Source organism: Puntigrus tetrazona, chromosome 9 (genome assembly GCF_018831695.1).
Source record: "Puntigrus tetrazona isolate hp1 chromosome 9, ASM1883169v1, whole genome shotgun sequence".
Lineage (NCBI taxonomy): Eukaryota > Metazoa > Chordata > Actinopteri > Cypriniformes > Cyprinidae > Puntigrus > Puntigrus tetrazona.
Window position 1 is genome coordinate 8,789,215 of NC_056707.1, and position 51,526 is coordinate 8,840,740.

Genomic DNA, 51,526 nt, shown 5'->3' on the forward strand with positions numbered 1-51,526 from the left:
TTGGAAAACTATTTTAGTTTATTTTTTTTTTTACATTTTTCTTTTTTTGAAAAGAGCATGAAAAATCATAGTATAGGCAGTGTGTATTAGGACTGAATTATTGAATCGTGTGTGTAGCCCCAAAAACACAAAAGACTTTTTTTCACATCACATTCATGTTTCTCAAAAGTTTGTTAATTGTATTAAAAAGAGAATTTAAGCTGAAGTGTGCACTTTTTTGATGCTAAAATACTTAAGTTGCTACAATACCGTCAAAAAAAAAAAAAACACACTCGACAAAACAACCTTTTAGTGAGATACACGATTACAGGAGCCGTATTAAAGGATGTCATTAGAGTCTGAATATCGTTGATAAGACAGCATCAGTGCTGCATATCGCTGTGTTCTACAACGAATTCAACAGGTGACTCAAAACTATTTGAACATTAAGCTGAAATAATTCATATTATGGCTTAGTGAATAGCTTAAATTAGTTTCTTGATGTATTGTAATACTTAGTCCCTGGGTAATTTTAGTCTCCTGCTCGAACACACATTTGAATTAGCGACATTCAATGGGCATTTAACCGAAATCACACAATGAATGACATTGTTCTTTTGTGTTCTGCTATTCTGCACTTTACTTGGCCACATCGGCAGTGTGTGTGCTGATAAATATTGCAGAGGGTTTTGTGGGTTATTGCGCACTGCGCTGAGCCAGGAGGACATTGCAGAAGGCTTTGGATAATTTACTGTGCCATAAAGGCAGCATGAGTGATTTTCTCTAGTATTTATTACCCCCACCCAATGAATTGCCAAACCATTTCATTCAGTTTATAGCTTTATGCTAATACGCGAAAATCAAATTAAGTTGAGTCTGTTTATTTATTTGATTTTAAGTTGGTTCACTTTGTGATTTATTTGACATTTGAACAAATGGCGTGTGATGGACAGCTAATGGCATCTGACACTTGGGCATTTAAGAGGAATTCCTCAAAAACAAAAAGGCTAGTAGTCCTACGATGTCTTTATGTGGTGCACGTTAACGAAAAAGTGATCAATAATCAATACAGACTGATTCACGTTTTTGCTGCATGTTTCTGTTTTTATTAGGGACATTGTTCACTTTATTTCTTTTCGCTTTAGTCACTTTATATTTTCATCAAACTATCTTTGGTTGATTTTAATGTTTGATGCTTTACATTGCTGAAGTAAAACAATCATTTCGTGGACATTTCATGGGTAAAAATATTATTTCATTGTAAAATTGTAAATAAAACAAAGACAATTAGTTCATATTTTTACTAAATTATAGTTTACTTAACAAAGTGCGGTTGAAGTTTATTTAATGTAATAGTGCGTTGGTGTAGTCACCTACATTTAATTTAAGGCATTGTTGGACATCAACGCAGGAAATATAATAAAGTTAATATTATTAAAAAATATTATAAAAAAGGTAATAAAATAACTGGGGTGTGCAGAAGCGAATCTATTCGTTTGAAAAATGAAATCAGTATTTCATTATTTTATGCCAAAAAAGTTAACAGATTCGGTTTAAAAAGAGTTACTTATTTATAAAAGGGGTTTACCGCCCCCTAGTGGACAATAATAATATTTTATATCTACTATTCAAAACCTATTCAAGTAAATACAGGGTTGTAATGTTTTTTTTTATTTTAAATATTATATTTTTTATATTTATTTTTGGGACTTTATAAATATGGACTGTTTATAGTTAACTAAAGCCACACACAAATATAGCCCATTACTATATTTATTAATGTTTGTGTTTTTATTTACCAATCATAAATTGATACTTTCTAGAAGATAATGTAAAAAAAACTGTCTTACAGTGATAATAGAGATTATAAAAGAGTAACAGGAAAGAAAGTGATTTAGAAAGGAACATTTTGATACATTATTCTGAATATCTGTAAAATATAAATGAACTGAAATCTGTTTATCTGAAATATAAATAATGAACAAATTAGCCCTTCAAAATATTTCATACAGTATATTACAAAATATATGACGGGGTGGAAATGTAACACAAATAAATGGGAGATGTGTTAAATTCGGTTCTGAAATAGTAAAGTAAAAAGTACTAGGAAAACGAATGATAATATGTTTTTAAAACTACAAAACAGACCTAACAACATTCCGGACCACATCTACAAAATCCATTCATACATTTAACCAGCACTCAATATAACGGAGGAGCAGATTTATTTCCGTAGCTGTGATTTCCATTGTTACTCAAGTGTGTGTTTATCTCACCTCTCCCCGTAGGATTTCTCACAGAGACGAGTGTTGCAACAGAATACCATCCGTCTGCTGAATCGGCAGAATAATAATGCAATGCAAAAGGTGCGACAGTCTATACAGTACGAGCTGCTTAGCACAAGACCTCGGCTTTGATTCGACTGTGTCAGACTGAAACACAAAAAAAAGCCAGTGTAAACGGAATCAAATCTAAAAAAAAGTGTTCAGACCAGACATATAAAAGGAACAATTCAATAGAAAATGGTTTTAAAATTCATATAAGGCTTCTTTTCTTTCAAAGCACCTCCAGTGTTTCCTCAGAGCGCAAGCGTTACAGTTTGTGTGACCATCAGCATATCCTTCTAAAGCAACCCGAGGCTATACCGACCGGAGGAAGGCTCATCAAGTGGCTTCTCTGTTTGCTTTAGACGGGGAGGATCTGATGTGCAGCAGGAGGAGAAAGAGCAGTTGCTTGTAAAAGCTGCCAGAGTTAATGATGGCTACTTACAGCAGGGTGTCCATTTGTGATTAGACACTATTCATCACTCCGACAAGGGGAACACGTTTGGTGTGATGTTGATGTATCAAATCAGCTCCTAATGATAACGCTCGAGGGGCCTTCCTCTTCGTTTATAGGTGTGCTTATCATCCAGTTAATCTCACAGAAATCTCTCTCCGTCCCTTAAATGGCATTGCTTTTAATCATACGTGTCGCGTACAAGCATGCCTCTCAGCTCAGCGATTAACACGGAAATATTGAAATACCAAGTTTCTGAGCATTTTCAAATTAGATCTCTGTTCTTACAATCTCTTGTAAAACACACACACACACACACACAAAAATCATTCTAGCTTTAAGGGACTGGTCATTTTTGTAGCTGTAAATAATACAAATATTATTGGAGAAAATACCATTTCAGTTTTTCTACTTAAAAAATGTCATATTTAATTGAATGTGCTTAATTTCCTTCTAACTGTGAAAATTGTTTCTACATTCTACATTTTCTTCTGTGTAGTAGATTTTTTGCTACAGTTAATGTACGTATACATTTTACAAGATCATAAATAAAACTTAATTTACAAGATAATATTAAGTTTTCCTACTTCAAAAATTGACCTTTTAATCAATGCATTACTTGATCATTCTTGTAATAAATATTGAAATTTACTCATTTCTGAGTAAAAAATTTTTTGACACCAACTTTATTTAGTTTACCGTGTCTCTGTTTATAATTAATTTAGATTTTTTTATAATTTAATATTTTATCATTATATTTTGTATTATTATATTACATTGTATTATATTTTTATGTGTTGAAATCATCATAAATTATATTTATAATAGCAAACGCATGAAAAGTGTTTAACAAAACAATATTTCTGTCATTATTTTGCAATCATGTAATTTATGCTGTTTTATGTCAATCATTAAAATAAAAATAAGTAATGTAATAGAAATTTTAAAGTGAAAAAATAAATTTTCCCAGAACTGTAAAAAAATAAATAAATAAAAAAAAAATAATAATAATAATACATTTTTTTAAAAGCTAATTAATTTATTAATTTTTCTTTTTTAGAATGTTGGTTAATTATATTGAAATGTTAAATCTTAACCAATGCTTAAATATAGCTATGATTAACATCACACATTGTTACCCTCACGTACCAAAAAAAAAACCCTTCTTGAATCTACTTTTTCGGTACGTATTAGATTAAGCGCCGTTCGTCTTTGTTTTGAAGTAGTCAACTAATAGTTCATAAATGATAGAAAACAGCCTTTCATCCTGAAGAGCACAGTCACCGGCTGTGCGCTAGATGGCGCTGTTTTACCACGTGCGCTCACATCATGCGCGCCCGAACTTCCCAGAATGCATCGCGGCTGCTAGTGCGGTTAGCCTACGCTTACCTGTGGACATACGGCATTATACACACGGCGTCAGGGTTACCATAGTTTTATAGTTTGTCTTAAGCGATATGCCTCCGAAAAAGCCAGCTCAAGCTACAGGCAGTAAGAAAACCCAAGAGAAGAAGAAGGAGAAGATCATTGAGGTGAGATTGGCGGCGTTTTAGCACTCATGCGGCATGCTCAATCCCGGGCCTTGTGCTCTGGTGCACTCACCAGCGCGTTTCTGAAGATTATAATCACATTAAAATACCGAAATGAATGGAATGGCGTGCATAAGCAACTATGTATCTGTTTAATTGCGTTGGAATAAACTGTCAGTCTGATATTGTCAACGTAGCGGTGAATAAAGAGGAAATGACGATGTGAAATGAGCCAAAGTCTACTGCTAGTGTGTCACATTTAGGCTGTGTCCGAAAACCTAGTGAGCTGTCCATGTAGGCAGCATTTAGCCATTATTAGAGACGTTTGGGCGTTTAATTTGAAAGTGGCAAAAATAACAGAGTCAGGGTGCTCGTTAGGTTTTTAGCCACATCCCCAGTGATGTGGCAGTTCTTTTAATCTACCTACTTTATTACTCGTTCGTGACATGTGGGTATATTCATTATCATTTTGTAGAAGAGTTGGCTTGAAACAATACGGCTGTAAATTTTGGACTTATTTTGTAAGCGTCACGTGCTGTTAGGTTTAATCATCTGATTATGTAACCTGTGTGTTTTGAATTTTTTTTTTATAACGATGACTTTAAATTGTTTCTGGCAGGATAAAACCTTTGGACTGAAAAACAAAAAGGGAGCTAAACAACAGAAGTTTATCAAAGCTGTGACACAGCAGGTCAAGTATGGACAGCAGAATTCACGACAGGTAAGGATTGCGATCCTGGTTTGAGCTTTTTTTGTCTGAAGTTAGGAATCTCAAGCCGGTGTGTCTCAAAGGTCTGCGCCGCGTATTGTTTTATCTGTAGATCGCTGCTGCTGAAGCTGAAAAGAACAAAAAGAAAGACGACAAGAAGAAGGAGTTGTCTGAGTTGAATGAGCTTTTCAAGCCAGTGGTGGCAGCTCAGAAAGTCAGCAAAGGTAACTGGTCTATCGAATAAAACTTTATTTTAAACTGTTCTCTGAGGGGTGCATTTCCCTAAACGCTGTTGATTCCAACCAGCTGGTTAACAAAGTTTAACGATTCGAAAACCAAAGTTTGCACGTACGAGATGTTTACACCATCACCTCCAGATCTATACTGTTTAAGCACCGCTAGTTAAGAGAAGAGTTACGGGATTGTGTGGGAAACACACCTGTAGATTTCATGGCCAACTGTATACTTTAAGCAGCTCTTTAGTCCTGCTTTGTAATGATTACTGCTCTTCTGTTTTATTCTTGTTGTCATCTGTGATGATCCTCTTCGTGATTTTGTTCATTTTTCATTTCAGGTGTGGATCCCAAGTCTGTGCTGTGTGCTTTCTTTAAACAAGGCCAATGTACCAAAGGTGATAAGTGTAAATTCTCTCATGACCTGTCTTTGGAAAGGAAATGTGAGAAAAGGAGCGTGTATGTGGATGGCAGAGATGATGAGCTGGAGAAAGGCGAGTCCAGTATTCTACATATTTAGCACAATATTATGTATATTAAGTGGAAATATTGCTTCTGTTTTTGATGAAATTCTCTTTTGTTTGATGAAATTAATCTCAGAAATAATGTGTTGCTTTTATGTAGTTATTCTAATTGTTTTGAATTTTGCAATTGCAGACACTATGGAAAACTGGGATGAAAAGAAACTTGAGGAGGTGGTGAACAAGAAGCATGGAGAGGCTGAAAAGAAGAAAGCTAAGACCCAAATTGTAGGTTTGGACAGGAAATGCAATTTTACGCCTAAATCATAGATTAGCATTGGTGTGATTTTTGACCAGTGAATCAAGGAAACTAATAAATAATCTTTACTTTAAGGTGTGCAAGTATTTCCTTGATGCTATTGAAAACAACAAATACGGCTGGTTTTGGGTTTGTCCCGGCGGAGGTGACAACTGTATGTACCGCCACGCTCTTCCTGTGGGCTTTGTCCTGAAAAAAGACAAGAAGAAAGAAGAGACAAACGAGGAGGAGATCTCGCTGGAGGATTTGATAGAGACTGAGGTGAGAAGGAAGAGTGTTTCAGAGCAAGGCAGTGTCACCGAATCTGTTAGATATCTATCAGAATTATGACCTCTGTTCTTTATTGTAGCGAGCTGCTCTGGGAGCAAATGTCACCCGAATTACTCTGGAAACATTTTTGGCCTGGAAGAAAAGGAAAAGGCAAGAGAAACTGGCTAAAGCAGAGCAGGACATGGAGAGAAAGAAAGCCGACTTCAAAGCTGGCAGGGCGTTTGGGGTGAGTAAAAATCATGACCCTGAAATTCCTGTTTGCCCGATCGATTAAAATACCCACCTCAAAAAAAATGTTGGTTTTGAAAAAGGACTTTTTCTGATTATCGAGCTTCAGAAGTCATGGTTTTTGTTTTTGACTTTCTTCTTCTGCAGGTCAGTGGAAGGGAAGTGTTTGAGTTCAGACCTGAGCTTGTTAATGATGACGACGAGGAAGCCGATGATACAAAATACTCTGATGAAGATGAAGATGATGATGCTGAGATTTATAATGAGGTGAGTAAAACAATTATTTAACAGAATGCAACATTACCTGCTATAAGCTATAAACATTTGAGATAAAATAGTAAGACTTAATTCTGTCACTGATGTTTAATATGTGTTGCATATACTTTGTGACTTCACAATAAGTCAAGTCATTTAGCATTGTTGACATGATTGTCTCTTCAGGTGGAGGAAATAGACGAGGTTCAGGACATTGACATTGCTAGATTTATCCCTAAAGAGGTGGATAATGCGGGTATAACAGTGGCGTCTGCAGACAGGTTTAGTGCCAGAGCTCCTCCAACAAATGACACGGATGGTAAGATGCTTCTGAATATCCTCTCAGTGTGTTATTTTGTATGCTAATTAGTGAGGTTAGTGTCATTACAGTCTTGTTTAAATAGGCAGGCAGTGACGTTTAGAACGACAATATAAGCAAAAAAGAAATTGATTATATATTTCATGTTTCACCATTTATCCAGCTGTTTTTAAGCGGTGAGCCACGTAAAATATAAAAGTAGATGTAATATTAGTATTTACTATAAAACTATAACTATTCAGTTTGTTTTTGTTTTTTTATTATGGCATGTTTTACTCACCCCCAAGCCATCTCAGGTGTATATGACTTTCTTCTTTCAGATGAACACAGTTGGAGTTTTTAAAAGTTTATCTTTGGTAATGCTTGTAAATAGCGGCCATTATTTTGAAGCTCTGTAAATCTGATTTATCCGTCGTGCCTATACGCCTTCCGGAAGTTATCACATGTCTGCTGAAGCAGATTGATGGGTTTTTGTAACAAAAACATTTCTTGGTTTCAAATTATAAAGTAAATAAATTAGATTTTTCGCAACTGTGTTCGTCTGAGATTTCATATTCTGAAAATTACTTAGGGCTGGTTTTGTGGTCGAGGGTCGCAAATGTCATTGGGACTTCACTGACCTGTATTTTGTCTCCGCAGATAATAAATTGAGCGAGGCATCAGGCGGAGCTATGGAGAACGGAGAGCACAGTGAGGACCAGACGCTGGAGGACGGAGAAACTAATGAGGAGTCGGAGGCGGTGCCTGTAGATGAGAACCTCTTCACCGGGGAGGACCTAGACGAACTAGAAGAGGAACTCAACACACTGGACCTGGACGAGTGAAGGCTGGGACTGTTGCATCATTCATGAACTACACATGGCTTGATGTGAATGACAATATTTTCACAAATAGCTACCACCAGAATTGCCATGTCAGAAGCCGCTCTGCCTGCAATATGCACCCTCATCACTCGATGTCCCGGGACGCTAGAGGAGAGACTGGAGAAGACGTGGCTCTTGTTCTTTCTCTTGATTTAATTTTTTTTTTTTTTTAATTGCAGTCTACCCCAAAAGCACAGTCAGGTGAGGGCTTGGTTCTTCAGCAGGAGCGTTCTTCAAATATTTATGAGGCTGTTGATTATTTGATGTTTCTGCATTCTGTTTTGAAAGATTTGATTAAATCGGTCTTTGTAAGGTGATCCAGCATAAATCCTCTTCAAGACGTTCAAGCACTATTGGAATCCGGTTTCCTCTTCCTTCTGCTGTTGAAATGTTGCTTTAATGAAAACAAAGGTTCAGTCAATCGGTCTCATTTCAGTTTTTAACTTGTAACCAACTGCATGCCTGTATCAGGATCAGAATGTAAAGGCGACTAAGTGTGATGCTGACATTCAAGTGTTCAATAATCAGTTGATCAGATTGAGATGTTGAATGTGAAGTCTCTCGGATGCAGATTGGGCATCTGGCCTTACTGAAGGAGATGTGGATGATGACATTGTTACTAGTAATGTTTTGGAGTGGTTTCAAGAAGTGTGAGAGAAAGAGGTGAGCTTGTGCGATGAACTAGTAACGTGTCTGTCCTTTTTGTATTCAGTTGTTTTAAATTGCCCTCCCACCAACACCCCACAAGAAATTGTAAATAAAAGGATATCAGATACTGGCTTAGAGTTGAAATGTCTAATTGTTAGTTTTGACTGAGAGTGGGTTTAAGCTTAACTAAACAGCTAAAGTATGTTGGGAAAAACTTGAACATGGAGTCTGGTGTAGCTATTGACTGCTTTGTCTTTTTTTTTTTTTTTTTTTTTTTTTTTTTATATAAATGCGCACATCACAGTTGGCAAAAATATAAAACAAATATGAAGCAACAATGTTTTCTACGTGGATTAAAAAAAAATCTGCATATTAGAATGATTTCTGAAGGGTAAAGTGACACTGATGCCATAATAGTTGATGAAAATTCAGCTTTGCACCACAAAAAGCTAGAATATTATAATAGAAAACCAGTAGGGCCTACTTTAAATTGTAGTAATCTTTCATTACTCCTTTTTTCTGCATTTTTGATAAAGCATTGATAAACAGTAGAAATTTTAAGAAATAATAATAAAGCATGTAAGATAGGTAAAAAAAAATCGTATTGATCCCAATCTTTTGGATGACGTTGTACATCGATCGTCATCAATAATGCAGTTAGGCTATTTTCCTTCATTTTAAATGAAATCTAAATCAGCAAATAAATATTTCCTTGATGCTGCATTCCACAAACAGACTGCTGGATTTTACTTTTGGACTTGAAGAAAAGGAAAAGGCAGGAGAAACCGACTAATGCAAAAGCAGGACATGGAGAAAAAGGCTGGGAGACGATTTGGGGTGAGTGAAACTCAGGACACTGATAATCATCCTCTGTCTGAGAATGAGTTTGGTATTTCGGCGGCGAGGCTGTGGTTTCACCAGAAGGTGGCAGTAAAGCTTGTGCTCAGATCCTGTGGTTTTTGCTGCTGTTTTGTTGTGTCCTGGTTTTTCAAGATTTTAATGCTGTTGTCTGTTAAATGAGGCTCTTGCTTCCATGTCCTGAAGATCAGTGGAAGGGAAGTGTTTGAGTTCATACCTGGATTTGTTAACGATGACAAGAAAAGGCTGATGATACGTGGGAGAGTGGAAATGCTCTCCACAAATCACAGAGATTATGAGGCGTCTCTGAAAATCTTTATTAAATTGATCTGCTTCATTTAGACAATCTAGTCTCCTTTTACAAAACTGTGAATGAGTGTGAATAAACAGTGAAAAATAATCAATCAAAATTGTAAAGCTAACACCTCCCATTAACACATGATAAGAAATTGTAGATAACGAGATTTCAGAAATCGATTTTGAGTGAAGATATATAATCAAAGCTCTCAATTGATACTGGGTTCATATAAGAATAAGTGATATTGAAATAAAAGTCTCCAGAATTTAATCTCATTATTGCATGTGTTCTTTGGAGGTTCTTGCAGATGTGAACATTTCCCTTTCTTAAGCTTATGTCACCTCAAAGCAATCGTAGGTTTAATCTGAAATCATATGTTTATATAATTTATCATGCATCAGACAAATCTGACCAGATGTTTAGCGACAGATTATAAACATTCTTAGCATAGCACCGCTCCACTAATTGCTTGGCTTGGGCTGTTGAGACATGGCTGACACGGTCAGAGCACTGGAATCTCCTACGATCTGCATGAGAAAACATGATCAACCCTTGCTCGTTCTCACAAATATATATATACCACTTACAGAGCTATTAGACTTTCTGAAAAGAATGCTAAATAAACGAATGACTAATGTTTTTTCAGCAGATGCAGTGAATTTCTCAGGGTTTTTGTAAAAGGTTGTTATCCCGAGGATGGTCTACCTTTCCCATCACCAAAGGCTTTGTAGCATTTACATGTATTTATTTATCTATTTATTAGGTGAGTGTGAATCGTGCAAGGCTATCTGGTCATTATTGAAAAACCAACTCTTAATAGGGTCTGTTTGTGAAGCGTATAATGAACATTGGTACAAAGCCCATGTCAACACGTTTTAAACCCAGCATCCTTCTGTTGCAAGTGGCCAAAAAGATGAAAAAACATTTAAAGGATGCAAACTCAAAAGCGTAAAAACAAATAATAACAACCAGATGTCTTCCCGAGAATGCTTTTTAGTAACTGAAATATACAAAAATCATGTTTTATATTAATCCAGTGGACATTATTATTATTATGTAAAGTTGTGACAGTCATTCAGTGGAAAAAAAACAAAACACAAACGAAGATACACTTTAGTTCAGTAAGTGGTTATGGTAAAATAATTAATACATTTATTCCACATGTGCTCATTAATTTCTGGTGCATCGTGTGACAGTGAAGACTCAATGATTTTATATAATTTATTAAATATGTTAAAATTATTAAACTATTACAGTCATTTAAACTATAATAATAGTTTCTTACTGCACCTGTTGAGACTTCTTAAAATAAATTAATGATAGTGTGCTTCTGAAAATGCAGACAATGATTTCTGTTAAGCTTTCTGTTAAACTAGATCATGACTTTTCTGTTGACAATAATTTGAAGGCTTTAAAAACATTTGCCCTACGTGGCATTTTGTTAACCTTTAAAACATTTAGTCATTTAGTCATTGCTATTAGTAAGCCCCAAGAAGTCACAACAGCTTACTGGGAAATGACAAAATCATTCAAAGTGAAGAACGCTTACTAAGTAGAAAACTAAGTCTAATATTGATGCCCACCATGCAGGCAAATATAATTATTCTGCCACTCTGCCATGTATCACATGGTCCCAAAAGCCCTTTGACCGCACACATGACTGGTCAGCTCTAAAACAAAAGTGACTTTGTTCTCTAGAGAGTGACAATGTTGCTTACGTTCTAATTTGTAACTGGTGCCTTTTATTTCCTCAGGAAACAAACTTTTTTTCAAGCCTTTTAATCTGTGACACTGTTTAAAACAACAGTTGTTTCATATATATTCAAACCAATGGTATTGCGAGGGTCAAAAGCAAGCCTCTTTACTAATCATTGTCTTTACTTGTAATTGGACGTAAAAATCACCCAATGTCTTTATGGAGAATCTGTGAGGGATCCAGGGGGATTTACAGGCTGCATTCTTCACTGGTGTGTTTAACATCATGAATCACTGACAAGCCCATATATGAATAACATTTCCTCAAGCTCTGAACGGCCATTGGTAGCCTAATGGCCACAGCTTTTGCTGGGCACTGTGTTATTATTATGATTTAAGATTTTCATTACATGTATGAAATTGCTTGAAATTTTAGTTTTGTTGCCTGAGCTATCCCACATCCAGTGTGGCGCGGTTTCACCAGTACATCGCAACATATATCAAAAATTCCTCTCGTCTGGAAACAAAGTGATCGTTCAAAGAGCGCACTAGTTCACTCATGCCCATGTATGTCACTCCGCCGGGGAAGGCGGAAGTTTCCCGTGACGTCAGCGTGACGTCTCAGCGGGCTGGTCCATTTTCACTTCCTGTACGGTGGGACGTCCCGCGGCTCCGTACGAGCAGGACGCTGCATCAGTGCCGTGTCCTACTTTTAGACTTTCACGGGTCGGGCTGGAAACGGATGCGTTTTTATGCAGCGGCCCGCCTGGAATAATGTAACGGTCATCTCCGCGGAATAGTTAGCGCGAGCGCCGCCGTGTTTGTGTTGTTATGGAGTGCGGAGTCAGTGGAGATCATATGTGCTGCTGATCCAGACGTCCACCCACAAACAGATCTCTATCCACTCTCACAGCACACCGAGATACGAAACATGGCCAAGCATCTCGTCTGTTGTTGGATTTGGGTTCTAGCGACTCTTTTCTACTTCGAACATGCACTTTCTTTTAACCTGGACGTTAGCAAACCCACGGTTTTCGCTGGACCTCCAGGAAGTTACTTTGGATTTTCTGTGGATTTCTTCAATCCTGATAGCAAACAGTGAGTAAATTTAGTTTTTGTAAACCAGCGAGGCGCTGGTTTGGATATCATACAGGCCTGCAGCATTTTTTTTGAGAAAGATTGATTCTCTTTAAATATGCACGCGATTTCTAAAAGATACGTTTATTAAATTTAACGATGTTGAATAAGTACGCTATTTTCTGTAGAAATGTTATATGAACGCCATGTATACATTTGATATATTTGGTGTTGTGTTTAATACATGTTAAACTATTATCTTAAATAGCTTTTATTGTAAATTTTGTAGAAATTATACATACACAGATGTTATATATATATTGTGTATGTATATATGTATATATGTGTGTATGTATATATATTTTTCTGTTATTTTATTGTTAGCTAGTTTTTTTGTTATTTAAAAATGTAGTTATTAAAAATATATAGACTTCTCTGTTTATATGAATATTGTTAAAGGTAATCAAAATATAATACTAACAACAATTTTCATTGCAGTAAATATCTTTTTTTTTTTTTTTTTTTTCTTTATTCAATACTATTCAATTACAATGACAGATTTCCTTGTTTCAGCTCCTGCTGGTATATATAATATTATTGTGTCTAAGTGTTTAACAGAAACAAATGACACATTTTACCCTGTGCTTTCAGGTTAAATATACTGGTTGGCGCACCCAGGGCAAACACCTCTGATCAAACCCCGTCGACAGTCACTGAGAGGGGCGCCGTCTTCAGCTGTCCCTGGCATAAAAGTGGCTCATGCACCCAGATTCAGTTTGACAGCTCTGGTAAGATGCAGCACTGTGTTTTCAGCCACCGTAGTGCAGTCTTTGCTCCACCATGCTGTTATTTAAAGCTTTTTCTGTCAGTCTGTTGATTCGCATTGCATGCTAGGATCGGTTTGTTAGAACCTTCTGAATAGCCTGTGGCTTTTTAATGATTTATTGGGTCATATATCAGCGTTGCTCTAAATATTTTCAATAGGTGGGGGAAATATAACAGGCGAGGGAGTCTGGGATCATTTCAAAGCTCATCTAGGGTTGTATGATTGTTGTTGCAGAATGTTTTGAATTCACATGCTTGGCAATGAACTGCAAGAAAGAAGGGTTTTTTTTGCCACAAAATTCATATGCTGGCCTACTAACTAGTTTGCAGATGTACACAGTCTTTACACTAAAAGCACTTTGTTCATTGTTTTTTTTTGTGCCAGAACTCATTGGCATTCAGTGATGGTTATATACTAGTCTGCCCTGATTTACCCTGCCAGCCAAGCTGGATTGCTAGAAGAGGAACTACCAGACAAACAAAAAGGTCTTCAGTTGGATTATCTCAGTATGCTTAGAGTTCTCACCAACAACTGAATTACTCCTCTTTGTGTCCTTTTCACCCTTAAAGAAGTTCTTGGAAAAATAACGGAGTATAGTCAGCGTAGAAGCTTTGCACCCGTGGTGGAGGAAGACAAGTTTTAATTATATAAAAATATAATTAAACATTAATTAGTGGAATAAAACATATTTATGCTAAATATCCAACCCAATGGAATCTAGACGTTCAGTTGTTAATAAAATAGCTTTTGTAAAGAAATATTATTGCTATTTATTGATTTGAATTAAATACCGAAACGGTTGTTAATGACAAATTACGTTAGCTTTAATGTTTATTCATTTTGAATAGCACACATTTTTAGACGTTTCATCTGAGCTTATATGCTATTTTTAATGATATGATAACTAGTGGATTGTCAATCTTTTTTGTGTGAACACTTTAAGTATCTGGAAACTTATCGGGGCCGCAGTATTTTTCGAAGTCCTACAAGATATTTTAGATTTTAAACACTAAAACTAGACCAGACGCCGCGCCAGCTTAAAGGCCAAAGTATAGTTCTCGTGGACTTTAGTGTTTCTTTGTATTTGTTTATTACCAATTACATTGTCAAGAAAGAAGCTTAAACATTCTTCTGTTGAGCAACTGCCAAAGCATAACTGTCCTGACATTTTTTTTTTTTTTTTTTGACGTGGCTTTACTAAAGTGTTCTCTGAGCTGCCTGAAACGATTACTGTTTGAGGAGCTGGAAAAGTCTAGATTAGAGAAAAATGTCAGAAGTATGAGACGGAAAACACTGTATGGGACGACACTCGTGCTGAGCTGTTACAGCATGGTTATACAACTGTGTTTCCATTGAGCTGCTGTACCGTTAACAACCCCTTTGTGTTGTTTGGCAATAATTATGCGCTTAATTCTAGTAAAGCCTGGGTGTTGTTGACCGGCTGTATGACTCGGTTGACCATGAGAAACACTGGGAAATTCCCAGCTCAGAAGCACAGACGGAGGAACAGCTGAGGCGTCTTGAGGCTAAGATGAACCAAGGCCGCAGGGAGGGAATATCTTTTTGGTTTTATGTCTGTGTGGGTGTAAGGATCGTGGAGGTACTAGGAAAACCTTTAACTGCAAAGTAGTGTTGGAAGAGCATTAATGCTGTATCCTAGAGTAAATATTACAGAACTAAAGAGTGATGTAAAGGTTAGAATAATGTTGTAATGAACAAATTACTGACTTTTCTGAAGAATCACTGAAAAATGACTTTAAATCTTTATTGACTCGGTACATTTAGTAATAAATGGCAAATTGAGAGGAATGAATGTATACATAAGAAACTGTATGAGGTAAAGCCGCTATTGAAACTCAATATGATCGAGTTGTGTATACGAGGTGTCGAGTTGGTCATACAAGACTCATTCTTATCTGTTGAAAGGGGAAGATAAATTCTTTTTAGTATAAAACATTTTTTAATTGAATGTCCACGTTTAAATAATACTAGGCTACTTTTTTTATTCAGAGAATGAAATGGCATGATTACATTTTTTTTGTCATGCATTAAGTAGAAAGACTCTATGCAGTTGTTCTTATCATTTTTGTTTTTATATATGTATACTTAAAAAATAATTATGTAGTTGTTTTGAAATGAGATATATACTGAATTATGAAATTTAGATGTTTCATCTTACCATGAATATAGCCATTGCGTTAAATCATTAATAAATAATAAAGAATCACTATAAAAACTTTAATTCGATATTTTCTACAATTAAACTTTTAGTAGTCTCAGCTTCTTCTTTTTTTACAATTTTTTTTTAAAATCCAGAATTCCACGTTTTCCTAAAAAATTACTATGGTAAATTTAAAAAAAATGATCCCTCTGAGCCTTTTATTACTGTCACTAGCAGTTTATTGTGTATGTTAATAGCATGAAATGTATAGGGTTTAATTCTAACGTGCCACGAATAGATTCAGCTGTCACTCTTCTTGACCTTGGACTGAACTTCAGATGGTTTAGTAACGAACAAGATGAGTGTTTCATATCAGCATACCAACTCAACTTTTATTAAATTCTGCCATATCAGACCTTTTGAAATCAGTTGTAGTTTGAGGAGATTGTAGTGATGAGAAGAGCAGTGTAGTCCACTGCAAAGGAGATTATGACAGTCTGATGATTCTAATTAACTGAGATAACTTATATTTCCGTTCCTCCCTCAATATCCTCCTTTCCTGTTCTCCCCTCCCCTGTTGTGTTTTATCCTAGATGACAGGAAGAATACCAAAGGACAGCAAATGGAGTTTAAGTCAAATCAATGGTTTGGAGCTACTGTGCGATCCTCTGGGGACCATATTCTGGTGAGTCTTTCTGCAGAGGGTGTGAAAGTCGCTCTGAAAAAAAGACTGTACAGAGCTCCAAAAGGAAAAAAAACTGATGATCACATTTTTGTTTTATGCACTGTAAACAAAAGATTTAATTTGCAAAACAGTTTTATATGCATCAAAAATCCCAGATTATTAGGCAGTATGTCAGTTAGGAAATATGTAGTCTTTATTGCAATGTTGTATTTTGATCTCGTCTTTCCGTGTTGACTTGTCACTAAAAATATATAAGATTTAAAGTTGGTATTTTCCCAAATGCTGTTTCTAAGCTGATTTACTGAAAGAAAATGATCGATTTTTTTTTTTTTTTTTTTTCCCAGGCGTGTGCTCCTCTCTACCAGTGGAGCACGTATGGATTAACAGAGAGAGAGCCTGTTGGAACATGTTACCTGAAGAAAGGCAATAACATTGTGGAATATTCCCCCTGCCGCTCTAGTATGTACATGACCACAGCTCTTTACCTCAAGCTGCTCATGCCCTTATTGGGTCATGTCTAGTGGCCTCCCTAAGAAGTGCCTTAACTAAGATTAATGGAATTTTGTAATTGTGCATCATCTCCTTATCACTCATGGTTTTTAAGACATGTCTGAGTTAGTAGGTTCTCCTCAGACATTGTGCCAGTCGGCATGTGGTTATGACAGTTCCTCTGTCTGAAGTTTGCCTTCCTTTTTTTTTTATCTTTTATTCATTTTGAGACTTCCTTAAAATGATTTCTGTTTCTAGTGAATATATGAATGACTGAACATTTATTTATTTTTCATCAGGCTCAAACACACCTGAGGGACAAGGATTTTGTCAAGCGGGTTTCAGTGCTGACTTTGTGAAGGTATTAAATGAACAGAAATTTCCTTTATATATTTATTACAATTTTATATCATTTAACCCCCAAAAATGTAGGATACTTGATTTTAAATAATTGTTTTAGTTATTTAGATACTTACTTATTAGATATTAGCACAATGTCATTCAGTGCAACTGTAGTTTATATACAGAAAAATAAATTGTCAGGCATATTTACAAGAAGAATCATTAGGTTACATTAAAAGACAGTTCATGGATCACAATAAAGCCCACAATAACTAATAAATAATAATAATAACTTGTAATTTTAAATCCTTTAGACCACTAGGTCATCTAAAATATAATAGTTGTAATAATCTAAACTATAATATATTTTAAATTTATCTAAAAACTAAATAAATAACTAAATAGTATATTTTAGATGTATTTATTTAAAACTGAAAATATAATTATAGTTTAGATTTTAAAATATAACATTTAATATCATCACTTTTTATTTATGCCGAATGTGAGTAGAGCATTTTACCCATATTTCGACCTTTATTTTTTACTAAAGGTATGTAAATATTTGCATTTAATATTTTTATTTGCATTTAATATTAAATCACTTTCATTTATAGAATTGTCTGGACATTTAAATTTTGTCTTAGACTCATATGTGTATATGACTAGCAGCTTTTGCTGTGTAAGCTACTGCCTATTCGTGCTCAGACTTGTACAGAATGTGTGAAAACATTTTTATTTCTCTTTCAGAAGAACCGGATTGTTGTTGGAGGACCAGGAAGCTTTTATTGGCAAGGTAAACTGAATTATTTTTATTATCCCTCTGCAAATTTGAAATGAAAAAAAAGCATAGTGGAAAAAGGAAACAACAAAGTGCTCTGTTAGGATTTTTTTGTAACTCAGAGAACGTCTGCTGTGTCTTCAGATAATAGCATTCACTCAGAACAGGCCAGTGAATGTTTGCACAACAATGGCAGTGCATGTTTAAATTTACAAATGTCTTTGGTCCCCCGCCCGTCACAGAAATGCTACTCGGAGGAGAACGAGCTATGTTTTTGAGTCAATAAATAATGCAGAATGATACGCTGTCTCCTGTGAAAATGCGCCTCCTGTTTCATTGAAAGTTGTTGTGTTGTTACCATCTCAGCTCTGTTATGAGCTCATAGGGTGGGGACACGCTAGGCACTCTTCCCAGGAAAGGCATTTAATCTCTAACACATCTTTCGTGAATTTCATGACCAGCAGTGATCATTTTTAAAGGTTCCGTTTAAAAGCCTTTTGTGAAAACTTTTTCTGCTGAGTCTCTCTTTTTTTTTTCTGCTGGTATGCTGATTATACACCCTGCTGAGAGAATGCGATTGCTTTATTTGATAGTAACCTCGGTTAGACCTTATTTGCACTTGTTTGCGTTATGTGAATGAATTCCTGCGCTATCATCTTTGTCTCATTAGCTAAATTATTATTTTGCTACAAAAAGGCAATAAATGTGGGGCACGTGTTGGGAATTGTACCGATTACGCAGTTATCTTAAATTATTTACAAGAAACTAATGATTAGTTGTATTTAATATACGTTATTATTATATTTTATTATTATTATATTTAAATGAACAGGCTGAACATTTTTCTGTTTTGGTTTTACTGCTGAGCGCCTCTCTTCTGCTGATGGCACGATCATTTATAAAACATGCTTAAAATGCTTTCAGAAATGTATGAAACTAAGCTAACCTTGGATATACTTGGGGAAAAAAGTCTTTATTTTGTTGTTTACGTTTGTATTTATCTACAAAAAGGTGACAAATGTCTGGGAACTTAATTGATTTCACAAAATTCAAGAATTTTAAGAAAGCTGAGCTCCTGTTACACTACCGAAAATTAACATCACAACTTTACATTATTTACTTTATGATGAGAGAGTCTAGATTAGTCCTCAAAATGCACGTACAAGCATATTTACAGTAACATCACATGACTGAGGAGGATGTGACTCTTTAGAGTATTTTTATTAAACTTGTTTTACGTGTACATGATATATCGACACGTACATCTTTCTGGTCTGCTGAACATTTATGAAATTTCTTATCAGATCGCTTAATTTCATGTGAGTGTTTTATATTGGTGATTTCCTAACTTTTTTCGTCTTTCTAGGTCAGCTGATCTCGGATGACATCACGGAGGTCATCAGCAGATACAATAAGGAGTTTGTAATTCCTTTGAGTAACCAGTTATCAACCAAGTCAGCCGGAATTCAGTATGATGACAGTTATTTGGGTAAGCTTGTGTGCGTCTTTTGTTTTGATGTCTCTTAAAGATGCTATTTTTTTTTTCGCAGTGGGCCGCTAGATATATTAGAATATATCAACAATATAACAATCGCCAAAGCAGGGCAGATGTTAATATGATTATTTGTTCACTGTTAGGTTACTCTGTGGCCGTTGGTGATTTTAATGATGATGGTGATGATGGTAAGATATTTAATCATTTTGATATGGTTGATATTTTGGAAATGATGAATAGGTGGGATCCGTTAGATACTGTTTTAAAAATATATGCTTTTATTTGGTAAGGGCACATTAAGTCAATAACAATGTTATGTGTTTTTTTTTTTTAACATCACAAATTCAAAGCTGTCACAAACTGTCATTACTGACCTGCTCTAAATACCAGCCCTGCAATATTGCAAACTAAAGTGGTGCATTACAGGAATTGCTTGAATCTGATTTGTTTCTACTTCGAAATCAAGAAACCTCTGTGCTAAATGAAAGCGTTGTTGTGTCCAACTCATTTTAATTTATCCTGAATCTCTAGATTATGTCACTGGAGTTCCTAGAGGGGAGAAGGCTCTCGGTTATGTGAGTTTTATACTATTTTTGGTCAGGAATCTGACGAGAAGCCATAAAAGTGATGCAACTCTGCTTGAAACGGCATGCTGGTTTTGTGTTGTTAGGTCAACATTTTTAACGGGAAGAACATGGAGTCTGTGTACAATTTCACAGGCACACAGGTGAGCGTTACAAAAGTGTTTGTTAGACATTGTGATGTGTGTTAAGTGACTAGGTAGAAGCATATATGATCAGTCTTGCTTGGGAACAGCCTGCAGGTCACCTGACATGCCCGTGCTTTGTGGTCATGCCGCAGTTATGTTTAACATTTGTTTTACGAGCGGCAAGTTCATGTCCTGAATCCACTCCCACATCTGGAAGCTATTGACAGCATTGTCACCAACACACGAGAGCAGGAAGGGAAAAGAGATGTTTTTGGCTGATTGTGATTGCTGCAGTGATGATTCATCAACATTTAATCAAGCTTAAGTCAACATGAGTTTAACAGAGATTTCTTAAGCTCAAGTGAATCTATGTGGACATGGGTGCTGCATCAATACCAGTAATGATAATGATATATTATTAGTAGTAGTAGTAGTATCGTTCACATTATGTTGGTTGATTTTAATGTTATATCCAATACATTTTATGTAGACCGGTATTTTTGTACTGTTTGTATAAACAGTGTTTAGTCTAAAGCTCCAGTCTAGTCATGTCTAATGTTTTTTTGTTTTTTTTTCTCTGTCCAGATGGCTGCTTACTTCGGTCATTCTGTAGCAGTTGTTGACATCAATAATGACAGGTAAGTAATGCTTTACACTCACACACTGTTGTTTTTTTTTTTCTCAATGTTTTATTGTACATTTTATTGACACTTTTCTTGTAAGAATGTGCATTCATGCACTATTGGATACTTTAAATAAGTGGTTCACAGCTGGTTGGGCATGGCCTGGTGTTGTGATGCTAAATCTCAAAAGAAAAAAGAAAAAAAAATAATTAAATTGACGGTAAAGAGGGCAACTACTGGCCATTGTTGCAATGTCGTATGAACCAAAAAAAAAAAAAAACTAGAATATTAGAATTGTGTCTTCTATTTACAACTGCTCTACCCCGATGGGTTGTTGTTCAATTTTATGTTCAATGCGTTTTTAATTCAGCTTTTGTTGGATGTAAAGCAGATCATTCCTTAAACTGGCTTTCAGAAAATCAAGCTTCGACTTAAAGTGATACTTTAGTCAAAAATTTAAATAGTTTATTATTTGCCTAACCTAATAGTGTTTAAACTTGCATAACTTTCTTTTTGCGAAAATGTTTCAACCATTTACCACCCAGTCATAAAAAAAGTAAAAAAAAAATTCACAAAACCCATTTTTACATATATAAAAATAAATAAAATTCAAATAATTTTTTCAGGACATGAAGCACATAAAAATGCTCTGGAAACTAACAAAAGAGGCTTATTAGTTTGTTGTTATTTTAAATAGATCATTTAAATTTTGAGCTACTAACTTTTGATTTCAATGTACTGTATGAGGCTTTGCTCACACAGAAGTCAGTTTCAAACCAAGAAGCTTTCTATTGGTCACTGCAGTGAATTTGTGTGACCAACTTAAACATGAGTGGAATCTGCATGCCCTCACACAAACCTCCCAATCGCATGGATTTTTTTTTTTTTTTTTTGGAATGAATGGAATTTGCCCCCAAAATTTCCTTTACTTACATTTTGATTATTGATGCACAAATAAGCACATTACACAGCATTATACAGCCTTTCTTACCTGCAATATGATGTTGTTGCTGCAAGACCTCTGCCAGGAACATCAGGCCAATGCTGCCGTCCAGGATCACGTGGTTTGTCTTGGTCTGGCATCTCAGCTGAGACCTGTCCACTATGGGTGACCCTCTGGTAGTTGTGAAGTACCAGTGGCGTAGCTCTCAGCATCACTGACGCACACAAGCCCTCACAGCACGTCAAGCTGCAAACCGTGTGAGGGACCCTAACCTACCCTAACCTGACTGTTTGAAACAACCTCATGTCAGCCAGCCACTTCAAGATATCCTATCAACCACGCAGAGATGCATGAGAAACCAAACGGAGGACTCCAGCAGCAGGAAACACACTAATAACCGCACAGAAAACCTCGACAAATGCAAAGGAGACACCGAGAACATCCCGACGACCGTGTAGCAAAGCACTAAAACCTACCGAGAGCAACTGAGGACCACAAACCACTGCATTGACAATCACCCGAAATCCTAGCAAGCACACAGCAATGTGATAAACTATAGGATTACAAAATAAAACTTGCTCTACAAGCTTACCCTATAACTTTGTACAGTATATACAGTATGTACATACACAGGTGATGCTCCGTGTGACACCGATGAGGACTCAGTGTTGCTCAGGCCAAGGCTCTCCACTGACGTCCACATGGATTCGTGGAGCGACGCTCCTGCTGTTTGTGAAGCTCTCGGTGACCAGGACGCGTCCGTCTGGCCACTCTGTCTCCAGCAGTGAAGGGCAGTGGAGCATCTCCCACAGGCGCTGCTTGATCTTCAGCCCCAGCTTGAGGCTGTAGGGACGCTGTCGACCGCGCCGTGACTTCATCATGGGCTCCACACAGCCGTAGATGTCCTGGTAGTCCTGCACACAGCGGCCGTGGATGGAGACGGCCTCTTCCTGCTGACACAGAGACTCCAGACACTTGTCCACTGAAGAGACCGACTGTGCAGGACAGATGTCAGGAAGGACAGCGGCGTTCTTCATGTAGCGCTCTTCCAGTCCGTCGGGTGTCTGAGCTTCGACAGAGGTGCTGCTGTAGGTGTGATCTGACCTGATTACAGCAGCCAGCTGTGAAAGCTCACAGGCCTCTTGAAGAGAAGTCTTCACCAAGAATCCCTTCAGGTGTTTGGGAAGAGCCCTTCTTCTTCTGGAGCGCCGCTGCTTCATGAGGACGCCTGAGAAACACTTTACAAATTTGACAAATTGATGAAACTCACCAAATTGTAGAGTTGAAGTGATCAACTTCAAGGCTTCAGCAAATGTTTGTTGATGTTTTTTTAAAAATCAACTAAATCTGTTGCTGAGGTGGAATGTTGAAACTCATTTAAATCACTTGACATCATCAGGAAGTCAATTAGAGCAGCTTAAGGCTCATATGATAAATCTATTTTCATTATAATTTTCAATTAGCTACATACACACACACACACATAATATTTATTTATTTATTGTGGCGGGAGGAGCCATCGACAGACGCAGTGGGTGTGGCGTCATGCCTCGGAGAGGCTTTTTATTAACAAAAATACACAAAATAAAGTGTCCAGGGAAAAGTGTCCAAAATAAACGGGGGACCTGGTGTCCTCGTCGTGCTGAAGGGGGAGTGCAGGTCTGGTAGTGCTCCAGGGGGAAGGGTCCAGGTAAGGGGCGGAGTCCGGCGGCCGCACGCGCTCCCCTCTCTGGTCTGGGGCTCGAGGGTCGGCGGCTTCTTCCAGCAGCTTCTCCTCCGCTTTTTTCCCGGTCGGCAGACTTGAAGGGATAAACAGTTCTTCATCCTGGCCCGTCAGCGGTACACGTGTGCAGTCTTCGCCTGGACTACGGTGTCCGACAGCGCGCTTCTCTGGCGGCGTGGCGAGTCCCTTCACGCACCCTTCCTGGACCCACGAGGACACTAGCGTGCATGCACGGGGGAAGAGAAATAATTTATATAAATATATAAATTCCTAATCTGTGTGTATATAGCTCATGAATAAATCACTGTTTTGAATGAATCTATTTAGTGTTCTTGTTTACTTCCTAGCACTGACTTTCTTGTTGAAGTAAATTATTATTTTTTTCCCCCACCCATTAAAGACAAATCATTTCATTGGTTTAACCTACTGTATGAATGTGGTTAAATGAATAGGGGGCATGTGATTTATTTAGCAAGTCAGTCCATTTTCTTTAGCAACAACAAAAAGGGTGTGAAAATGAGATTAATTAAAGAGGTTTGTTTGCATTCACGCAAACCAAAGAGTTTTAATTGAATGTTTTTTAGAAGCCAGTTGAGAACCACAGCTTTAAATTATATTCAGGTTAGCAATTTTTTTCTTATGACTCTGGGCCAGGCACACCTAGCCTAAATATATTCACAGCAATATTTTGAGAACATTTACTGGCATTATTTAAAAAAATGAGCTGGTATCAGAATGTTGCGCAACAGTGAAGATAAAGTTCCCTATGTTTCCTGACAAGTTGCTATCTGCCTGAACATGTTGACCATTTTTGTTCAGAAAGGCCCTGTTTTATGAGAGAGAATTTCGAAATTTGACATTTATTCAGCACAATCTTCCAGCTGTTTCTTGCAGGTTGATAAGAATAACTGCAAAATCCCAAACACAATATGTGCTGTTTTTTGTTTCTTTCCCCCTTCAGGAAGATGGATTTGTTGGTGGGGGCTCCTCTGTTCATGGACCGTGGCTCAGATGGGAAGCTGAGGGAGGTGGGTCAGGTCTATGTCTACCTAGGCAAAGGTGGCTTCACTTTCAACAATGTCATCAAACTCACTGGTTCTGAGATCTATGCTCGATATGGAAGCTCCATCTGCAGCCTGGGAGACCTCAACATGGATGGATATAATGGTACTATTTTGTGTTTCTTTAACATATGTGCCTTCAGGACCCAACCTAGCTTGCAACACTGACTGCCAAACATACAGCACATATGTAGTCATTTGTGGTTATGTGCTGATGCTGTTGTCACTGTCTTCTTTGCCTCTTTGTGCAACGCTAATCATGACTCATGAGCTTTTTGTGCAAAGGCTGTACAAGCAAATAAAAACCCAGTGCTGCCCACAGCAGTTACTCAATAACCACAACTTTAAATGGGTTTTATTTTTAATCCCTTTGTTTTTTTTTTTCCTCAGATGTGGCCATTGCTGCCCCATATGGTGGGCAGTTCCACCGTGGCCTGGTGTACATTCATAACGGGCGTCCCACGGGGCCCGATCCTGTGGCCTCTCAAGTTCTGGAAGGAACATGGGCGTCTACTTCCATGCCTTCTAGCTTTGGCTACGCCATGAATGGAGGCACAGATGTCGATCAGAATGGATACCCTGGTTAGATTTCATTTTTTTTTTTTACACATTTACATCTTTTGCAATTAACCGCTAAAATTTAAAGCTACTTCCTATTTTACCCTTCTTCTTTTTCTCTCACACTATCTCCTCTTACAGACCTGATTGTTGGGGTGTTTGGAGCTGACAAAGCTGTTCTGTACAGGTACAGAATGCTTATGCTTCACTTTAAACTCACACATGCGTTTGATTGACTTTTATGATCAGGGCCGGATAAGCTATTAAAGGTGGTCTCATTTAATTCAGCAGTATTTAATTTGTTTTACGTGCAACTCGGTGAAAGCGGTTACAGCATGTATTAAAAGAAAGTCACAGTGAAACATTTGCCATCATCTACTTTTGTACATGAAAGACCACCGTGCTTAAATTTACATTGTATTACACATACTTTTTAAGCCGTAATGTACAGGCAGCTCATCATTATTGCACAATAAGCTCTGAGTTTTAAAAAGCAGTGATCAAAAGTTTAGACATACGACGTGAAACTCCCTTCCCAGTCCATAGTCTAGACCTGCAAAATAGAAGAAGATTTTTGAGACAACAATACTATGTGGGATTCTAAATCATGAACATGGTAATGCTACAAACCACATACTAATACCAGTGCTTCTTTAGTGTTCTACAGTTCTCTACTCATTAATGGATCTGTGAATTAGGCATACGCAATGTTATGAGTAATTATCCACATAGGTCATTTACATGATCCTTACAGTATAAGGAACCTGTCTGAATTGGTAGACTGATGATACATGCTTGTGTTGTGTTTACTAGGGCTCGCCCCGTCATCAGTGTGAACACTACACTGGATATCAGTCCACAGATCTTAAATCCTGAAGACAAGAGCTGTACCCTGCCTGGTACAACCACTAAAGTTTCCTGGTGAGTCAAGCTTTTTCATCAGTTTCAACCAAACAAACATTGCATGCGAGTGTTTCTACAACATGATCAAATGAAAACGGTCATTTCCATACAAAGAATTATGAAATCATTTACTTACGGTTTGTAATACAGCTGTGCTCAGATTAAGCACAGTTGCATCTTGTCTTGACTATTATGCTTTGAGAATATCATGAAAATAATGGTAATCCTGCTCAATTCTTTCCCTCAGCTTTACTTTGAAATACTGTCTGAAGGCAAATGGCAAGGGAGCGCCATCTTCTCTTTGTAAGTACTTGTTTCTTTATGTATGCAATTGTATGATATTCAGGGCAGAGGAACCTATTATTGCACATAGTAGGAGCACAAGGTGGCTGTAAACGGAGTCCTGCTGTTGCGGTGTGTGTTATGAGCACTGCTGCGGGGGGAAACTAGAGCTCGACGTGTCAGGCATCAGTGTGTTTGGAGCCGGACGTATGGTACAGAGCCGTTAAAAGCCCAGCGTCCGGCGCTCACAAAGTCTTCACATGGATCTCACAGTCTGGGGTGTAATGGCTACCAGACTCACAGCCCACTGTTCATAGACCACAGACCATGATGCCAATTCATTATTTCTCTGTTCGCTTTGAAGTTCTCCTATGCTCTGGTTGAGCTAATGGCTACTGTTAAGCAAGCTTAAGTTGCGGATGTGTGTATGGTGCAAGTTCTGTCATAAATGGATCTGCCACTCACAGCTGAAACGCATAAACTGTCAGTTTAGTTATGTTTTGAGAAGGACGTGTAGTAGGTATGAATATACTACTGTTGAAATGTTTTTTTAAATTTATTTCTGTTTACAGGTTAGTTATTTTATTCAACAGTATATTTTTCAGAAGAGACCATGATAACATTTTTTTTTTTATTTCTAATAATAAGTGTTTCCAATATACTTTAGTCACTTTTAAATCACGTTGGTCTTACTCAAAAGAATAAGTCATACAGGTTTGGAATGACATGGGTGGACTGCTCCTTTAAGGAGAATGTTTTACGTTTTACGAAGTATATTTTCAAAGTCTAGTTCTCATATGTCACCTTTACGTGCAGCTGTGTTTATATATCTGTGCTTGTAACCAAAATGTCCATAGTGAAACTCTAAGAGCCATAACCATCGTGTCTTTTGAGCAAAATCGTTAACCTCAGGTTGCTCCAGACACACTGAACCAGAGCTTTAAAGCGTCTAAATGCTTACAGAAATTCAGGGGTATAACTGTTTAAAGGTTTCAGGGTTGACAGCTTGTGTTCTAAACAGTTTCTTTTGCAGATTATATTTCTTTAGCTTGTTTTCTTTAAATTGCCTCTTTCATTTAAAGGAGAAACTCTTTTTATGTGAAGAATGTAAATAACTCTCTCATTCCTTCTGAATTTAGGGCTTTGCCTTACTGTGTGTGTTTCTCTACTTTTATAATTGAAATGTAAATGTGGCCTTTCATTCACAGATTTCCAAGTGGATCTGACCCTGGACCGTCTCAAGCACAAGGGAGCCATCAAACGGGTGATGTTCCTCCATAACAAGATGTCTCAGTATTCAAAGAACATGACCGTCTCCAACAACCAAGCACCAGCCTGCGAGGAGCTTCAGGCTTATTTAATAGTGAGTCCATTCACACTTATTCATTTGACAAATGTTTTTATTTAAAGCAATTTGCAGTGCTTTGCCAGGTATATATGATATAGGAAGTCAAACCGGTGACCTAAGTGTTTCTGATGTAATGCTCTACCAGTTGAGATGCAAGAACACGCGTAACTCATTCACTTCTGTTGACCATGCCAGCACTGGGCTGTGAAAAGTTTAGTGTACTTTTGTTTTACTTGGAACTGGAGAAGTGCTCATGGCTTTAGGTCATCAAATATGTGTTTGCTCTGTGCTTAAAGCTGTAGTGGCAGATAGCCCAGATGTTTGGCACTGGAATATGTTGTTATTTTGTTTTCAAAAAGGAACAATGCGTTACAGAGCTAAAGAAGGATTTGACCTGGAAAGCCAAAGCGCTCTTTCCTGGACATAAAAGAGCATGTTGTAGAGATTGTAAGCTGTACTGAAATTCCCCAGGCTTGAGCTCATTCAACTAGAGGCCCCATTTCTCTCTCCAAACACTTTTGTCTCTCTCTCTCTCTCTCTCTCTCTCTTTCTCTTTTCCTCTCTCATTCTCTCTTTTTCTCTTAACAGGATGACTCAGAATTTAGGGATAAGATCACACCCATTTCTGTTTTTATGGAGTACAGCTTGAATTACAACGCAGCTGCAGATAAGAGTGGCCTGTTGCCCATCCTCGACCAGTCTACACCTACAAACATCACCAAACAGGTACAGCTGTTTCCCCAAATTAGACCTCTACACTGCTTTCCAAAAGTCTGTCTTTTTTTTTTCTTCTCTTATGCTTACCTATGCTGCATTTGTGTAATAAAAATACAGGAAATAACAGTGTATTGAGAAATTGTATTAAAATTCAAAATAACTATTTTCTATTTTAACATATTTTGAAATGTAATCTATTCCCGTGATGGCAAAGTTAAATTCTTAGCATTATTACTCCAGTCTTCAGTGTCACATGATCCTTCAGAAATCATTGTAATATGCTGATTTGGGATGAAAACTGCTTAATATTTTTGTGAAAACTAATATTAAAAAATATTATCATTATCATTATTATATCTGTATCATTAAAAAAAATACAGAATCTTTTTATGCATTTATCACATTATTTTAATAGATAATAAAGTATACATTTCTGTCAAAGACAATCTTCCTGACCTCAGACTTTTGAGCGGTATGAATGAGGCCTCTGTTTGCTCATTGGGTGGGGCTGTCATGGGCTGAGTTAAATCTTTCATGTATTTCGGAAAGATCTCAGCATCTGTAGGAAAGGATGATGATGGAATAGATGAACGTGGTTTACACTGCGTACATGGCTGACACTGTTGAGATAAACTCTTTTCCCATGGATCTGGACAAACTAAAAATAGCAGGGAATTTTGTAATGCTTTCCACATTCAGAAAAGCCATGGAAATAATTAAAATCCTAATATGTGCTTTTTTTATGGAATCTGGAATATTTTTCTATGTGAGAAAACCTTTCGTCTAAATATATATATATATTTTTGAATTCACTTAAATTGTTTAACTTTAGTTCGCTTTTTTTCTAGTTTATCACAAACTACTGGGTAAAATTAATTGGTCTGGGAACCCTGAATGAGACATTACATTGTGCAGAAGCTTCTAAAAAGATCAAATGTTCTACTAACCATTTTTTTACTTTACATGGACAATTAACATTAAACAGCATTGGATAAAAAAAACCTTATTTTTCTATGATCCCCTATATTTTTCTAGGCCCACATACTCCTGGATTGTGGCGAAGACAATATTTGCAAGCCAGACTTAAAACTGTCTGTTGTGAGGTGAGTCATCGGTTAAGCTCAGCCTTAAATTCCATTGCATTGTCTGATTGTGGAGCTGAAGACTAACCTGGTGCTTTTGATGTTGTTCTGCGCTCCAGTGACCAGAAAGAGATCTACATAGGTGACGATAACCCCCTGACCTTAGAGGTCACAGCAGAGAATGGAGGAGAGGGGGCGTATGAGGCCGACCTTACCGTTACTCTGCCTTCTCAGGCAGACTTCATTGGGGTTGTGCGTAACAGTGAGGTGAGCAGTGACCCACCGAAACCGTCATCCCAACTGTGGCCTGTTACAAGACAATTACTGTTGTATTAAAAGAGCTGATTTAACAGATGGTCCAGGTTTAAGAACAGTTCAACTCTAGGGACAGTATCTGGTAACTTGATGCTCCATTTGCAAACACAAGCAAAGCACTTTGGAAAGAATTGCTTGTAATTCTTTATTTTACTGTGTCCTTGTTACAAGTTACTTAATATTATAATAACAACAAATTGTGCATAATTACATGCAAGTAGCATGCAATGCTAAGCCAAATCCTGATCCTAACCCTAATAAATGTTAATAAATATGACTCTGTATTTAAATATATAATTACACTGTATCATGGACCCCTTAAAAATGCATGACTGCATTTCCTCATTAAGGCAGTAATAAATTAAAAATACTTTTGTTTGACGGTCCATATGTTATTTCTATATCTCAGGTATTGTCTAGACTGTCCTGTGCCTTCAAGAAAGAGAACCAGACCAGATTGATGGTTTGTGATCTTGGAAACCCAATGAAAGGAGGAACCAAGGTGACCAACAGTCTTTCCACACTAGTGGAAGTGTCTGCATATTTATTTGTGTGTTTTTTTTTTTTTTTTTTAATTTAGCTAATTGTAACATACATAAGCTATTTAATTTCATATTTTTCTGTGAAATTGCGTTGTTTGTGTAGATAACAGCAGGACTGCGCTTCAGCGTTCACCAGCTCTCTGAACAGGATACAGAAGTCAAGTTTAACTTGCAGATACAGAGGTATGTTAATTCACGCTTGCTATTACAGTAATACAGTTGATAGATTTTCTTGCGCAGTGTTAATTAGAATAGTTTTGCTGGGCCATCAGTAACCCGAGGAGGGCCATTAGAACATGTAAAGCAAAGATGCTCAAGAAGTATATTTTCACTGTCTTTTCATTTAAACCAGTCAAAATGCAGACAGTGTTTGCTTCTAATGCTACAGTTTCCTACCAGGTTTCTTGAGTGTTAATTATAGGGAACTGCTCTTTTTTTTATCTCTGTGTGAACATCCTGCTTCGCTTCCTGTCTCTCACTCCTTCCTTACACCCTTTTTTTTGTATTTTGTAGTGCATCATTAAAACATAAAAAAGCGGTCCATTAGTAACATTTATTATGTTTTGTCTGTCATTTTTAAAACATCAGCACCACCTGTTGGAAAATTAATACTTCCCTTCTGTTTCCAGCTCAAATCAGTTCAACAATACCAGCAATTTGGTCTCTGTTGTCACAAAGCTTGCTGTGCTGGCCAAAGTGAAATTAAGAGGGTATGATCATTTAAATTCTAGTTCTGTTAAAATTGTGTGACAAGTGTTTTAAAATCAGCATGAAATGAAACACATTTTACTTTAAAGTTGCAACAAGTTATGACATTTTAGAATGAGTATGACCAAGAATGTGAATCAAGAAAGTAATATAATGATCCAGTATGGATTGAATATGCTAATAAAAACCTGAATGATGAAAGCGTTGTTATTGTGTCTAGTGGTTACTAGACACGATCTTTAGTGCAAATTCATCTGCTCTATCCTGTGTAGGGTGTCTGCTCCAGAGCAGGTGTTTTTACCTATCGCTAACTGGCAGCCAAAAGAGAATCCTATTCTAGAGGATGACATTGGACCGCTTGTACAGCACATCTATGAGGTAGAAAAGGCTGCAAAGATCATTGTTCGAAGACATTTAACATTACAGCTTCGGCGGTGCATAATTTAGGATTTTGTTCCTTTCTGCTATTCCCTATTCTTCTAGCTGAGGAACACGGGCCCCAGTACTTTCAGTAAGGCCATTTTGGATGTGCAGTGGCCGTACAGATTCAGCAACGGCTCTCTGCTCTACATCACCAAGTTTGAAGTGGACGGAAACATGAATTGCAGCTCAAACAGGGAGCTCAACCCACTTAATGTCACCGTATGTATCCCACAATTGAATCGTGAAAGCATACATGAGACTGTTGTTAAAGATCGGTGTAAATATAACCCAAAAACTCACTTCAGTCCACACAAGCTGTGTTAAACATCATGATCTGACGTTTTGTAGCATCCAACAAATAGCATTTTAACAGTGTGGACAAACAAGTTTTTAAACTTTTAAAAAAATTGGTCGCATTTAGGATCTTGTCTTATATTTCAGGGATAAACCCATGCTTTTTTTTTTACTTAGAATCCCAAATTTATTGACAAAAATGAGACGTCTGCCAGCGGAGACAGTGCTGAGGGGAGGAACAGACACAGCGTCCACCGCAGAGACCTGGAGGACAAACAAGGGGAAGAGAACCTGGAGATTCTGGTGTGTTCACAGCTTTAACACCCAGTTTACAGCCACCAATGTTTGTGAAGTACTTGGAACAGTTTTGAATTGAATTTGAAACAGACACGCTAGTGTTCAGTGACTTTTTGTTTCATATTCTTGAAAGATGTTTCCTATGCTCACCAAGGCAGAAACGTAATATTATTACAATTTAAAATAGCAGTTTTCTATTTGAACATATTTTAAAATGCAGTTCATTTTTGTAATGGTAAAGCCGAATTTCTTCTTTTATAAATATAAAGTTCAAAAGAGAACTTTTGTGACGTAAACGTCTTGACTCTTGTATCGCTTTTGACCATTTCTTGCTAAATAAACGTATTTGTAAAAAAAAAAAATAAAATACAGACCACGAACCTTTCAACAGTTGTGTACATTTAATGAATTTAACTTATGTTTATTACAGCATCAAAACATTTAACCCTTCTGCCCATGAGTAGGTGCAGTTTCCCCCAGTATGCGTGAATGCATGTACAGTGGTTTGTGTGTTTCCACAGGATTGTGTGAATGCAGAGTGTCAGGAGATAAAGTGTTGGGTCGGCCGGCTGGAGAAAGGCCAGAGTGCCATTCTATTTATTTACTCTAGACTCGCCGTGGGCACGTTTCTCAAGGTAAAAACAGTTCATTTGCAAAGCCTTAAAGAGGATTTTTAACATCCTGTTTTCACTGCACAAATACTAATACATTTAAAACACAGAAGGTTTTCTTTCTTTCCAGGCTGAAAGTCAAAACAAATCGTACAGTGTTCGATCCTCAGCCTCTTTCAGTGTCATAGAGATGCCATATAAAAATCTGAATCCTGAGCTCCCAGCCAGCGCAACATCGGTAAGTTCCTATAATCATTGGTGCAAAGGGGATCTTGTTCTTGGATTTTCTTGGGTCAGAAAGAAAGCGAAACGGTTAACCAATATTTCAAAGGTGCAGTATGTTAGATATAAAAACAAAGGCATTCCTCCATGTAATGGCTATAGGATTATTTTTAAGAAAAAAAAACAATATAAACATGATTCCTTGACGCCAATACACTGGAAGTGGCTGAATTATACATATTAAAGGTGCAGAATGTAATATTGCTGGCTAGTGGTTGAAATGCGTTCTGCAATTCAGGCCCAGAATCTGACCAAAACACACATTTCAGATTAGAATTATGGCCATAGCATTATTATTTTTTAGAGATATATATATATGTTAATATATATATATATATATATATATATACGTTTTTGAGAAGAGTATATAAAATATATATATATACGTTTTTGACTCTTCTCATATATATATATATATAAAGAAGAAAAAGAACACATTTGTGTATTTTATGTCTTCACTCATGACGGCTGAGGGTAGTATGACGCCAGTGTCATGATCCCAGCTCTCTGTCCTGCAGGCCTCTCTGAAGGTGATCTGGAATTCCGAGAACCCTCAGCCTGTCCCAGGATGGGTGGTGGCTCTGGCCGTCCTGGCCGGACTTCTGCTTCTGGCTCTGCTCATCTTTGTCATGTATAAGGTGAACAGCTGTTAACTTTAGCTAAATAACTTTTAGAATATTACAAATATTATTTTGCCTTTTTATGTTTTTAGCTTGCATTTCCATTGCTTTCTCAATTTATGTGAATAAAAACAATCTCTCTTAGTGGTGTGCTTTAACGTTCATTGCTTGAACAGTCGCAGGGTTTTTGTGAAAAGTTTTGGTTTTTGAAGTATCCGTACGAATATGGTTGACCGGTTCCCTATTGATTTCTCTCCGCCTCAGCTGGGCTTCTTTAATCGTCTGCGGCCGCCCCAGGACGACAGCATAGAGAAAGAGCAGCTTCAGCCTCAGGAGAACGGAGACAGAAACACAGAAGCCTGAGCTCTTCATCTTCACTCCTCTATCAGTAATGCCTCATCAGCGGGAGTGTGCCTGATTTAGGGAAGTGCTGATGAGAGGGCAACGCATCCTTGGTCTTTATTAGCAGGTCAGCATTTATTCATCCACACAGTCCTGAACACGAGACGGAGGCGTTTTAAAGGTACACGGGCGAGGTGGTTTGAACAGGACTAAAGCCCTGTGCCAGCCCCATTTCCCCTGCGTTCCTGTCCTTCTTAAACTGCACTGAGTCTTAAGACGAGATTCGATTTTTGGGTATAGAGAATAATAACGCATTAAAATCATAACACGTTACATATTGTTTACAAGTAACAAAAATAAAGTTGATAGAAAATGAGATCATGATTTTATCTGGAAAGATGTGAGGTAGCTTGGCGCATGATTAGTTTGCTGGTTCTGCTTCTTCTGTGGGAGAAACCTTAGGTCCGTTGTTTATCACCGCTCTGCTGTTCGGGGGATTTCTGTAGGACTTTGGACTTTCAGTTCTTACCTGTTTTCTTTGCAGTTATTTCAGCTGTTGGGATTTGATTTCTTATTTGGGCATAAGGTGTATTATTTTGAGAAAATATTCTTGTTCGTCTACTGTAAACACGTTGTTTTAGAGCAGGGTTGTGTCTGTGATATTTAGAGCATTTGGTTGAATTTGTATTATAAAAAAAAATAATATCTTTGCGCAATAAAATGGTAACGTTTTTATATTTTGAAAACCACCCCTTATGGACAGAGCACCTTTTATTATAATGTTTTAACTCACCTTTTGGTTTAATATTTTTCTTGGTCAAAAGTATTTTTTATAGATGAAAACACTTTCTATTTTTTTAATGAGCTCTTTACCCAAATACATGTCGACTGTGTGATTTATCCTGATTAATATTAATTGATACAGATACAATAGACCGGTTTGGAAAAACATTAAACGTTTTAAACTGAGGCTAGAATCCATAACACCATTTTAAAACTGTTTATATTAAAACAATTATTTAATTAATGATTTTATAGATTGAAGGTTGCGGTTCATAGTCACTGGTCTTAATTTTGACTTCGGATATACTGAAATACATAACCCTTAACACTGAAAAAAAACACAAAAGCAAGAAAAGCCTGGATTTCTTCCGTTGCTGTATTATAGTAATGCTGCTGCCCATATGAATTTACCCATATTGGGTTGCCATAGGTATGTTGAAAAATTGTATACATTTATAATTCAAACAAAATTATGCTTTTTCCACAAATAAAATGATCCAGAATATATTAATTTGTATGTAAAGTTTGTACAAAATTATAGAACATAATTATAGCAACAAAAATATGTATTTTTGAGAATCTCCCGTGTCTAAAAATGATCACTGACTGTCTTGACTTTATTTTTTGACTTTCCTTTCCTTTTTTTCCCCCCACGGTTTTGTTTAGCAAAATGTGGTTAATGCTTCTGTAATTCAATAAACAAATATACTGATGTAGTCGCGTTTTTCTTTCTTGGTAATTTTTGCTGTGCAAAGGTGCTGTTATCATAACACCGTTTTCTTATCTACAGTGATGAAGTTGAACTCACTGAATATGTTTATCTGGTTGATGAATAACCGACTGCAGGCACTAAATAACAAGAACATTCATCTTGAAATTCTACAGCGCTTCCACAGATTAGTTTTTTTGTGTACTCTAAACAAATCAGCTGTCAATGCATTCTGTCCCACCGATTTTTAAAAAAATGAAGAAACGTAAACTTAATTGTGGATTTTATCATTTATTGTAAAAGCGTCTGCATTGCACATCATGCAGCAGCTCACTGTGCATCTGTCAGTAAGAAGCTGAGATCACTGCCCGGGTCGTACTCTCTAGTTTGCTTCCCCCTGAAAACAAAAAAAATTCACAGTCTCACTTACTGTGCCTATTTAGGGTCATTTTTTTTTTCCCCTGATGCATTTTCCACGTGCGTGAGCAAGAGTCTCTGCGTTACCTCTGGAACAGTCGTGCTTTGGTGCTCCCTAGTAAGGTGGCTTTGTTTCCCTCCACTAAGAGCATGGAGCCTTCCCGCAGACCCTGCCGTACAGTGGTAGAGCTCAACTACTGCTGGGGATTACATTTGAAAATATATGCAAAGACAAAACTGTTCTTTTAAGGAATTATCTTTAATTTACTGTAACGTTGATCAAATAAATGCAGCTTAGCTGAGCGCTAATTTGCTAATTAAACTGTACGTTAACATACCAGCACGTCTGGTGTGTCCAGCTCCTCGTGGTACTGAACAATTCTCTGTTCACGTGTTTCCTGTAAAATGCAAAATCAAATCTGCGTTCATGAAGCCTGAAGGATCTACCTTAAAAATGTATTGTATCTCTTTAACTTGGTTTAATTATTTTCATTTATGGCAATCAATATATGTAAGAGGCATGTTTTTGGTGATTTTAGTTGATATAATATTCATCGTACCCCCATATGCTTGCTTTTGGGATCAGCATCCAGGTAGTGAGGGTTAATGTTGAAGGGCACTAAACCAATGGCAGAAAATGTGGGTGGATAGACGATGGGCATGTCATTGGTGGTGTTGATGCTGATCGTGGAGACATTGGTACCTGCACTTGATCCCATGTAAGGTATGCCATCCTATGGAAAAACAATCACACCCGTTACATTCAGTTAGACTGTATTTTAGTTTTTGATTAATAGAGATACTAACTCACCTCTAGAACTCTCTTTCTAATCTCGGTTACCAGCTTGTTGTCATAGAGAGACTTCAGCAGGCGGAATGTATTACCGCCACCTAGTGGACATACATTATAACACAAAGCTTGATAACACTTTTTTTAAAATCATAAATAAAACGTGTAGTGTGTTTAGTTTAATGTTTAGCATGCATTTAAATACACAAGCACGCATTTATATATTTAGGATTTTTTTCGTGTTTCATTTATTATAAAGTATAAATTGTATGAACATAAGTATACATATAAATGCATGGAAATATTTTCTAAATATATACTGTATGTATGTGTATATATAAACAAATATACAGGGTACACATAAAAATACTATGTAAACAAAAACTTTTATTTTGGTTGTAACTGGTTGCAAATTAATTTACAGTCCTAATTTATATTTTATTTTTTATCTTTGTCAGTTAAGAACAACTATTTTGAATAGTTTTGTTTTAGAGAACAATAACAATAATTCCCAATATTTTATCCTGAGAGAAATACTGCTCTGTGATAATCTTATGCTACATAAGAAAATATATATATTTTAGCATAGCAGTACATATTTTTTAAATCCTTCATACCAATGAATATTCCTTCAGCTTTCCTAACAGCGTCCACAGGGTCCGGTGTCTCATGGACACTGTCCACCTCATAGCCTGCAAAGAGAAAAGATGAAGAAGGCCAGTGTGCCAGCGACCGACTGCTCAGCACGCATGTGGCGAAATCAACAAGACACAAACCCAAAGTCTTGAACTTGTCTCTGGCAGTCTTGGTATAATCATCTCGATTATGCAGAGCATATGGCACAAACAGGATCCTCTTCACATTCCTGTTGAACAGAAAAATAAAGTTATGCGCCCTTATAACCGGGGCCAGTGAGGGTCATATTAATTTGATGATTACAAAAACACAAAAGTCTGCCTTTAATAAGCTTATATGCATTGTGATAACTAGTACTTAGGTTCAATGGGTGGACTTTGAATCACTTATCTAATGACATGTCTGCACACAGATCTAAAATGCATCTATAAGCATAGTATTATAATTATAAGAACATACCCAGATTATTAATACGAAGGGTTTTATGACTGCAATCGAACGACTATTCTTAGAACAGTTTAACCCAAAAGTTTTAGTTAAGCTGCTGGCAACTTACTTTCCAAAAAAGTCTTGTATCTGCTGCTGGCAGTGCTGAAGATATCCTCCTCCGTGAAGAGTGGAGTTAGATACCAGCAGAAGTCTTCTCTTCATGGTTGTGTAGAAGCGGATCAGAAAAGACGAAAGATCAGCACATGACCTGCGCTTCCTTCTGCTGACAGCACACTCTCAAATCAGTTTGGTCGTAATCTCCAATGCTTACCCTTTGGTCAGACAGTATATCGCTCTGATTATTTCAAAGACTACAGACCAGCAAAGTAACAAGCGTTGATAAAAAAAAAAAAACCTTTACTGAAATCACGTGATTAAAGCAAAAAAAAAAAAAAAAAAAATACTATTTACAATTTACTGAGACAACAGAGACATAACTTAAAAGTACTGATCACAGACATAAATGCAGACGTAATAGTTTGTTTTATTTTCTTTAAACGTTTTATTCGTGTTTTATTTTAACGGGTAGTCGTTGCAGGATTTGTATTTTCAAAATAAAAGTCCACTTAAACAACACACGTCGCAATTTATGCTTCTTTTCTAATGACTGTATAGATTGATTTAAATAAACACGGCTTAAAACGTTTCGGTTATTATTGTGTGAAAGAGATTTCTGTCTCTTAAAAAAGGCACAGTCCCGTATTGTATCATTTCAATCATAACAAATATTCTTCCACTTAAAAATTTAATGAAACGTATTGTTACCAAAACGACAATAACGGCACCTTAAAGAGCTTCCAGGCCGGCTGGAATTTTGTTACATTGTGCAAACTCTTTGTACATATGCATAGTATTTTATTCTTTGTATGCAAGATATTTAAAACGCTAGCTATGCAGTAAACACGAGCAAAACATCTGATTAAATAAACTTTTGTCAAGCGATTTCGTCACGTCTATCACGTGCGCGCGCGCGCGCGGCCAGGGGTTTGAGGAGAGGGAAAGAGAGAGGGAAACGCAGTCAGAGAAGCATGGCTGGTCGAGTCGAAATGTGTGACAGTAGCCTTAGTCTGGATAGTTTAATCCTTAGTCTGCACGACATCCAAGCGGTCAAGTTTGGGACTTTTAAGCTAAAGAGCGGACTCACTTCACCGATATATTTTGACCTTAGAGTAATAGTTTCTCATCCAGCCTTGATGAACCAGGTAACGTTAAACACGTGCTTGCTTTGAGTATCGATTCTGTGCGGTTATGCCATCAAATCCTACTGAAACATTTTCTAAAAAGTCTCCAGACGTGAAAAATGCTCCTTTAGCTTAATCTCATTTGTTAGCATCGGGTGTTATTTGTGTGTACGATCAGGTGGCAGATCTTCTTCATAAGCGTGCTGAGGATGCGGGAGTTGAGTTTGAAAGTGTGTGCGGCGTCCCTTACACAGCTCTTCCTCTGGCCACCATCATCTGCTCTACCAAACACTACCCCATGCTTATTCGGCGAAAGGAGGCAAAGGACTATGGTAAACTAATACATGTTTCACTGAGCTCAGTTAATCAGCAATCGATATATTGTATTGTCGACCCGTTAAGTATGTGGACACTCGAGACTGTATTGGCAGCAACATTTCAAAGCAAGCACTATTTGCTGTGAAACTTTTCACACACACACACACACACACAAAATTGTTTGTGGATTTGTATAGTGCCCGATTTGATTTTGAAAATCAGTACAAAATCGATTTGTACACTTTATCTATCGCTATAAAATATTTAGGCTATAATTAGTATTTATGTTATAAATCATTTTGATTTACATAAAGGTATTTATACTTGAAATGAAAAAAAAAAAACACTAATTGAAATGCATTTAAAAAAATTAATATTTTATTCAACGTTTCTTATTTACTTTACCTTGATGTCCTAAAATAACCAAACTGAAATAAATTTATTACCAGCTAAATATTTTCATTTATTTAGATGTACTAATGATGTACTAAAACTGAAAAAAAAACCTAAAGAGACATTCTTTTAACAATTGCTATTCAAAAATGACTTCATATACTACAATAACACTGACGTGTGTAGATTTTTATTTTGATATCGCCTAGGAACGAAACGTCTCATCGAGGGAATCATCCACCCCGGTGACAGATGTCTGATCGTCGAGGATGTCGTGACCAGTGGTAGCAGTGTTCTAGAGACCGCTGAGGTGCTCGAGAAGGAAGGTCTGAAGATCACAGACGCTGTCGTGTTAATGGACAGAGAGCAGGGAGGCAGTGCCAGGCTAGCTGACCGCGGCATCACTCTTCATTCAATCGTTTCTGTCTCCAGGCTTCTGGATGTGTTGCTTAAAGCTGGTCGAATAGACGCTGCCACTTCTCAGAACGTCGAGAGGTTCATTCAGGAAAATAACACCTACATATCAGCCGAGCAGAATGGGCTCTCGGCTCCTAAAAAGAGCCGTAAGGAGCTCAGCTATGGGGCTCGGGCTGCATTGCCAGACACCCACCCTCTCGCTGTCCGCCTGCTGAAGATCACGGAGGACAAGAAGAGCAATCTGTGTGTGTCTGCAGATGTGACTCGCTCTGAGGAGCTGCTGGAGATAGCGGATACGCTGGGGCCACTGATTTGCGTGTTGAAGACTCATGTGGACATTCTGCAGGACTTCACTGCTGATGTCGCCAGCGGCCTGAAAGAGTTGGCTATAAAACACAACTTCCTGATTTTTGAGGATCGCAAGTTTGCAGACATTGGAAACACGGTCAAGCATCAGTATGAAGGTTTGTTTCATAGGGTGATGGAGCTCCTTACTAGTTTTAAAGGAATGTTATTATAATATAATATTACCATTTTACTCCCCCACCCATTGATCTGCTTCAGAGGACATGTGATAACCTCCTGAAGGTATATATCCGATTGATGGAGCTTCAGACTAATTGCCGCTATCCACAAGTATTACCAAGCTTGGAAAAGCCAGGATAAAAAAAAACAAAAAAAACAGACTGTGTTCGTCTGAAAGAAAGTCATATACACCTGGCATGGCTTTGAGATAAATGAAATATGGGGTCATTTTGGGTGAACTCTTCCTTCAAAAAATGCTGCTTTTTTTTTTTTTTGCCATTTTAATAAGCTTTGCTAATTGTTTGTATAAAGATTGTCCTTCACTCAAACTTGTCATTCAAAACATGCATGACTTTTCGTAAAGCATAATCTTCATGCAATAGTTCTCCATGCAAGGGTATTTTATAGTAGACACCATATAAATAAACACCATAAAAGTAAACAAAAATAATGTTTTTATTTTTAGTATTTAAAGCCATATTTTCAGATTCCTCCCTTTTTGTTTCACAGGAAAAAATAAAGTCATACAGGTCTTGAATGACATGAGTGTGAGTAAAGGTTTATAGTTTTATAAGTTATCTAAATGGTATATTCGTTTCTGTACAAGCATTCAAAATCTAAATAATCTACACAGGCGGTCTCTATAGGATCTCCTCATGGGCTCACATCATTAATGCCCACGCGTTGCCAGGTCCGGGTGTGCTGCAGGGTCTCGGTGCAGTTGGCAAGCCTCTGGGTCACGGCTGTTTGCTCATTGCTCAGATGAGCTCGCAGGGTTCCCTAGCAACAGGAGATTACACTCAAGCAGTGGTACGTCGTCTTCTCTCTGCGAAGAACTAGTTACAAACACTTTCACATCTTGTTTATTATTTCATAACGGTCATTTTCTTCGATAGCAGAGCTCAGCATTTTTTCTCCATTAAGTTGATTGAAATGTATTTTAGGTCAAGATGGCTGAAGACCATACAGATTTTGTGTTTGGATTCATAAGTGGATCAAAGATCAGTGAGAAGCCTGGTCTGGTTCACATGACTCCAGGAGTGCAAATGCTGACAGGAGGTATGTTTTACTGTAGGTTGGCATTTAGCTTTTTATATATATTTTTTATATATATATATATATATATATATATATATATATATATATATATATATATATCTACCTTATATGACACAATAAGCAGTCTTGTCAGAGAAAAGAGACACATCAGGGTTGCCAGGTTTTCTCAGCAAAACCAGCTTAATTGCTACTCAAAACTAGCCCAGTTGCTTTTCATGGAGGATTCCTAGTAAAAAAAAAAATAATCATGTTCCAGTGGGGTACCCTGATAAATTGCATTCTAGTGGCTAAATATCACGTTATTGGTGTCAGTTCAACCTGCGAACATCAAAAAAATCCTGCTGAAAGAATGGTAAAATAGCCCAATTGTCAACAAGGACAAAATGCTTTATGGTTGGAGCTTTTTTTTTTTTAACACATTTGTTGCATGTGCTTTTTTTTTATTCATCTCTTACTCGTCAGGGGATGGACTTGGACAGCAGTATTCAAGTCCAGAAGATGTGATCTGCACCAAAGGCTCTGATATCATCATTGTGGGACGTGGTATTCTTGCCAGCTCAGATCGGATCAGAGCTGCAGAACAATACAAAATGGCAGGCTGGCAGGCATATCTGAAAAGACTCTCACAGGCCAGCTGATGAAACCCCGTCAGGAAAGAGAACAAAGAATTTTCGGGTCCTTTGACATCTGGTCTTGCTTAGTCATTCCATCCATGTTTTAAAAAACTCCCTATAATTATTAAAAAAGATACATAATATTGAAAAATTTCAGTTTAATATGAATATGAACGGTGAAGACTGGTGCTTATTGTCTTGTACAGCTAGCTGGATCTGGCCTGCTGGTAACCGTTTTTGTAAGCCTGGATAAGAAAGTATTCAAAGTTGGGGTACATTAAAACAGTAATACTATGGAAACATCTTTGCTCAAGAAACATTTCATAACAAGGTTTGAATGAGTTGTGCTGCTTAGTGTTTTTTTGTTTTGTTTATGGAAACATGATACATTTTTCAAGATAAGTGTTAGAAAAAATGCACACATGATTACATTTATTTTTGTAACAAGCTCATTTTAATGCTTGGCATTGGTTAAATATTTGTAAAAAAAAAAACATCTGATTTATAATAATTCAGAAATATGCTATGTATATATGTGTGAAGAAGTTCGGAAACTGTTTTACAGCACACCTGACTGGGCTAAGGTATGGCAACTGCATACGCTCCCATGTGGAAATGTTCTTGCCACTCTAGATGTACAGCACAATTAAACATCAAGCTATGTTCAACAACAATAAAACCTGTTCCGGCCTTTGTCATTTCTAGATAGTGCGATCCTCTTCTGGCTGGACTTCCGTCATGTACAATTAAAGCTTGTCTATATATATATATATATATATATATATATATATATATATATTTTTTTTTTTTTTTTTTTTAATGTGGTATTATAGCTTCCATACTATTTACAATGAATTACTGAAATGTTGGAAGTGAAAAAGAAATTGACATTCAACTATCCAATCACCACCAATAACCACTTTTTCACAAGCTCAGATTGTAAATGCATTTAAAAGGTGCAGTGACATTTACATATATGATACTGAAATAATGAAATAAGCATTCAATTTAACACATATAAGGTAAAAAAAAATCAAGATGTAACCTACTGAAATGGTTCAAAACTGATACTGGTACTTCAACAGGTTGGTATATTAACATTTCATTAATGAAATGTGTTTAGGTTAAATGTCAAACCTAAAATGTTGGTATATGTTATATATATATTTATATTTTTACGATGATGTTCTGGAAACTTCAGCTGCCAATATAATACTGGTACCTGCATGTTACAACTCTACACTGGTTACCAGTTGTGTAACCATAAAATCACTTTCTAGATTCTCATTCACTGTTCTGTACTAGTGGAATGATCCCAGTTCTATCCAGAAAGCAAAATACCTGACAATATTCAAACTTAGATCTTCCATGAGCACTGAATTGCAGAAAACAAAAATATCTTTGTGCTTTCACTTTTCACTAATATTTTTACTTTTCTCTGCAGTTTTCTTGGTACTATTTTGAACAATTTTGCACTTTTCATGTTTATTGCATTTATAATGATACTTATTGTATATATTTGTTAGTCTGTTAAATGAATAAATGGTTCCTGGTCTTGCTCAGGAATGTTCTGGGCTAAAGGAGGAGGATTCTGATCTTGATGAGGAAGGATCTGGCCTGGCAGAGGAGTATTCCGGTCCAGCTGAGGAGGGATCTGGCCTGGCAGAGGAGGATTCTGGTCTAGCTGAGGAAGGATCTGGCCTGGCAGAGGAGGATTCTGGTCTTGATGAGGAAGGATCTGGCCTGGCAGAGGAGGATTCCGGTCCAGCTGAGGAAGGATCTGGCCTGGCAGAGGAGGATTCTGGTCTAGCTGAGGAAGGATCTGGCCTGGCAGAGGAGGATTCTGGTCTTGATGAGGAAGGATCTGGCCTGGCAGAGGAGGATTCTGGTCCAGCTGAGGAAGGATCTGGCCTGGCAGAGTAGGATTCTGGTCCAGCTGAGGAGGATTCTGGTCTAGCTGAGGAAGGATCTGGCCTGGCAGAGGAGGATCTGGCCTGGCTTGATGAGGAAGGATCTGGCCTGGCAGAGGAAGTATTCTGGTCCAGCTGAGGAGGGATCTGGCCTGGCAGAGGAGGATTCTGGTCTAGCTGAGGAAGGATCTGGCCTGGCAGAGGAGGATTCTGGTCTTGATGAGGAAGGATCTGGCCTGGCAGAGGAGGATTCTGGTCCAGCTGAGGAAGGATCTGGCCTGGCAGAGTAGGATTCTGGTCCAGCTGAGGAGGATTCTGGTCTAGCTGAGGAAGGATCTGGCCTGGAGGGGGAGGATTCTGGTCTTGATGAGGAAGGATGTGGCCTGGCAGAGGAGGATTCTGGTCTAGCTGAGGAAGGATCTGGCCTGGCAGAGGAGGATTCTGGTCTAGCTGAGGAAGGATCTGGCCTGGAGGGGGAGGATTCTGGTCTTGATGAGGAAGGATGTGGCCTGGCAGAGGAGGATTCTGGTCTTGATGAGGAAGGATCTGGCCTGGCAGAGGAGGATTCTGGTCTTGATGAGGAAGGATCTGGCCTGGAGGGGGGGGATTCTGGTCTTGATGAGGAAGGATCTTGCCTGGCAGAGGAGGATTCTGGTCTTGATGAGGAAGGATCTGGCCTGGCAGAGGAGGATTCTGGTCTTGATGAGGAAGGATCTGGCCTGGCAGAGGGAAGAGGATTCTGGTCTTGCTGACGAAGGATCTGGGCTAGCAGAGGAGGCTCTGCATCAGCCTGATTTTCCATGATCATATCAATCAACTGGTTAGACAAGTTTTTCCAGTCCACATTATTAGTTGCAAGTACATTTAAAATTTCAGTACATTTGTTTTTACTTTCAGTTTTTAGCAGATTTTGCATTTCCTCCTCCGCAGACCTTATTGTCTCCTCTTCATACATGTCTTCAAATAGAGGCTTGTAGTAAGAAGTTTTACAAAACCGACAACATGTAGAAACCAACAGCCAAAGTATTGGTAAAGCAAAAAGCATTCCCAACCCGATAACCTAAGGAGAAAACAATGTAACTGCATTAATATGCATAGTTAAAATGTGTTTTATTATTAAATTATTTTATAATTTATATTATAATTTATTTATATTTAATTTATAATTTATATTATAATTTATTATTTTAATTTATGCTTGTAAAGAAACAACCATGGCTACATGACTACATGAAATTATTCCTCCATAAGAATAATGGTCAAAATACACTTATAAAAGTGTTAAAGTAAAAGCTTCAGTATACAAAGTAACAGTTTTTACTTTCGTTATGAAGCATATGTTTTTATATTAATTAATAATTAAAATCCATATTATTGGATGGTTATTAACATACCTGTGATAGAGCCTGATAATGTTTAACTTTGTCAGATTCTTCAGCGGTAAGTTGGTCGCTTTCTTTACAAGGAATTTGATCGTTTGATCGTGTGATGTTTTCTTCTGTCAGTTTCCAGCACACTAAAGCATCGCCATCAATCAAAACTGTTATGATCCATAACGTAGAAAGAAATAGGTTCCTCATAAAATGTTTATGTGAAAATTTTATGCATGCCTTACAGAAACGTTTCCGAGAGCAGGATGAACAGGAGCAATGATTTGGGATGCAGTCCTCATGGGAACAGACGGCGCGTGTACAAGTACAACAAAGCGCAGAAATAATTGTAAATGTTTTAGAGGTTAAGGTCAGTATTAAAAGAAGTCCAAAAAATGGAAGACCAATATACATTCCGCAGAACCACTTGTAAAAATTATTACACGGGCACTGAAAGTCCAGTTTGAACGTGTACTGAAAAACAAGAAATATAAAAGCTATTGCAAACGCACTGCCAGATGTGAGTTTACTCAGCAAGGTGGATTCAAAGATCGGATGTTCTGGGTGCGGCATGTTGGCGGATCCTTGCAGCTCAAACTGATTTGAAGTTCATTACAGGTTTGTACACTTTTAAAACCTACTTCAATAGCAGCTTTCCCTTCTGTCTCCTCCCCTTGCTATAACGAAAGCTGACTGTGTCGGAAGCAAAAAAAAAAAACATTCAGTCATTAGCATTAGTTCACTTGCACTTTAAGTTCATCTATATAGAACATTTCATACACGGTGGTAACTTAAAAGGATGTAAAACAGTCGTTCGCAACAATAAAAACAAGGAATTCAAAGATTTCGATGATCGAAAATACTAATAAAATTATATTCTAAAATATTATTTAAAATGAATTTAAAAACAGTGGGTAGAATAAAAAAAAAATGGTTACGTATGAAATACAGTGCAAATCGGATCGGTCGTAGCACATTGATCATTCAACAAATGCACAGCCAAACCGCCTGGATTTAAATAAAAGGTACAAATAAAAGATGCATGAGACCACGAATGCCTGTTAAATATAACGTCACTTAAAAAGAATTGTATCTCATGTTTATTCACTACAGAGACCTCAGAGCTAGCGGCAAATGTGGGAGGGACCGCCTGGAGCTACGAATCAAAATATAGACGCGATCTTTATAAATAAACCGTAAGATTTAACTTTTAAACAACGTTCTACATTTTTGCTGAAAACTCTTAAAACTACACTTCATAAAACAATAACAGTAATAAAGTTTCCTGACAAGTCCTGACTGAAAACAAAACATCTAATTCTTGCAATGTTTTTGAGATGATAGTATGACTAGGAATCGCACCAATATTCTTGACTTGTTTTTTAGTTGTTTGACCCCTAGCCCAAGGTACGCATTCACCTTGAGAACTTCATCTTTGTTTCCGAATGCAATGACTTCAGTTTTCTCCTTCTTTAACTTAAGAAAATTCTGGCACATCAAGCTGTTAATTTCATGAATGCACTGGCAGAGGGAGTCATTTGGAGATAAGGCAAGGTAAATCTGAGTATCATCAGCAAAGCTGTGATAGGCAATCTGGTTCTTTCTCATTATCTGACTTATTGAGAGCATATACAGGCTAAACAGGAGCGGTGCAAGAACTGAACTTATGACTCTGCAAGTCATAAACGTCCACTTAGATCATGCTCTCTTATACTCACATAATAACCTCTCCCTTCTAAGTAAGACCTGAACCATATGAGTACCATCCCAGTAAGCATGGCCCAGTTTTCCAGTCTCTCTAGAAGCATGTTATGAACGTGTTAAATTCAGCACTAAGATCTACCAGCACTGATATTTTGCCAGAATCAGAATTAAAGTGAATGTCATTTATTATTTTAATGAGTGCTGTCCCATGTGCTCGGAAACCTGATTGAAAATGGTCCAGGTAGCCATTTGTGTTTGTTCAGCTGATTAAAACTGCCTTTTTAATAATCTTACCTATAAATAGAAGATTTAATATTGGTCTGTAGTTGCTTATGGTGTTTTCAAGATTTCTCTTAACAACTGCAGTTTTCAGGGAGTTTGGAAAAGTTTGGTTCAAAACTACCAAGATGTCTGCTTCTAAACAGTTTAGCACCCTTTCGAGAAAAGAAGTAGGAAGTGTGTCAAGATAAGTTGATGATTTAAGTTGCTGTATTGTTTCTTCCAAAATCTTGCTATCAATTGCTTCAAAAACAGACATAGTAACTTTTCAGTCGATTCTGTGTGACCCCTGCACTAGATGACGTCCCAGTTGCCTTTCTGATATTCCTGATCTTTTCAGAAAAGGAAGCAAACTCATTGCATTTGCACTAGGGAGTTTGTTAGTCTCCCAACAGTAGCAAAAAGAGTGTGAGTGTTCATTAAGCTATATATTAAGCAATATATTTGTGACAATCTGATGTCTCGAGTGCCTTTAGTTCTCGCTTCTTGTATGTGCCGTCCATTAGTCAATCAGTTTCAATATACAGTAGAAGTTTGTGGCAGTTCTTGTGGCAAATATATTGCACAAGAAACATTTTCTTTCTTGTCTGTTTGAGTGTATGCAGCTGTGTTTTTCCTTCTCTGGAATGTAAACTTATAGTATTCCAGTCCCAAAAAGTGTTTGTGTTGTTTGTGCTCTGTGCTGATCTAAAGTTAAAATCTTAGAAAGAGTAGAAAACAAATACATAAACAGGGAGCAAAGCGGTAAGAACGGTAAGCAAGAACGTTCGAACAGTAGCAAAGCCGGAAGCAGAAAGAGCACTCGTCAATACATTATTTTAACCATTTGCTTCTTGTACATTTCACATTTTATTTAGTTTTTCAACATACTTTTACCCTTTGGATAAAATTTGGCAGGTGAGCAGACTTTCTCACAGACACTTCTTCCACCCCCCTTTTTTGAGGTCCAAATAGATGCTATCTGAGATGCATGCATCTTACTCATATAGAAAGCCACAGTTATGTTGCACGTGTTGTATGTGATTACGATGTGCTAATTTATTGTGCATAGTAGGGCATCAGCATTTCTTTGATAGCAGTTAGAACTTTACTGTACTCTCATAAAAATGTAACAAAACCAAATCCTGTTTCACTCTCAATAGAGAGTTCTCACATTTAGGCACCTGATAACAGGTTGGGCAAAATTCACCGAGCCACTATAGTCAGCCAGCTGTTTAAATTTTAAAACCAGAATATGTTGATAAACCAGAAGTCACTTCTATTATATTATAGAAGTGCTGTCTAAATACCTGAAAGTTCTGAAGCATTTATTGTAATGCAGAGGTATGAAAGCATTTCAAGAATTTCGTTCCCTACAATGCAGATCACTGCTCATGCATCAGCTGCAGCTGTACAAAACAGAATACCAAATATAAGTACTCAATCATGTGTGGTAGGAAAGAAACCCACATCCTCGTTTGGCACAAAGAGACAATAAGTGCTGTTTGGGTAACTGTAGACAAATCTCTACATGTCTTATGCATTTTATAGCCAGTGTAGCCAAGTAAATGAATACATTTTGTTGTACAGTACTGTATTATTGCATGGTTATTTAAAAAAGGGTCTATCAATACTCACTATAGCGTTGTGTTTGTAAATAATAAATAGTGTAGTCAGAATGCAGTAATTTATATGGATATATTATTTTGTTCTGTAACAGCCTCAAACAGACTACAGTGACAACATAAATTGTAATGTTGTGCTAAACACACTTTTAGAATTTGTTGTTTTTAGCAACACAACACTATCCCTGTAAAAAAAAATATCTTGGACTGTAAAAGAAGTGTTTTGTGAGTGATGATGTTACTGTCATTATCTTACACCCATTTTTGCTTGTGTTTGGACTTGTGTTACTTCCTGTGTAGAGTGCCTTTTATAGGCAACTTGTAGTCCTATTATTTCATTGGTCTTCTTGAACACTTTCTTTTTACATTGTTATCCTGTTAGCTGCTCTGTGTGTAAATAGCCCTGTGTTAGTTAGTTTTGTCGGTAGTTCAGTCGTTGTCTTTGCAAAGTTGTGCCATGTTGTTTCTTTTGCCTGCTTTTCCCCAAGTTGTTCACCGTTTCATGGTCTGGACTACCTTTTTTTTTTTATTAAACTTGTTTTTTAGGCAAATTGGGCAATCAGATCAAATGTGCCATTTAAGGTTGAAGTGTCTTATCTCTTTAAAAGTTAACAGCCAATGACTGCAAAGAATTTCAAACTGTTGCCATAACAGTACCTGACATTTATCAAATGAATTTGTTGGTCTGAGGTTGTTAACAGGGGAGGGGCAATGCCTCATTCTGAAACCATACCAGACAAAGGCAAGGTGAGTGACCTGGCAACATCCAATATTACTTTTCAATAATAATGATGATAAATCAATAAAAAAACAAATTCACATTTAGAAATAATGATTCATAATCCATTCATAATCCATCCTCTCTGGAATAAAATGATGATTTTGTTAAATATTCCATATTTTTATATCAAATTTTTAAATGTATATTTTTAGTTACTGGCCAAATTTACCTGAACGTGTTAAGATAAAATGTGAAATGAGACATTCTTTTCAAATAAAATGAGTTTAAGCAGAAGTTCTGGTGGTTTTACCTTCTAAGTATGTTTGTATGTGATGTACAGACAGTTAACGCGTTCCTCTCTCTCTCACAAACACACACACACACACACACACACACACACACACACACACACACCAAACATTCAGGTCTTTGCTACATTTGTCATTTTTATTGATGGATTTCATTGAAAGGTGTCTTATACCTCATCTGTCGAAAATTCGTTGTAGTCATTGACTTAACTTTTAAACTGTTGCCAAAACACCTGTTATTGTTACATTTTGTTCATGAAATGTATGTTTTATTATTTCAAATTAATGTTTTAATGCAATTCATATGGATCTTATAATGTGATTTTTAACATTGTTAAATGTGTTTTATCAGAAATGTCTCTTTGCTGTTTCACATTGCTGTTTGATTGGCCTTTTTTTTGCTGATCATCTGGCTCATTTTACCTAAAGACTGCCGTCTCAAAACCTGTAGTGCCTGAACCATTATATTTTATTGCATCAATTATTAATAAAATATATTTATCATAAAAACACAGTTAAATGTCATAAATGGGTTATTTGTTAGTGCAAGTCTTCTTTAAACTGTGAAAGTTACAATCAAAGGTTTCATATTTTTACTGGTCACAATTAAATTGCTGAAATCAATTTCCAATTTTAGTTGAAATTACAAGCCAGCAGCTATATACAATCAAACACATTTTACACACGCAGATATAGGTCAGTGCAAGATGCGTTCAGTTAAAGCAGCTCGATAGTGCATTTTAGACTGGGACTGTATATTAAGCCTAGTAAAAAAAAAACTAATTTAAGAAGACAAAATATTAGTATGCTATGTTTATTCATCTTTAATTAGGCTTAGCTACTTTAAATAGAGCATGCTGGGAAAAAATGATGCAAAGGCTATCAGTAGCTAGATTTCCATCCAATAACTTTTTTGCAGGATGTTACATTCCATGTTATAATTTTTGTGACGTGTTTTTTTTCCTTTTTTGGTTTTTCCCTTTCACTTTCATTTTTCAGCAAGGTGCTGTGAGTACCTAAGTGGTCTAATCCTTGGCCATTCATTGAGACGCTTGGTGATGACAGCGCAGTTTTTGATGATAAAGAGCATCTGCACCGGGAGTCTCTGTACGCGAGATCATATCTTTTTGTGCCCTGTTGTGACAAGACTTCTGCTTTTGTACCGACTACCGTTGAGTTTGGAATGTAGTTACTGTACCTGATTGTTATCCATTACCCAAGATGGAAGACTGCATTGACAATTTAGAAGTTAATTAGTAAATTGTTTGTGTTTATTTATTAAAAGGGTATTGGAAGGGTTTATTTAAACTGAGGATTGCCAAAATGCACCAAATTTCAAACAATCTTCCAAACTGGAAGTGGAAGTGAGATTGCGAGCTGGGGCAGTACTTTTGCAGAAAGATGAGGTGGGAGTAGATCTTTGGTAAACATCAACAAATCTACTTTTATTGAAAAGGAGATGATGGCTTTGTTACTGGCTCTGAAGGTCTGGGTTCACCTATAGCTGTTTACGCAGATCATAACACCCTAGTTTTTCTTAAAAGAATGTATAATAAGGATCAGCATCTTATGTGGTGATCATTGGTGGTTCAGGGGTATAACTTTGAAATTAAACATAAAA

General features: G+C 37.1%; 4 protein-coding genes across 4 annotated transcripts; 3 read left to right on the top strand and 1 right to left on the bottom strand.

Moving 5' to 3' along the window:
- Positions 1–4,102: 4,102 nt before the first annotated feature.
- On the top strand, positions 4,103–8,721 carry zc3h15 (zinc finger CCCH-type containing 15). The gene is made up of 10 exons (XM_043249543.1): positions 4,103–4,289; positions 4,906–5,007; positions 5,108–5,219; positions 5,570–5,722; positions 5,886–5,977; positions 6,084–6,269; positions 6,358–6,504; positions 6,654–6,773; positions 6,948–7,080; positions 7,720–8,721. Exons 1-10 carry the CDS (start codon positions 4,215–4,217, stop codon positions 7,902–7,904), a joined length of 1,305 nt encoding a protein of 434 aa, XP_043105478.1. The 5' UTR covers positions 4,103–4,214; the 3' UTR covers positions 7,905–8,721.
- Positions 8,722–12,082: 3,361 nt separating this feature from the next.
- itgav (integrin, alpha V) lies at positions 12,083–35,177 on the top strand. The gene is made up of 30 exons (XM_043248053.1): positions 12,083–12,540; positions 13,171–13,307; positions 16,100–16,191; positions 16,536–16,650; positions 16,980–17,041; positions 17,770–17,815; positions 19,167–19,289; positions 19,439–19,483; positions 19,827–19,870; positions 19,966–20,022; positions 20,590–20,642; positions 24,255–24,460; positions 24,745–24,936; positions 25,054–25,099; positions 25,726–25,833; positions 26,063–26,118; positions 27,306–27,460; positions 28,034–28,171; positions 29,198–29,265; positions 29,364–29,511; positions 29,969–30,061; positions 30,205–30,284; positions 30,731–30,811; positions 31,082–31,187; positions 31,293–31,451; positions 31,704–31,829; positions 32,345–32,458; positions 32,565–32,672; positions 33,235–33,354; positions 33,601–35,177. Exons 1-30 carry the CDS (start codon positions 12,374–12,376, stop codon positions 33,697–33,699), a joined length of 3,144 nt encoding a protein of 1,047 aa, XP_043103988.1. The 5' UTR covers positions 12,083–12,373; the 3' UTR covers positions 33,700–35,177.
- A 271-nt stretch (positions 35,178–35,448) lies between these two features.
- si:dkey-69o16.5 (Alpha-aspartyl dipeptidase-like) lies at positions 35,449–37,835 on the bottom strand. Its single transcript, XM_043248055.1, has 8 exons — positions 37,570–37,835; positions 37,154–37,242; positions 36,995–37,069; positions 36,399–36,478; positions 36,148–36,321; positions 35,926–35,985; positions 35,675–35,757; positions 35,449–35,567 (listed from the first exon to the last, which is right to left on the bottom strand). The coding sequence occupies exons 1-8, from the start codon at positions 37,662–37,664 to the stop codon at positions 35,501–35,503; spliced, it is 723 nt and encodes a 240-aa protein (XP_043103990.1). The 5' UTR covers positions 37,665–37,835; the 3' UTR covers positions 35,449–35,500.
- Positions 37,836–38,475: 640 nt separating this feature from the next.
- On the top strand, positions 38,476–42,688 carry umps (uridine monophosphate synthetase). The gene is made up of 6 exons (XM_043248054.1): positions 38,476–38,704; positions 38,862–39,015; positions 39,604–40,275; positions 40,971–41,146; positions 41,281–41,395; positions 41,858–42,688. Exons 1-6 carry the CDS (start codon positions 38,531–38,533, stop codon positions 42,031–42,033), a joined length of 1,467 nt encoding a protein of 488 aa, XP_043103989.1. The 5' UTR covers positions 38,476–38,530; the 3' UTR covers positions 42,034–42,688.
- The last annotated feature ends 8,838 nt before the right edge of the window (positions 42,689–51,526 follow it).

Coding starts and splice junctions, on each gene's coding strand:
- zc3h15 (XM_043249543.1), top strand. CDS start 4,215: ATGCCTCCGAAAAAGCCAGCTCAAGCTACAGGCAGTAAGAAAACCCAA. Junction 6,505..6,653: donor AAGCTGGCAGGGCGTTTGGG/GTGAGTAAAAAT, acceptor CTTCTTCTGCAG/GTCAGTGGAAGGGAAGTGTT. Junction 7,081..7,719: donor TCCAACAAATGACACGGATG/GTAAGATGCTTC, acceptor TTGTCTCCGCAG/ATAATAAATTGAGCGAGGCA.
- itgav (XM_043248053.1), top strand. CDS start 12,374: ATGGCCAAGCATCTCGTCTGTTGTTGGATTTGGGTTCTAGCGACTCTT. Junction 16,651..16,979: donor ATATTCCCCCTGCCGCTCTA/GTATGTACATGA, acceptor ATTTTTCATCAG/GCTCAAACACACCTGAGGGA. Junction 30,062..30,204: donor CAATGAAAGGAGGAACCAAG/GTGACCAACAGT, acceptor TTGTTTGTGTAG/ATAACAGCAGGACTGCGCTT.
- si:dkey-69o16.5 (XM_043248055.1), bottom strand. CDS start 37,664: ATGAAGAGAAGACTTCTGCTGGTATCTAACTCCACTCTTCACGGAGGA. Junction 36,322..36,398: donor TTAGAAAGAGAGTTCTAGAG/GTGAGTTAGTAT, acceptor GTTTTTCCATAG/GATGGCATACCTTACATGGG. Junction 35,986..36,147: donor CCAAAAGCAAGCATATGGGG/GTACGATGAATA, acceptor TGCATTTTACAG/GAAACACGTGAACAGAGAAT.
- umps (XM_043248054.1), top strand. CDS start 38,531: ATGGCTGGTCGAGTCGAAATGTGTGACAGTAGCCTTAGTCTGGATAGT. Junction 41,147..41,280: donor GAGATTACACTCAAGCAGTG/GTACGTCGTCTT, acceptor AATGTATTTTAG/GTCAAGATGGCTGAAGACCA. Junction 41,396..41,857: donor AGTGCAAATGCTGACAGGAG/GTATGTTTTACT, acceptor CTTACTCGTCAG/GGGATGGACTTGGACAGCAG.